The sequence below is a fragment of the Dendrobates tinctorius genome, unplaced genomic scaffold, assembly GCF_039654945.1.
Source record: "Dendrobates tinctorius isolate UK_male_01 unplaced genomic scaffold, ASM3965494v1 ptg000116l, whole genome shotgun sequence".
Taxonomy (NCBI): Eukaryota; Metazoa; Chordata; class Amphibia; order Anura; family Dendrobatidae; genus Dendrobates; species Dendrobates tinctorius.
This window is the reverse complement of record NW_027361784.1, coordinates 545,135-617,223: the sequence shown is the minus strand read 5'-3', so window position 1 is coordinate 617,223 and position 72,089 is coordinate 545,135. Positions and strand designations below refer to the sequence as shown.

General features: G+C 45.7%; 1 protein-coding gene and 1 long non-coding RNA gene across 2 annotated transcripts; one reads left to right on the top strand and one right to left on the bottom strand.

The window, feature by feature from the left end:
- Positions 1–30,878: 30,878 nt before the first annotated feature.
- LOC141101206 (uncharacterized) lies at positions 30,879–33,415 on the bottom strand. Its single transcript, XR_012234911.1, has 2 exons — positions 33,258–33,415; positions 30,879–32,588 (listed from the first exon to the last, which is right to left on the bottom strand). It is a non-coding gene; the product is annotated as an uncharacterized lncRNA (long non-coding RNA).
- A 78-nt stretch (positions 33,416–33,493) lies between these two features.
- ZNF706 (zinc finger protein 706) lies at positions 33,494–46,192 on the top strand. The gene is made up of 4 exons (XM_073590072.1): positions 33,494–33,663; positions 40,542–40,678; positions 42,188–42,291; positions 45,949–46,192. The coding sequence occupies exons 2-3, from the start codon at positions 40,544–40,546 to the stop codon at positions 42,281–42,283; spliced, it is 231 nt and encodes a 76-aa protein (XP_073446173.1). The 5' UTR covers positions 33,494–33,663; positions 40,542–40,543; the 3' UTR covers positions 42,284–42,291; positions 45,949–46,192.
- The last annotated feature ends 25,897 nt before the right edge of the window (positions 46,193–72,089 follow it).

The window sequence follows — 72,089 nt, the reverse complement described above, 5'->3', positions numbered from 1 at the left end:
AGGCTCCTGTGTGTACTACAGACTGTGAGTAAAGCTTTGGAGCTACAAGCCCTGGTGTCCTCCATTCATTCCTGCGCCAACACACTTGGTACCGCTACATCTGGGTACCAGCTTCTACACTGCCTGCGCCTCTCAGCTTCCCCTACATCTACACTGCCCTGGGACTACAGCTCCACCTGTGGGGAGCTTCACCATCTTGGCTGCAACACACCACCAGTCCCAGAGGATCTGCATGCAGCGTCGGCCGAACATCTTACTTGCCGAACACCACAGGTGGCGTCACGAACTATTCATTCAAACCATTACATTTCCCCCCATTACTTGGGCGCCCAGGGCCATGGACCGGGTCCCCGCTGCTGTGACACATCCCGCTGATACCGGCCCGGTACCGAGTACACCACGGCCCTGGGAGGGCGACCCATATACAGTATATATATATAATCCCCCCACATGTATTCCACAAGAGGAGGGGAGACAAAGGAATGTGAGTTGATACCCAAACGTTCTGATTTGGTCTCATCTGACCACATGACCTTCTCCCATGCCTCCTTTGGATCATCCAGATGGTCGTTGGGGAACTTCAAACAGGCCTGGACGTGTGCTGGTGTGAGCAGGGGGACCTTGCGTGCCCTGCAGGATTTTAATCCATGACGGTGTAGTGTGTTACTAGAAGTAATGTTTGAGAGTTTGGTGCCAGCTATCTGCAGGTCATTGACCAGGTCCTCCCATGTAGTTCTGGGCTGATTCCTGACTTTGCTCAGAATCATCCTTACCCCACAAGGTGAGATTGTGCATGGAGCCCCAGTCCGAGGAAGATTGACAGTCATCTAGTGTTTCTTTAATTTTCTAATAATTGCGCCAATAGTTGTTGCCTTCTGACCAAACTGCTTGCGTATTGTCCTGTAGCCCATCCCAGCCTTGTGCTGGTCTACAGTTTTGCCCTTGGTCTTCTTAGACAACTCTTCGGTCTTGGCCATGGTGGAGAGGTTTGAGTGTGATTTAATGATTGTGTGGACAGTTGGGAAAACTTGCAAAATCGGCAGTGTATCAAATACTTATTTTCCCCACTGTAAGTATGTAATAGACTGTAGACTTGTGTGTAATAAATATCCTTTATTGATACAGTTTTGTCTCAGTTAATATATAGTATAAGAAACAGATAATGTGATAATTTTCATGCTAATTATTAACAGTCAAGATCGACATTAATAATTAATATTGTACCCCAATAGAAGTGTAGGAGTTGCCCCTTTAATAATAAGTATTTTGAAAGGATTCTTCCCCCTTATTTCAGAGGTTGAGTCTATTTAAGGTGTCAAATGGCCTCTCTGGTGGCGGTTTAGGAGTCGGGTGGAAGTTGCAGACAAGTTAAGGTGGACTCATTTTAACTAATAGAGGATGTAAAACCTCATGGTGGTGAGCAGGCTCGGCTTTGGTGGGCAGCCTGAAGGACATTGTAATAGTAACGTCAATCAGGACGGGCACAGTGGTTAAGCACAAGAGTGAGGATAATAGGGTCATTGGTGCCCTGGATGTTTACTGGCTCTGCTTGAATGGCCACCAGTACATGCCGCCCCTTTATGGCTGTCTGTCCTGTTCGTGTATGTCAGACAGCTGGGGAGATCACAGGACTTGTGAATCCCAATGTACTAGCACTTCACCTGACTCCTACTGTGATTGTTTTAATCCTGCGATGTAAATAAAGCTTTGGCCATTTTGACAACTGAAATAATGTGTGTCTAGGTTTACTGTAGTTATGGTTGTTTTAAGGTGGCATGGGGGTCCGTCCCATATCCAAAAGTCCTGAAGATGCCTCATGTACCTCAAAGACCACACAATTATGGCTCCGTGCAAAGCAGGACATGCGGTTGGTCTCCATTTCCAGATCGCTATATGGGTGGGTTCCCAGGAGCATAACTTCGGTCTGAGGGCTCAGATTCCACATGGAGCCACAGTATAGCTTCCGATTTTTCGGATACATTGCAATTCTTTATTTGGTCTTGTAGATTTTGTATAACTTTTGAAGGATAAAAACGGATGTCATGACAACTGAGAAAAAAATAGTCTGGATTCGACTTGGATGATTTTTTATATGGTCCTGTGAACCTACCCCATGTTATGCCAGCATCTGATGTAATAGTAACAGGAGAGAAGCATAATGAAGTGAAGGTATATGGGTCAGGTTTTACATTACAGCTTTACATAAGGCTAATTGTTGGCTATGCCGCATACAGGGATCGGCCCCTGTACAGGCTGCAGCTTGTGACATGACTCATACTGCTATTAACAACTCCGTTTCATGTGGGGAATCACTACTAGTGATGAGCGAACGAGCTCGGATAAGGTGCTAACCGAGTGTCTATGGCGTGCTGGAAAAATATGTTCTAGTCCCCGCGGCTGCATGTCTCGTGACTCTTCAACAGCCGCAACACTTGGAGGGATTGCCTAACAAACAGACAATTCCTGCATGTGTCGTGGCTGTCGAACAGCCCGAGACATGCAGCCGCGGGGACTAGAACATATTATCCTAGCACACCAAAACCAGGAGCGGAACAATCAGAAGAGGAGGGTGGTACTAGCAGGTACACAGGATGCAGTGACGAGACGCGAGACGGTCTTGTGTTTTTGGTAACAACTTTTATAGGTTTATAGGTAACTATCCGCAGGGATAGTCTAAGCAACCGAACAAAATAACAGGAACTGTCCTCGCAGGGACTCAATACAAGCAAACACGGAAATATAAGAACACGGCTATGTACGGCAAAGCCAGTCACCATAGGGCCGCGGTATGGCCGACTACGGGTCCTTAACTATATAGTGTCATTTAATCGGCTCGACGTCCTTCGGTGTCCCAGATGTTGGTTCTTCAGCGTAGCAGCCGCTGGGCCCAGCCGCTGAAGATCTGTCACAGACTTCGAGCGTTCCGACGCTCCGATGAAGCAGGGGCACGACAGGCCCCGGAGGAGTCCTTGGACAGATGGGCCGCAGCCCCCGGATCAGGGCAAACAGCGGCGATGAGGGGTGGCGGCTGGCAGGCCACCTGCGCAGCCAGCGACTGCAACGGAGGACCCACGGCGAGCAACAGCCCGGCCCTTGCCGCAGGCTGCAGCGTCACAGTGGTGGCCGCCGACGGCACTGAACTAGCTGCGGCCATGGATAGAAGCGGGGCAGCTGCGGGCGGCGGGAGACAGGCCGCGGGCTGGGGTGAGGCGGCAGCGTCCGTGAGTGACCGCGGGCAGGCCGCAGCCACGGGCTGGAGGAAGGCGGCAGCGGCCGTTGGTCGATGCGGGGCAGTGGTTCTCGGAAGGTCGTCTCAGCACCATCCCACTGATGTCCAAGGGGAGTGTCTCTCCTGCCTCTGGCCTCCTTCCTGGCTCCGGTGAGTAGCTCTGGCTCTCAGTCACTCCCACAGTCTCCTGCTCCTTCTGTCCCGTTCTCCTGACTCACTGTGACTCTCATTCCCCGCCCCTTTTATACCAGCTCCTCCCCCAGCCCATCTGTCAGTCTTACCAGTCCATCCCTGAACTCTGTCCCCCGGAAAGTTTCCCCCGGAACCTAGGTGATGGTCCCCTTGGTTCTGACCCAGACACGCGGCGGGGACCCTCTCTCCCACAGGAGTATAAGGCTATGTGCACACGTTGCAGATTTGTGTGCAGAATTTTCTGCACAAAAACTGCATCTCCTGGCTGAAACCACAGTGCAGTTTTATTGCGGTTTTACTGCGGTTTTTGTAATGTTGTTTTGCTGCGTTTTTGATGCAGTTTCTATGCTGATTTCATGCATTTTTTATGCGGTTTTGTTGCGTTTTTCAGGCTGATTTGTCTGCCTTTTTGGTAAGCTAAATAAAGAGAAGAAACTTCAAAAAATAAAAAAAAATGTGATGTCATTTCCTAGTCCAACCTCTTCTCATCAATCTCAATTTTGGACTCTGCACACTTTCATCATCATGAGTGGTAACTGTGCAAATGAGCGTAGTGAACAACGAAGCACACAGCATGGCGAAGAACATAGTGAAACTAATGTATGGCTACGCAGGCCACAACGCCTCCAGTCTTTGCGAGTATTGCTCGATTATCTGAATCAGCAAAGGCCTCATCACACAGTGAGATGGCTAGCGAGATCGCTGAAACATCACAGCTGTTGTGACGCAACAGCGACCTCGCCAGCAATCTCGCTACATGTGACGGATATGGGCGACCGTCCTCCCCCGCTGGATATCGCTGATCGTGCTTGAATGTCCTGTCCATTTTTCGATTGCTGGTGTTCCGCTGGCCAGCATGCTTCGCTGTGTTTGCTGCCAATGAGCGACCTCGATGTTGACGCAGAATTCAGGGACGCAGGCGTGAGTCGTCAGAATCGCTGCTGTGTGACAAGGTCCCAACGACCACCGAGGTCGTTACGGATCACCGTATTGTTGCTGCGTCGTTGAATAGATCTGACTGTTTGACAGCTTACTAGAGACCATGTAGCGACGTACCAGCGATCTTTGCCTGGTCACATCGTTCTTGTGAGCACTGGAGCGTCGCTTAGTGTAACGGGACCTTAACCCATATTTTTTTATCTTAGTTGCAGGCCAGAAAGAGTGAAGAGCAGCCGGACCTGCAGAGGAGGGAAGAAAACTGATCCGAAGACAAAGACAATTTCTACAAGTTATATGTTCTTTATCCAAAAAAGAACAGTATATACCCCTTATGTTATTGTTCAAAAAATACTACTCACAAGCTTGAAAATATTTCTTTATTACAAAAACAATAAAGACTTTATGACCAGCATAGTCATTTGTTTTTTTTAAATATATAATGTTTCAACAATAATTAATTGGTGCAACAAACAAGACTGTTGCCTTACAAGAAGGAATATGGTCTCACAAACAGGTGATAGCAGGTCTGGTGTCGGCAACGCTGAACTTTAGAACTTTATGGAAGAGTTTATCATCATGTACCTGCCTTATTGCTTGTCTTTGGCCCTTAAACTAATTTAACATGATGTATTCTGGGCTGTAACCCATGTGTTCAGAGTTAGAATCACCGTAGTGCGAATAGTTAATTGGAGGCCGCTGATAGCGTTGGTCATCACGCTGTTGTGGTGGTGGTGGTTGTGGAGGCAGCAGTGGTGGTGGAGGGAGGCCTTGCCCGCACACTCTGTGTGGCCCCCATAACAATGTCTGGTAATGCTGCGATCGGGGAAGGGTCCTCGAATGCAGATAGTATAGCATTCACAGTTGTCATGAACTTTGTCTGCCTTTCCGGTGACAGTAACCGAGCCTTGCTGGCTATGCTGGCACCAAAGAAATCTAAGTGATCTTCCCTTGAAGATTTGTTGATGAGATCGATGGTGTCATTTACCCTTTTAGTTGTCTCATCCATTTTTTTGGGGGGTTTGCTTTTTTTGGGCTGTGGCTCGGTTAATGCCACCGGATTGGCAGCTCTTTCAGTGTTTGGGGCGGGAGTATTTTGGGGCACAGAAGAAGATGCCGTCCCTGAAGATGACGCAGCCGACGCTACAACAGAAGTAGATGGAGAGTCAGGTCCACACAATGAAGACCCATCCATGGAATCAGCGGATCCTGCGGGCTCTTGGCTGGCATCTTCAGGAGGCGAAATGTTTCCATCAGTGCTGTGATAAAAAAAAAAGAAAAACAAGTCTTCAGTAATAATTCAAATTATATCTAACAAATCACCTCCTCAAAGTCCTGCTGGTTAGCAAAAAACTCAAATCGTCATAGAGACTGAAGTGGATTTTGGACGGTGATAAACCACTTTTCCCAATCTTGGTTTGTATTTTTTGGAATCGATCTCGCACCGACCTCCAGCGTTGCTTCACATCTTTTGCTAAAATAAAAAATCACAACACATTATGATCCTTGCAATACGTTTTAAAATGAATAGTCGTTATGTTTAAAGAACATACCAAAAACTACTTACTAATTTTCTGCTGCAGGGCACCGGTGTACCCATCAAAATCAGGATAAAGCTGACGGCAGATTCTGGTCCAACACATATCCCTTGTATATTTATCTTTGTAGGTCTCATCTGCCGGGTCACAGATAGCTGGCATGTCCCTTATCTATAATGGATAACAATATGTAATTAACATCTTCATATTTATTTGGTTATCATACGGAAAATGAAATTAAAAAATATCAACTGTGCAGGCCGTAAGTACGCCGACCGCCATATTTAAATAACCCAGTGATGGTACCAGGACTCCCACCTCCGTCACAGCTGGCAGGAAAGACTGCAGCTTGCCTGCTGGCTGCCACCAGGCCCCCCCTCCCCCACCGCTGGACCTTCCGTCGCTGACCCCCCCACCGCCGCCTGTACTCACATACACACACACTTCCCTCCCGATGCGATAGCATCGGGCACACCTCTAGTTTATACATATATAGACACACACATCTCTATATGTTATGTATACACAGCTCCGAAAAATAAAGGGAACACAAATAACACATCCTAGATGTAAATGAATGAAATATTCTCATTGAATATTTTGTTTGGTACAAGGCTGATTGTGCTGTCAACGTAATCACATAAAAATCATCAATGGATATCAAATTTTTGAACCAATGGAGGCCTGGATTTGGAAAGACATCAAAAATTAAACTTGAAAAAAGTCAAAATGAGGCTTAGTATTGTGCGTGGCCTCCACGTGCCTGTATGACCTCCCTACAATGCCTGGCCATGCTCCTGATGATGTTGCAGATGTTCTCCTGAGGGATCTCCTCCCAGACATGGACTACAGCATCCGTCAACTCCTGGACAGACTGTGGTGCGACGTGACATTGGTGGATGGAGCAAGACGTGATGTCACAGATGTGGTCAATCGGATTCTGGGGAACGGGCGGGCCAGTCCATAGCTTCAATGCCTTCATCTAGCAGGAACTGATGACACTCCAGCCACATGAGGTCTTGCATTGTCTTGCATTAGGAGGAACCTAGGGCCAACCGCACCAGCATATGGTCTCACAAGGGGTCGGAAGATCTCATCATATTACAATAGGGGGACCCCCCCAAAAAAATGACGTGGGGTCCCCCTATATTTTTGTAGCCATCAAAGGCTCTGCTGACAGCTGCGGGTTGATATTCATAGCCTGGGAAGATTAACCCCTTCCCAGGCTACCAAAAATCAGCACACAGTTGCTGGATTTAACTGTCTGGACTTGAACAAAATGGCGTGGGCTCCTGCCCAATTTTCAAGTCCAGAGAGGAAAAGCCAGCAACTGTGTGCTGATTTTTTGTAGCCTGGGAAGGGGTTAATCTTCCCAGGCTATGAATATCAACCCGCAGCTGTCAGCAGAGCCTTTGATAGCTATTACAATAGGGGGACCCCCCAAAAAAATGACATGGGGTCCCCCTATATTTTATAGCCAGAAAGGCTACGCAGACAGCTGCGGCTGACATTCATAGCCGAGGAAGGGGCCATGGATATTGCCTCCCCCAGCTACAAATATCAGCACGCAGCCGCCCCAGAAATGGCACATCTATAAGATGTGCCAATTCCGGCACTTAGCCCCTCTCTTCCCACTCCCGCAAAGCGGCGGCGGAATGTGGGGTAATATAGGGTTAATGTCACCTTTGATTGACAGGTGACATTAAGCCAGGTTAGTAATGGAGAGGCGTCAAGAAATTTTAGTGAAATTTTAAAAAATAAAAACACACAGAAAATTTTTTTTTTTTTAATTATCTTAATTTTACCATACTTACCAATACACCACCATCATCTGAAAAAAAATAAAATAAAAAAAACACCAAAATGCCACCTTTTCCGACGTAATCCAGTTAATTTCGAGTGTCCCACGACGATCTATAGTGGAGAACAGTCACATCAGGAGATGTGACTGCTCTCCACGGCTTCAAAGTCACACTGACAGGAGAAAGTTCCTGCAGTGTGACTGCGCATGCGTGAAAGTTTACCGGAGTTCAAAGAACTCCGGGACTCTCACTTTACGGCAATTCAGACAGGTCAATTACCGTAACGTGAGGTCCCGGAGTTCAATGAACCGCGGGAAACTACCGGCGACCAGCGATCACTGCAGGAACAATTAACTCTTGCAGTATGTCACCGGAGGACATCGTGGGACACATTGCAATGGATTACGGCGGATCAGGGGGGTTTTTTTGTTTTTTTTATTTCCAGGTGAGCGAGGGAAGGCTTCGGGCGCAAGGTGTATGTGGTGAGTACACTCACTGGCCACTTTATTAGGTACACCATGCTAGTAAGGGGTTGGACCCCCTTTTGCCTTCAGAACTGCCTCAATTCTTCGTGGCAGAGATTCAACAAGGTGCTGGAAGCATTCCTCAGAGATTTTGGACCATATTGACATGATGGCATCACACAGTTGGCGCAGATTTGTCGGCTGCACATCCCTGATGCGAATCTCCCGTTCCACCACATCCCATAGATGCTCTATTGGATTGAGATCTGGTGACTGAGGAGGCCATTTGAGTACAGTGAACTCATTGTCATGTTCAAGAAACCAATCTGAGATGATTCGAGCTTTATGACATGGCGCATTATCCTGCTGAAAGTAGCCATCAGATGTTGGGTACATTGTGGTCATAAAGGGATGGACATGGTCAGCAACAATACTCAGGTAGGCTGTGGCGTTGCAACGATGCTCAATTGGTACCAAGGGGCCCAAAGAGTGCCAAGAAAAAATTCCCCACACCATGACACCACCACCACCAGCCTGAACCGTTGATACAAGGCAGGATGGATCCATGCTTTCATGTTGTTTACGCCAAATTCTGACCCTACCATCCGAATGTCGCAGCAGAAATCGAGACTCATCAGACCAGGCAACGTTTTTCCAATCTTCTACTGTCCAATTTCGATGAGTTTGTGCAAATTGTAGCCTCAGTTTCCTGTTCTTAGCTGAGAGGAGTGGTACCCGGTGTGGTCTTCTGCTGCTGTAGCCCATCTGCCTCAAAGTTCGACGCACTGTGCGTTCAGAGATGCTCTTCTGCCTACCTTGGTTGTAACGGGTGGCAATTTGAGTCACTGTTGCCTTTCTATCAGCTCGAACCAGTCTGCCCATTCTCCTCTGACCTCTGGCATCAACAAGGCATTTCCGGCCACAGAACTGCCGCTCACTGGATTTTTTTTCTTTTTCGGACCATTCTCTGTAAACCCTAGAGATGGTTGTGCGTGAAAATCCCAGTAGATCAGCAGTTTCTGAAATACTCAGACCAGCCCTTCTGGCACCAACAATCATGCCACGTTCAAAGGCACTCAAATCACCTTTCTTCCCCATACTGATGCTCGGTTTGAACTGCAGGAGATTGTCTTGACCATGTCTACATGCCTAAATGCACTGAGTTGCCGCCATGTGATTGGCTGATTAGAAATTAAGTCTTAACACACAGTTGGACAGGTGTACCTAATAAAGTGGCCAGTGAGTGTATGTTATACATGTTATGTGTTGTATGTACTGTTTGTTACATGTATGTAATGTGTTTTTAACCCATTGTGGTCATTCGCCTGACGATGGGACAACTCTCCCATTATATTTGGATGGGAGAAGTTGTCCCATCTGACGAATGACCACAATCTGTCACTACAGACTGACACACAGACCTTACATACCAAATCAATCATACACCTCACATCGATCCCCATACGACGGTACAAATCCATTTTCTACACACAGCACATGCACATGTCACATCCTGTGACATCACTTCCCTTTCCTGCGCTTTTTGCCACCTAAAACTGCACTAAATCAGCGGCAAATCCGCAGGTCTTTTTTAGATCTGCGGTTTTGCTGCGGATTTGCCTGATACAATGGGAGTCTATGGGTGCAGAACCGCAGCGGTACCGCAGAAAAGAAGTGACATGCTGCAGAAAATAAAACGCTACGCTTCTGTGCAGATTTTTCCGCAGCATGTGCACAGCAAGTCTGCGTTTCCCATAGACTAACATTGTAGGTGCACTACACTGCGGATTTGATGCAAGTCCGTGCTGAAAAAACCGCTGCGGAACCGCAATTAAATCCGCACCGTCTGCACAGGGCCTAAGGGTTCGGTCACACGTTCAGTATTTGGTCTGTATTTTCCATGAGTATTTGTAACCCAAAACCAGGAGAGGGACAATCAGAGGGAAAGTGTAATAGAAACACGTCACCACGTCTGGATTTATCACCCACTCCTGGTTTTGGCTTACAAATACTGATGCAAGATACTGACCAAATACTGAACATGTGAACGTGGCCTAAGGATAATACTAGGATATCATCACTTTCTGTCCTGACGAAGACCAGCGGAGCGGCCAGTGATTGACCCACAAGGTTAGAACAGATGGAAATTAGGGTTGGCAAGAAATTCTTGAACAATCTGTAAAAAAAGAAGCAGACTTTCTGTTTCCCCCGTCCGTAAACAACGATGCATGTGTAATTATTTAGCTGTAGGAGCTTGTAGTTATGACTGTAATTACCATTCTGTTAAAGTTCACAGTGAATGCTGCTTATGTCATTATTTTGGGCTGTAGACATATAACATAAAGTCTTTTTTGATTCATCATGGTTTTTCGAAGTGTCCGTTGAAAAAAATGTTGGTTATCTGTAATTTTTTGGGATAACTTGTTCAGGAAAAAAAAAAAAGTCAGGTAAGTAAGAGTAAATCTTTTTACTATTTTTTTTATATTTCTTTCTTTGCAGTGAACCTTCAAACCAAGACTGATGTACAGGGGCATCGAGCCTTGATTGGTGCAGCTCAAAGCATCAAGAGAGGAAGTGGTGGGCAAAGAAAAGGTGACCGAGCCAAGGACACCTGGTCAACCCGTATCGGTATCACAAGCTTTAGCCCCAACCCTTGTGGAGCGGACCTGAGGAAGCATGGACCCTCTTCGCACTGTTGCCTCGGCATGGATTTAAGAACCTTTCACAACCACTTTTGATGACTACGAAACCCACCAGCAATAGTATTATGGATGAATTCCCACACCACAGATTTACTTGCAGACTTTTCTGCTTCCAAAAATCGGCTCCATTCATCTGAATAGGGTTGTTTCAGATAAATGGGGCAAGTTGCAGAACTTTCTACAGCAAAATCATCATGTCTTTTTTTGGGGGTTATACATTTGTGCAATTAATCACATAATCTATAAAAAAAAAAAAAAAAACCTTTCCAAAAGCCATGCAAATTAGCTGTAATGCAAAAACGGAGTAAACACGGAAGTCATTTATTTCAGGTATCTATAAAATTCATGTTATTTACAGTATCTTGAAAAAGTATTCATACACCATGAACTTTTCCACATTTTTCCCGTTCCAATTAGTAGCTTTTTTTCTCAAACAGAAATGCAGCAAGGATAAACATTTTTCTTCTTTTTCTATGACCTCATCCAGACATCAGTTTTTTCCTTGTAGGCCGGGATCACACACAGCGAGATGCGGCCGAGTCTCGCAGGTTAAAACCAAGCTCTGGCGCCGGCACTCCGGAGTGGAGCGTGCAGCCGCACAGCAATACATGGAGCTGCACGCTCCGCTCCGGAGTGCCGGTGCCAGAGCTTGGTTGAGACTCGGCCGTATCTCGCTGTAGTGTGACTCCGGCCTTACATGAAAAAAAGGACCGACCAGATTGTCAGTGTGCAGAATCTGACTATCATCAGTGTTTTGTCCGTGTGTCAGTCTTTACCGTGAGTTTCTTGAGCTTTTCCTCATACTCAAAAAAATGTTGGCGGTTTCACAAGCTTCTCCTATCAGCAAAAAAAAAGGACAGCAACTAGGACGCCATTGGTCCGCTATCCAAGTTTTAAAAAGCTTATTTGATTTTTCCACCTCCAAAAGAAAACTTTGTGTAATCATACCCTAAGGCTACGTTCACACCAGTCATTTTTTGCAGCGTTTCTTTATGCAAATTTTCGGCTTACAGCACCAGCAAAGTCTATGAGATTTCAGAAATCTCATGCACACAGCTTGTTTCTTTTTGTCATCAGGATTTTGCGCTTTGCATGTTTTTTTGCACAATGGAGCATGTCACGTTCAGCGTTTTTCACCCATTGAAATGAATGAGTGATGAAAAAAAAACGCACCAAAATTGCTGGTATCGGGTTTTGCTGCATTTTTTGTGCCAAAACCTGATTCTATAGATTAGGACTTTTTTTTGCAACAATAAACTTTATCAGCATGCACAAGAGACAAATCTAGCATGACAAAACCGCAGCAAAAAAACGCAAGAAAAATAAGGAAAACGTTCTTTTTTTCTGCAGCTTCTTTCCTAGCATGAGATCAGGTTTTGCTGCAGAAATAAAAAAAAAAACACTGAAAAAAACTTATCCTAAAAGAGATGCTGTAGCAAGCTTAAAATTAAAATAGTAAAGCAGGGGATGACATTGATAGCGAAATGCCCCTGTGCAGAATGTTTGCCTGAGACCATCCCCCAATTTGTTTTTTTGCCAAAGAATGGCAAAAAAACAAATTCCATCTTATTTTTCTTTTTTTCCTATAAAGTACTGGCATAAAGAGACATACAGTATATTATTACTAAACGAAAAAATTCCAGAGTTCGATGTTTTTAGCCAGAGAATGTTCCCACCTACAAAATACTGCAGCCTGTCACTCACTAATAGAGTTTCTGCCTTCTATACTATAGTTTGAATAGCACAAATCCTGCAATTTTGAGCTTGAATCCCAGCTGCAAGAAGCTACAAAAAAAGATAAGAATTATTTAAATATGTGGAGGCATCCAGATGCCAGGCCAAAAGTCACAGGATAGAAACGGAGCAGAGATGCCGTGCAAGCAAATGCTCTTCAGTAGAGTTGAGCGACTTTGGTCGGATCGGGTTCCGTGAAACCCGAATGAAACAAAATTTGATTCGGATGAAACTGGTCCGACTAGGGAAAAAAAAGTCGGAGTTTCGTCCGAAACCCGACCCCAATGCAAGTCAATGGGGAATAAAAGTCGGCATTGAGCGGATGACATTCATCCACTCAATGCCGACTTTTATTCACGAAACCCGATCCGACCAAAGTCACTCAACTCTACTCTTCAGATCAGCGTATTAACTGGGCCCCTTAGGCGGCTACACGGGCTGCACAGGTGGTATGTCTGCACATGGCCTACACTACCGGGAAAATAGTTGAAAGCAGTTTAGCCTGCAACAGGTATAACAAATAATAAGGGTTAAAGGGGTTGTCTGGCCTTGCGGTACAAGTCTGCAGTCACTCTATGTGACTGCAGACTTGTTAATCCTCATAGCACTGTGAGGATTCTCCGTTGTCACATTTTGACTAGACGTGTCCAGCCTTGCTCAGTTCAATTGTTTTGATTAAGGCCAATCACGTCTAGTCTGCACATGATCGCATACTTGTGGTTACTCGTCTGCCCGACGCTGGTGGATCCTGACAGTGTGCACTGTGCGCTCCGTGTGGATTCACAAATCTGCAGTCATGTGGAGTGACTTCTGACTTGTAACACAACGCCGGATGACTCCTTCAGCAATGCCACACTAAGAAGGAGGGTTCTAACCTTTTAATGGGACATTTATGAGAAAAATATCATCAAAGCACAATATGTGAGCACAGCACTGGGTTATGCATGTAACCATTCTGAATTAGTAACACACAATTAAGAAATTAAAAATGACGCAGCTGGTGATCTTACCCTGCAGTTAATCTCCATTTACTTGTAAATTGTTCTGACCTACATATCTTGGCGTGGAAGGACAGGTTTTATTACAGGAAAATTAATATTCACCAACATAAAGTACACGTAGATTTGTTTGGGTGATGGCAGACATATATTTGCAATATAAAAGATTATGTCACACAGTGCAAAGTATCAAGTGCTGTCTTACTAGTATGGTGCGATATAATGAGACCCAGCCCTGAGGAGCTTGGAAGCTCTGCGGGGGCGGTGTTTCATATATGCTCCCTTGAGTTATAGCATTTTTAATTCATTTAATCAGGATCAGCTGATATTCCTACATCTATTGTGGGCAGACAGATAGTACACGACATTGAGGGGGACTAGACAGGTTTACACGTCGATCCATCTTCCCGTCTGTAGGCTGCGGTCCCACAGTGACTAAACAGTTGCATTTTTCTAGATTTGATTTCATGTAACCTTCAAATAGAAGACTCTTTTTTTAAAATAATATAGAAATTGCTGTGAAAAATAGCTTAAAATTTGCAATGAAGTGTCACAATTTCTCCGCTCAGTGAGTGATTGCTATGCTGTTCTATGGAAACTGTCATGCTGAGCTGTCCGTGTCTTGATTGACAGCTTGTCTGTCCAATACTGTGGTGGGCTTGCTGGGCTGTCAGTGCCTTGATTGACAGCTCTGCTGTGAAATACGTGACTGAGACGTGCGGGACTTTCTGCAGGTGTTCAGTGTTCTGGTAATTGCATGGCTATTTAACTGAGCTGTCTGCCCCTTATTTCTGCCAGACGTGGTTTGTGCTTCTTGGTGAGTGTTAGCCTGATCCTGTTGCTCTGAGTTCTGTTCTTCTGCTGCCTGACTCTTAGGACCATGTTATGACTATCCCTTTGTCTTGTCCTTCGACTTTTGATCCGCGATCTCTTGTTATTGACGCTGGACTGTGACCTGACTTACGCCTTTGTCTTTTCCCTTGGTTATCTACGTACTCTCTTGATATTGACCCCGGAACGTCTGACTCTTCTGTCTCACAGCCTGTCCGTGAGTAGTACTGTCACAGAAGATACTACATTGTGGTTTCACTTCAATTAGCTAATATATGTTTGTTAAAACTCATCCTTAAAGAGAACCTGTGAGTAACACTACCCACTACATTACCCCTGCACATGCATAGGTAGTGAGGGATAGGGCACTATAAATCATTAGGTGGAATAGCTGGGGACGTAGACATCTGCAGCGCAGAAGTCCTTTTCTTACTGATAAGCACATTAGGTGTTATGATGTGACAGTCTTCAGTAAGGAAGACAGGCCTCAATGTCCCTGGAGTTGAGACTCTAACTATCCCAGGGGTACTCTTAGGGTGTGTGCACACGTTGCGGATTCTGCTGCGGAATTTTCCGACCGGATTTTGCAAAATCCGCAGGTAAATCTGCAGGTCAAAAGACCTGCGGTTTATCTGTGGATTAGCCTGCGGTTTTCCCCTGCAGTTTGACACCTGGACAATGTAGTAGGTGTGAAACCGCTGCGGATTCCGCACCAAGAAGTGCTGAGGATTTGAAACCGCAGCAAATCCGTGCAGAAAATCCGCAGCATTTGCACTGCGGTTTTTGTTTTCCATTGAAAATAAAGGTACTGTACACCGCAGTAAAAACTGCTGCGGATCCGCAGGGAAAAATCCACTGCAGATCCGCAGCAGAATCCGCAATGTGTGCATAGACCCTTAAAGGTAGAGAGGCCGGCGTCTCCGACCTTACTAAGCTCCTGTAAAAACCCTAATCTGTCCCCTCCCCCACTCCATGAGGCATGGTGCTGAAATGAAAGGTAAACCAGCCACAAAGACAAAACAGGGATAAAAGAAAACCTCTATCATACAAAAGCATTAACCAACAATAGGGAGGAGGATAGAGACAGGGAGGAATAAACTAAATGGGAAAAGGGACCAGGAGATAAATGCATACAACAGCAAACTACAGATTACCACAAATCCAAAACTTTACTTAGCTTTAGTGAGTCACCCTCGCTCACCCAGGGCAGCGGGGTACTCGGTACCGGGCCGGTGTCAGGGGGGAAAGTTTCACAGCAGCTGTGACCCGGTCCGTGGTCCTGGGCGCCCAATATCAATGGCGGTGATGTTAATGGTGTTAAAGTCTATATGAATAGTTTGTGACGCCACCCGTGGTGTTTGGCAAGTAAGATGGTAAGCCAACGCTGCATACAGATCCGCTGGGACTGATGGTGTGGTGCAGCAGAGATGGTATAGCTTCCCACAGGTGGAGCTGTAGTCCCAGGGCAGTGTAGGTGCAGTGGATGAGGAGAGGCACAGAATGGTATGGAGGCTGGTACCCAGGTGTAGTGGTGCGGGAATAACTGGAGGACACCAGAGTATGCGGTTCCAAAGCTTTACTCACTGTTTGCAGTTCACACAACTGCCTGCCTCCATACCGTGTTCTCCGGGTCAGGGCTCCAGCCAACCTCCAGGCAGGATAGGATTCTCCCTTCCACACTCCACCAACATGTACTTTACTGAACGACTCCTCCAATGCGCCTTTAGGTGCGAAGCACTCCAGTACTTAGTTACCCTGGAATGCCTCTCTCTAGGTGTTCCTAGTCTTTACTTGTATGACAGACAGCTGTAGCCTGCTTCTGGGACTCCTCACTGCGTCCCGGCTCTCTCTTCAGTTGCTGTTGTGTCCCAAGTCTATGAGGGGAGCAAGGCGCTAGTGGCTCACTACTCCTCCGGTGTCTGTTGCCGGACATAAAGATCCAATCAACCTCGGGGACCAGGCCCCAGCATTTGCGATCTCTGGACTGGAAGGGTTCTCTCTCTTTCTTCAACCAGCTTCCCACCGTCCTTCTATTCTCCTTCGTTCCGATCTGTTCTCTCTCTCTCTTATGGAAGGTCAGGTTATCAATCTTATCAGTCTCTTTCTCTTTCTCGTGCCAGCAGCCCAGATCACTGGGACCTGCTGCAGCACGTCCTTCAGACATCCATCTTCTCTCGTCTCTCTCCTCTAACCAACTAACCCCTAACTCTCACTCTTCCCACTCTTTTGTATCATCTCACTCCACTCGCCTCCCAGCACATCTCGTGTTACGAAGCGGGGTTCCATGAGGGGTGCTCTGCTAACCCCCAGCCTAAAGCTGTTAGGTGGCCCCACTGAACTATCCTGTGTGTGGAATGCAGGTGTGGAGTGTGGTCAGGAGTTCCCACCTTACCTGGATGGTGGGGCACTACACCTTAGGAGAAGGTGCAGTACCTCTGTGGTGACTGAAGCCTCAGGGGCGCCACATTAGCACGCAGTACAGAAAGACAAATCTCCAATAGAAACAACAAACTCCTATGCAGCACAGATTCTCCTAAGAGCAAGGAAGCAAAGCATCGGCAGGACAGACAGAGTTTGGCCAAGTTTTATAGGAAGAGTACACAGGAGCAAAAAATGATTCCTTCTCTATATAGCACATATCCAGAAGTTGGTGCAGCAATATGCAGGGAATTATAAAGTAGTACTGAGCTGTGCGGTAGTGAATCCAGCTCTGGGATGATGCAAATCATTCACTAACTGCAGCACATCTGCTTGTTGTCTCATATAGATCACTAGTTCTCTCCATCGAGTATTATAGGATATGTAACCTGTCACCTCAATATGCTAGCAGTCTTTCTTGATTTGACTAATATGGATTTTAGCTGTTTTTCTAGAGTGAATAATGAGTTCAAGAAGCAGAGGAAAATGTGGCTCATAATAGAAGAAAAAAGATTTCTCTGATAAGTTATGATGTAGGTTGTATTAACTTGTGCTGTGGATTTAAGCAACAGTAATTATAAACCCCCCAACCCCTTCTCTGTCTATATAACGGCTTTCACAGTAAAAGTGGCTGGCCTAGCTACTGTCTATGCTGTCCTGTGTCCTACACAAATCAAAAGAGGACCTGCCCTAACCTTGGCCTTGAATCTCTGGATAAGGACACCAATCAGAAGCGAGGTAATAAGTGGCATAAATGATTACTCATTTAAAGGGGTGGTCTGGCAAATAAAATCTAATTTCTAAATATCTACCCTTACACCCTAATCACTTTGTAATTTCCTTTATTACACAACACCCTACACTTTTCCCTATCTAGCTAATCACTATATATGTACAGTGGGGAAAAAAAGTATTTAGTCAGTCAGCAATAGTGCAAGTTCCACCACTTAAAAAGATGAGAGGCGTCTGTAATTTACATCATAGGTAGACCTCAACTATGGGAGACAAACTGAGAAAAAAAAATCCAGAAAATCACATTGTCTGTTTTTTTTTCATTTTATTTGCATATTATGGTGGAAAATAAGTATTTGGTCAGAAACAAGCAATCAAGATTTCTGGCTCTCACAGACCTGTAACTTCTTCTTTAAGAGTCTCCTCTTTCCTCCACTCATTACCTGTAGTAATGGCACCTGTTTAAATTTGTTATCAGTATAAAAAGACACCTGTGCACACCCTCAAACAGTCTGACTCCAAACTCCACTATGGTGAAGACCAAAGAGCTGTCAAAGGACGCCAGAAACAAAATTGTAGCCCTGCACCAGGCTGGGAAGACTGAATCTGCAATAGCCAACCAGCTTGGAGTGAAGAAATCAACTGTGGGAGCAATAATTAGAAAATGGAAGACATACAAGACCACTGATAATCTCCCTCGATCTGGTGCTCCACGCAAAATCCCACCCCGTGGGGTCAGAATGATCACAAGAACGGTGAGCAAAAATCCCAGAACCACGCGGGGGGACCTAGTGAATGAACTGCAGAGAGCTGGGACCAATGTAACAAGGCCTACCATAAGTAACACACTACGCCACCATGGACTCAGATCCTGCAGTGCCAGACGTGTCCCACTGCTTAAGCCTGTACATGTCCGGGCCCGTCTGAAGTTTGCTAGAGAGCATTTGGATGATCCAGAGGAGTTTTGGGAGAATGTCCTATGGTCTGATGAAACCAAACTGGAACTGTTTGGTAGAAACACAACTTGTCGTGTTTGGAGGAAAAAGAATACTGAGTTACATCCATCAAACACCATACCTACTGTAAAGCATGGTGGTGGAAACATCATGCTTTGGGGCTGTTTCTCTGCAAAGGGGCCAGGACGACTGATCCGGGTACATGAAAGAATGAACGGGGCCATGTATCGTGAGATTTTGAGTGCAAACCTCCTTCCATCAGCAAGGGCATTGAAGATGAAACGTGGCTGGGTCTTTCAACATGACAATGATCCAAAGCACACCGCCAGGGCAACGAAGGAGTGGCTTCGTAAGAAGCATTTCAAGGTCCTGGAGTGGCCTAGCCAGTCTCCAGATCTCAACCCTATAGAAAACCTTTGGAGGGAGTTGAAAGTCCGTGTTGCCAAGCGAAAAGCCAAAAACATCACTGCTCTAGAGGAGATCTGCATGGAGGAATGGGCCAACATACCAACAACAGTGTGTGGCAACCTTGTGAAGACTTACAGAAAACGTTTGACCTCTGTCATTGCCAACAAAGGATATATCACAAAGTATTGAGATGAAATTTTGTTTCTGACCAAATACTTATTTTCCACCATAATATGCAAATAAAATGAAAAAAAAACAGACAATGTGATTTTCTGGATTTTTTTTTCTCAGTTTGTCTCCCATAGTTGAGGTCTACCTATGATGTAAATTACAGACGCCTCTCATCTTTTTAAGTGGTGGAACTTGCACTATTGCTGACTGACTAAATACTTTTTTTCCCCACTGTAGGTTTTTTTACTATACTTCCTGTGATGTTTCGTTTCAGAGGAGAATCAATCGCGACCTCACGGGAGGCTGGGGCTGTGCTCACTCCCCTCAGCGCCCATCGCCCCTCCTGGAATAGGAGGTCACAAGTCAGCGCTGCAGTTACTTACTGGTTTCATTCATCGCCACCCTCTGAAGATGTCCTGGATCTTGGGTGATGGATGCTGAGAGAGATGCGAGTGCAGCGCCAGCAATCTGTTTAGATCTCCACCGCCGCCGTAGCATCTAACTAAAAGAAGACGTTGTCGGGGGCAGAGATAGGAGTGGCACCAGCGCCGCCCCCAGTGCTAGAAGCTGTGCGGTGTAGATGGTGTCACGGAGGGCCGACCCTCAGTCTAAAAAAAAAAAACCTTGCTCAGGTGCCGCCCCCCCTCGCAGAGTCCCGCCCTAGGAACGTGCCCACCAGTGCCTAGTGGCAAATACGGCCCTGGTTTCACTCACCGCTAATATCTTCACCCTGACATCTTTTTTCACTTAGAGGCTAGGGTGGAGGAGATAGAAATTAATAGTTTGCTCATGACAAATGTCATCCTAGTTGAGGATTACATCAATTATAAAGATCGCATAATAGGACATTCATGGATACAAATAGACCTATCGCACTGATATATGAAACAAACCGTGAGCAAAGGAGCTCCAAAGAGGCGATGAATAGATCAACACATAATATGGTAAAAAAATATAAATTTATTGACAATAATATATTAAAGAATCAAATACAGATCCATAAAAGAGGATGTTAGAACAATTGGTGTCAAATCCAAGACTAAATGGGCTAAACAGCAAAGGGAGACAGAGCTGGAGAGCCAAACTGGTTTACCAAATTGATGTAAGAAGATATAGTAGGCAAATAGTTGCCCTCAAAAATTAATAATAATAGTGCGCTCAAAAAGGGCTCAAGATCATGAGTATGTCGAGTGTCCACACTTACTCACACAACATAAAGACATCATATGTCCACAAGGGGCGAAATACAAGAATGTGAAAAATGTGGCAGAGGACACTCACCAGCGGCTACCAGTCTGTACACCCACCCCGACGCGCGTTTCGGAGGGTCAGTCCTTCATCAGGGGGCATGACACATGAGTAGAACAGGGCCAAATAAATACCGGCAAAAACCGGAAGTGGCGGCGCCAGCTGACCGGAAGTGACACATGCACAGTCTCAGCAGCCGCGGTCACGAGCGGCGTCACGCCACGAGGGCGCACCATGGCAACCACAGGGGCTAGAGACGCCGAAAGCCGCGCGGGAGCCGGACGTGCATGCGTCACGTCAGTGACACAGTCACAGGGGTAATGATGAGAGAGGAATCAATCACTAATGATGAACATACAAAAAGGTGTAAACTACAGTAGATCTATGTTGATAATAACAGTTTATGTAGGACGGAAAAGGGGAGGGAAAAGGGAGGAGAGGAGGGAGGGAACGGGGAGGGAAAGGGTACCATCAAAAAATGAATAATTAAATCATTAAATATGAGCATGAGTCATTACGCATGAAAATACTTAATGCAAGTTTATCAGAGGATACAAAAAATCATATAGTACATAAATAATACACATAGAATAATATACCCCTGACAATACGCAGTAATACTTCATGCTAGTATAACGTACAATAATCATATATAAATGTAATAAATGATACATACAAAGAACAAAAAATACATAATAATAATAATAATACAAAAATGAAAGCAGCACAAAAATAAAGACAAAAACAAAATAATAAAAATGAAAAATATAAAGTAAAAAGGGAAGGGGGGGGGAAGGGAGGAGGTTATGGAGGTAGTATGGTCAGCATCTCGTTGAAATCCACCAAGCCACTTGACATATACATTTGGCAGCATCAGAAATACGCAAAACTAGAATAGAATAAGAAAGAAACAAAAACATAATAAAACCACACCATTCGTCATGGAAGATGACACAGATGTGCAACAGAAAAACAAGCGGTCACAGAAAGGGAGCAAAGCTAAGGTTCTCATTGAGACCATTTGGGTGGACGGTATTAAGCCTCCAAATCCAATGTGCCTCCTTTTGGGCCAGGCGCCGAGAAATTCCACCTCCCCGAATGCCTACCTCCAACACATCGATACCCCTAACCTTCAAACCACTGGCATTGCAGTGATGATGTAATTTGAAATGACGGGGTAAGGTCTTAAGAGTGGAAGCATCTTCATGTTCCATAGCAGCTTGTATCCCCAGCACATGTTCCCTCGCCCGGATTTTTAATTGTCTAGAGGTCAACCCTATATATACTAGAGAGCACGGGCAGGTAGCAAAGTAGATCACATTCTTAGTGGTACATGTTATATATTTGCATATTTTGAATTCACGTGATCCCGAGGAATCTCGTAAGACAGAACTCCATTCAATATTTACACAAGCCACGCAATGACCACAAGGGATACAACCACGTCTGGTTGTAAGATGGCTAAAAAAATTTGATGGAGGAGTAGGAGCATAATGACTATGCACTAATTAGTCACGGAGATTCCTGGCACGGCGATAGGTGATAAGTGGACGATCAGGCAAGATTTTAGATAGAATGGGGTCAGCCATCAGGATCGGCCACGATCCAGAGAGAATCCTACGTAGTCCTTCAAATTGACTATGAAAACTGGTTACAAATCTAATAGGCTGCACCGTAGTATCACGTTCAGAATGTCTGTATAGGAGTGAATTCCTAGGGTTATATTTGGCCTTATGATAGGCTTTTTTAATAATCCGCTGACTATAACCCCGTTCGCCCAATCGCATTTTAAGTTCAAGTGACCGATGTTCAAAATCATGATCCGTTGAACAAATACGCCTCAAACGAAGGAATTGACCAGTTGCTACTGCTCGTATCATATGGGCAGGGTGTGAAGAAGCAGCATGGAGTAACATGTTAGTTGAAGTAGGTTTTCTGTAGATATCAGTCTGTATATATCCAGATGGATCTCGGCTTAATTTCACATCCAGAAATTCTATATTGTCTGGGTCAGATTTAACAGTAAGATGTATATATTGCGATCGTTATGATTAAGCCACAAAATAAATTGATCAAGGGCCATAGATGTGTCCTGCCAGATCAAGAGGACATCGTCGATGTAGCGCGTCCACAGCAGGACGCGCTCCATTGACGTATCCCGATCCGACAGGAAGAGGTCCCTCTCCCACAGCCCCAGGAACAGATTAGCATAGGCCGGCGCAAAGGCCGCGCCCATCGCTGTCCCCTGGAGCTGTAGGAAGAAGGACCCCTTGAAAACAAAAAAATTATGACTCAAAGTAAATTCTAAAAGTTCAAGTATAAAGGCCCTCATATTTCTGCCAAATTTGGACATTTCCAAAAAGTATCTTGTAGCATTCAACCCATCGCTATGCCTAATGTTTGTATATAGCGACTCAACGTCCGCACTAACAAATAAGGTCCCCGGCTCTAATGATAGACCATCCATCCTACGGAGTAACTGATTAGTATCCTTAAGGTATGATGGAAGGTCGTCGACCAAAGGCTGTAACGTTGAGTCAATCCAGCGATTCACACATTCAAGATAATTACCCCCACCCGATACAATAGGGCGGCCGGGGGGATTAATGGTGTTCTTATGGATCTTAGGAAGTAAATAAAAGGTTGGTATAATAGGTTCAACTACAATAAGTGCTGATGCCAATTCTTTAGTGATGATGTTATTATCTACAGCCCTAGTAATAATCCCCCTGAGTTGTGTCTCATAGGAGGACAAGGGGTTGAAAGTAAGTTTTTTGTAGCAAATGGTGTTATTTAATTGCCTGTAAGCCTCCTTTTCATACATTGTCGTTGGCCACATTACAATGTTTCCCCCCTTGTCCGCCGGTTTGATCACCACATCAGGGAGATGTTGAAGATATTTTAGGCGTTGAGGTTCATCACTAGTCAAATTGTCATGCACTATATGTTTTTTAAACTGTAATAACTCCTGAGGAGCCACCTTCACAAACAAATCAATGCTACTACACGATGTCAGTGGGGGAAACTTTCTAGACCGTGGCCGAATAGATGGAGGAATCTTACCTCCCTCCACCATGTTGTGTTCACTGGACAGATCCTCCAAAATCCTTAGAGCTGCTTGCTCCTCATCTGTAGGAAAAATTTGATTGGAATTATCATTATAATAAAACCGTTTAAACAGCAGTGACCGTGCAAAAAGATGAAGGTCTTTTATTACAGTGAAAGTATCGATACCAGCAGCTGGAGAAAAAGAGAGACCTCGTGATAATAGAGACATGTCAGTACTGGATAATTCATGATTACTTAAATTAATCACCTTGTGGTCATTATTCATATCCTTAAAGGAACTTTTATTATGACGTTTATAAGGATGATATCCATAGTTCCTCTTTTTCTTATTTCCTGCCCTGGTGTTCATAGATGACGTTGAGGCCTCAGATTGTGCACTCAATGAGGAAACTGAAGTCACTGATGTAGCACGATGTAATGAATGGGCACCAGCTCCTGATTTCTTCCACCATTGATATACATTTTTGAGATAAAAATCTCTATTATCCCTATTTATCTTAGACGATTGTGATTCCTGTATCTTTTTAACAGTCTCATCAAGTGTTTTCTCAAGATTTTGTTCAAATTTACGTAATAAATCAGGACAGCCAGCTTTAAGCTCAGCCTGTGCCGTATCAATAGTCTTATCTAAATCCCCTATCGACTTTGAATTCAGGTCAATTAGTAGTTGCATGAAAGTCATTGAGCAGTTATTGCAAGCTTCCTCCCAGCTTGACCTAAAGTCCTCATCGTCTATCGGAAAGGCAGGAATAACGCGAATCCTGAGCCCTCTAGGTATAATTTTACGAGTCACATATTTTTCTAGGAAGGCCCAATTCCACCAAATTTTTGTGTGTTTAATCAATAAGGTCTGTATAGTTTCACATAAAGCATCCCATCAATGACCAGCTGTCTGTTGCACATCAGTCCCATCACCCCCAAATACCAGATCAACCTGTCCAAGCCAGGATTGATCCCTGGCTCTAAAATCCATGATGCCAAGAGCGGAACCTGTGCATAACACAGAAAAGACACAAATTAATAGTTTGCTCATGACAAATGTCATCCTAGTTGAGGATTACATCAATTATAAAGATCGCATAATAGGACATTCATGGATACAAATAGACCTATCGCACTGATATATGAAACAAACCGTGAGCAAAGGAGCTCCAAAGAGGCGATGAATAGATCAACACATAATATGGTAAAAAAATATAAATTTATTGACAATAATATATTAAAGAATCAAATACAGATCCATAAAAGAGGATGTTAGAACAATTGGTGTCAAATCCAAGACAAAATGGGCTAAACAGCAAAGGGAGACAGAGCTGGAGAGCCAAACTGGTTTACCAAATTGATGTAAGAAGATATAGTAGGCAAATAGTTGCCCTCAAAAATTAATAATAATAGTGCGCTCAAAAAGGGCTCAAGATCATGAGTATGTCGAGTGTCCACACTTACTCACACAACATAAAGACATCATATGTCCACAAGGGGCGCAATACAAGAATGTGAAAAATGTGGCAGAGGACACTCACCAGCGGCTACCAGTCTGTACACCCACCCCGACGCGCGTTTCGGAGGGTCAGTCCTTCATCAGGGGGCATGACACATGAGTAGAACAGGGCCAAATAAATACCGGCAAAAACCGGAAGTGGCGGCGCCAGCTGACCGGAAGTGACGCATGCACAGTCTCAGCAGCCGCGGTCACGAGCGTGGCTTGGTGGATTTCAACGAGATGCTGACCATACTACCTCCATAACCTCCTCCCTTCCCTTTCCCCCTCCCCCCCTCCCCCCCTTTGGTCGCTTTCCCTCCCCTTTCCCCTCCCATTTTACTTTATATTTTTCATTTTTATTATTTTGTTTTTGTCTTTATTTTTGTGCTGCTTTCATTTTTGTATTATTATTATTATTCTGTATTTTTGTATTTTTTGTTCTTTGTATGTATCATTTATTACATTTATATATGATTATTGTACGTTATACTAGCATGAAGTATTACTGCGTATCGTCAGGGGTATATTATTCTATGTGTATTATTTATGTACTATATGATTTTTTGTATCCTCTGATAAACTTGCATTAAGTATTTTCATGCGTAATGACTCATGCTCATATTTAATGATTTAATTATTCATTTTTTGATGGTACCCTTTCCCTCCCTCCTCTCCTCCCTTTTCCCTCCCCTTTTCCGTCCTACATAAACTGTTATTATCAACATTGATCTACTGTAGTTTACACCTTTTTGTATGTTCATCATTAGTGATTGATTCCTCTCTCATCATTACCCCTGTGACTGTCACTGACGTGACGCATGCACGTCCGGCTCCCCCGCTCCCGCGCGGCTTTCGGCGTCTCTAGCCCCTGTGGTTGCCATGGTGCGCCCTCGTGGCGTGACGCCGACGCCGCTCGTGACCGCGGCTGCTGAGATTGTGCATGCGTCACTTCCGGTCAGCTGGCGCCGCCACTTCCGGTTTTTGCCGGTATTTATTTGGCCCTATTCTACTCATGTGTCATGCCCCCTGATGGACTGACCCTCCGAAACGCGCGTCGGGGTGGGTGTACAGACTGATAGCCGCTGGTGAGTGTCCTCTGCCACATTTTTCACATTCTTGTATTGCGCCCCTTGTGGACATATGATGTCTTTATGTTGTGTAAGTGTGGACACTCGACATACTCATGATCTTGAGCCCTTTTTGAGCGCACTATTATTATTAATTTTTGAGGGCAACTATTTGCCTACTATATCTTCTTACATCAATTTGGTAAACCAGTTTGGCTCTCCAGCTCTGTCTCCCTTTGCTGTTTAGCCCATTTTGTCTTGGATTTGACACCAATTGTTCTAACATCCTCTTTTATGGATCTGTATTTGATTCTTTAATATATTATTGTCAATAAATTTATATTTTTTTACCATATTATGTGTTGATCTATTCATCGCCTCTTTGGAGCTCCTTTGCTCACGGTTTGGAGGAGATAGAAGCAGAGTGCCAGCGCTGCACTCTCATCTGCCACAGTGTCCATCACCGAGGATTCAGGTGCATCTTCCAAGGGGGCGGCGGTGCAAGAAATTGTAGTAAGTGGCTGCAGCACCACCCTCTGATGACGTCCTTTTCCTGGAGGGGCAGTGGAAGCTCCAGCGAGTGAGTGCAGCCCCAGACTACATTTACCTCCCTGTTGATGCATTTTATACCCAATTTAATTCTATATAAAACTTTAAAAACATAGAATTAAACAGCCAAGGCCTCTCTAAGCTTGTTCACCCAAATACTTAAATTAGTTTTCCAATGCTATCTTTCAACTACTCTATGGGTTAAGTGTGCCATGAAAGAAAAATTATATAAAAAAGATATATACACACCTCTGGATTGTCTGCCACTCCTTTCTCCCGCTGGCTGAGACCCTGGGTTATTCCTCTCCACAGGGGCCACTGCTTAGCTACAGCAGTCAGGGACCAAACAGGACAGAAGGGAAGGCGAGGACAGGGGTGGGAGACTCAGTATGCGGTGGGAGAAACAGTGGTATGTACCATTCCATAGCTAACAGAAAGGGTTGGAACGCCCCTTTATGTGTTTGGGTTGACAGTGGCTTCTACTGTCTATTTCTCTATTTTTAATAGTTTTATATAATTTTAAAATTAAGCTAAAATACATCCACATGTATCCCGCGCCCGACCCAGCATCTGGGGGAACACACGCATACCATCCTACATTCTTGGCAGCAAACTGATAGTCAGCACAAGGCCAGGCTCCAATGTAATCAGGGAGTATCACGGCGTTATGTAAGGATTGTTATTTCTGGAAGTCCACGCATGTAACGTCATGTTTCTTCTTATGTTTCTTTTATTTTTTCGGGTGTGGAATTTACAGGGGTTCATGGTACGTTGTGCTGATGAAAAAGCTACGCTCTGTACTGAACACTTACACGTCTGGAGGAACAATGGTGCAGATTTATTATTTCCTGCTTGTGATGAACCGTTTTTTTGGCTCATTTGGTTGCCCGCCATTTATTAATATTTTGGGATTCTATACCCAACAGGATTTTTAACATTTTGACTCATTTATTAAACTTTTAACTTTGATTAAAAGTTTAAACTATGACTTAAGGTGTTTGCACTTGACGTTTTTTTCAGGGGCACCATAAAATGAACACGTTTAGTCTTACATCACTTCTTCTAACCATTTTAGGGATTGGAAACCCAAAAGACGTGACATGCTTATTCCTCGGGGGGGGGGCACAATAGTGCACAGTACAGAGTAAATGACACCGGCGACAGCACAAGAACAATGGCGAAACCGCCAGCAAAGTGGCTTCGCCTGGAAAAACTTGGCAGTGGTGTCGGTGTCTAATGTGCACGCAGCCATAAAGCCCATCTCCAAGATCCTATCCAAATATATAGTAGGTGTAATAATAATAATATTAGCAAATGCCTCCAATTAGAAATGTAGTATAGTTCTTCTGATAAGCTATGTCGCTTACCCCATGTGCAGGGCATTGCAATAACTTAGGTAACAACTAATTGTCAGTAAATGAGTGGTCGTATCCATGGATACCCAAGCTACTGCAATGCCTGCACATGGGGCAAGCAAAATAGCAAATCAGGAGAACTATTCTACATACTACATGTAATAAAATATATATTACATATTTAAATATTAAACAATTTTTCTCAGCATTGTTACTTATTAAAAAGATATGCTTTATCTATTGCATGCTGTCTATTTTTTCCTTTTCAAAGGTGTGCATAACCTTTAAAAAGCTAGGTAGCATGGATGGTGCATGAAACAGGATCATGCGCCGGAGTGAACTGTACCGTTCTTAACATAATCTTAAAGGGGTTGTCCACCGATGAGTTCAATTATTTATATTTAAATGCATGTATTTTTAGTTAAAATTATTTTTGTAACTGGGCTTAACTGCACCTTTTGGCTCGTAAAGGCTCTAGGTTTTACTGCACCTTCATCTGTGGCCATAAATCAGCTGAAAGGAGATAATAAAAGACAGTTATGAATTACTACCTCTCTCATCATTCAGTCTGTGCTCACTGATGGGTTCTCAGTCTACTCATTCTGCAGCCACCAACAGACAAATGCAACACAGAGACTATAGAAGGCAAATGGTGCAAAACTTTTATTGAAACCTGAGCAAAAATTTTTCTTAACCCAAAATGCATGCATTTAAGGGAAAAAAAATCACTTTAAAGTATAAAGCAAATATCAATATTGGTGAAGAGTGAGTGTGCTCGGAAAAGGTGTTATCCATACATGCTTGGGTGTGCTCAAATAATATGTTCTAGTCCCCGCAGCTGCATGTCTCACGGCTGTTTGACAGCCATAACACATGCAGGGATTGTGTCTAACAGGTGATCCCTCCATGTGTTGTGGCTAACAGCCGCGAGACATGCCGATGCAGGGACTCACACATATTTTTCGAGCACGCTGAAGACACTCAGCACCCGAGCATGTATAGATAACACCTTATCCGAGCACGTTCGCTCATCACTAGAGACACCTGAATGTTCAGGGCCGCCGGGTTCGGCCGAACAGTCACAAAACGTTTCGGTACCAGGACAGTACCCGGACCCAGACTCCATTCACTTGAATAGGGGGGCACAAACATCCATTGTTTGCCACGCTGTCATGTGCATGACAGTGCAGCAAACACCGCTTCTGATCGGCAGTGAAATCATCCCCACCAGTCAGAGCGCCGTGGTTCCCACGCTGTCAAAATGCAGGATAAGCAAGCAGCTGTGATCGGTGCTGATCAGTGAGAACTCTCTTGGTGGGGAAGAATCATGATGGTCAAATCGTACATTTTTCCAAAAATCCTAGATCTACTTCGCTCACTTCCTTTAAAAATACCCACTTCTTCTCTTACAAACCTTCAAGCCTCATTGAACTCCTTTACATGGGATAACAAAAGACCCAGAATAGCAAAAAACATTCTATACAACCATAAATCTTATGGTGGAGCTGGTTCCCCAAATATTACGGCATATTACACTGCAAATTTAGTCAGCTTGGCATGAACTAGAATTGCTTCTTTAACAATTATAGACCTCTTCACCTACTAATTCTGAACCAACTCCTTCATAAACAATTAATTAAAAATTTCTCATCCAATTTTTCAAGCTATCTCTGAAGCTTGGAAAAAATTTGCTGTTCTAAAAAGAGGCTCTAACAAAGAAATTCCATGAAACAAACCTGACCTTATCAGTTATTTTTCAAGCATCCAGTCTATTGACCCCGTTTGGTCTGCTCTTGGACTCAAAAAACTCAAAGATTTATACGTTTGTACTCCTTACAACAAACTCAAGAAAATAATTCAATCCACTCCCCCTGCTTTCTTACAATATGTCATTCTTAAAGACAAACTCCATGAGCTCCTTGCTATCTCCCCAAGAATTTCTGAACCAGCAGTTAATCTTATTTGTAATATAGATCATAATATATGCTGGAGTTTTGATTACACGTACAAATGGTGTAATAATGGTTTTGAAGCTACCAAGACTCAAAATATTGTTAAATGGGAAAACGAATTACACACGACAATTGACCCTCCAGGCATGCTCCCTCTCGTACGTCTCTACCATTTCCTTATCACTACAAGAGACCCACTTCAAACTTTTAACGAGATGGTATTACACCCCTGTAAGACTCCGTAGAATCAACCCTGACAATTCTCCGCTCTATTGGAGGGGATGTGGAAGGCCAGGAAATATCCTGCATATCTTTTGGCAATGTCCCAAAATTGTTCCCTTTGAGAGAAAGGTTTCAAATCTTAGGCCAGGATCACACACAGCGAGATACGGCCGAGTCTCGCAGGTTAAAACCAAGCTCTGGTGCCGGCACTCCGGAGCGGAGCGTGCAGCCACACAGCAATACATGGAGCTGCACGCTCCGCTCCGGAGTGCCGGCGCCAGAGCTTGGTTTTAACCTGCGAGACTCGGCCGTATCTCGCTGTAGTGTGACTCCGGCCTTATCGATTTTATCTTAGGAACGCGACTTAAGCCCCCCGTTACACACTGCGATATCGCTAGCAATATCGCTGTAAAGTCACCGATTTTGTGACGTTGCAGCGATATTGCTGCATGTGATACTTACCTCCGACCGGCTCCCCCCGCTGGTTATCGCTGATCACGCGAGAAGCTCCTGGACCATTCCTCGTCGGTCACTTCCTGCTGGGCTTCCTGTGGCGCCGACGAGCAACGCGTGGGCGCGGGCGGGAGGACGTCAGGATCGCCTCGTCTGACAGGTAACGACCCCCGTCCCCAGTGATGTCGCTGGTGAGATCTGCCTGTGTGGCAGCTCACTTGCGACCACCTAGCGATGCACCAGCAATCCTGACCCCGTCATATCGCTAGTCGGGATCGCTGGTGCATCGCTAGGTGTAACGGTACCCTTAGTCTCCTCGTCTGGCCCTTCTCTCTCTGGACGCTGACAAAATTGACCCTACTAACAGGCTGTTGATTATGCACATTTTATTAGTCTCCAAACACAATATCGCTTTTCTTTGGAAAAACCCAAAATCCCCACAAATTAACGATATTATAGACAAAATTAGCCTTCATCACTCATTTGAATTGAAATTTGCAAATGCGCATGATCAATTTGCCAAACATGCTAGGAAATGGTCTAGATGACTGGAGTTGTTCTCTTAAGTCTTCAACCAGAGTGCGCCTGCCTAAGACCATTTGGGTATAGGTCTTCGGCTTGGAACATATTTAATATATGCTTAAATACCTACCTTTGTAATAGTTCATTGCATAATATGCCTCTGCATTAACGTTACATTTTATGTATTCTTTACATTTGGACTTTATTGTCCTTCCTTTTTCCTTCTTTTCCTTTTCATCTTTCCTTCCCCCCTTCCTTCCTCCCCCTTCTTCCCCATTTATTGAAACTCCAATAAAACGTTTGGAAAAACTAATAACAGTGAGAGCAGGAGTGGCTGATGGGAGAATTCAGCCGGCGCGTGCACTGTAAAAAAAAAAAACTTTTTTAAAAAAATACTGCATTTCCCTGATCCACCCAGTCAGTGATTCCATCATAGAAGGAAAATAGATTAGTCTAGCATGACTTGTTTGTTACAAACCCTTGCTGGGTCTGGTTAATTACTGTATTCTTATGGTGATTTCACAATGTGTTTTGTGTCCCCGTCATGGCATAATCCAAAATCTCCCTCAAAACGGGGCCCGGACGCATGCGCCGGCGGCGCCATAGACTGTAAGGGTGACAGCAGAACAAAAATGAGATCTGCCATCACCACCGTGGGGGATTTGGGACTTATGCGTTGATGGGGACAGAGCGCGATGTGAAAGTTCCCTTATCCAAGTACTTACATACATGCTGTTAAATAATTTGTTCAAAGATCTTTCCGGGTATAGAAGTAAGGCTCACTGGCCTGTAATTTCCTGACTCCATCTTCTTTCCTTTTTTGAAAATGGGGACAACATTCCCTCTTCTCCAATCTTCTGGGACGTTTCTTGTTTTCCAGGATTTCTCAAAGATTCTGGCTAGTGGTTCTGTAATTTCCTCTCCTTCAGTACCCTAGGATGTAATTCATCTGGACCAGAAGATTTACATTTATATAAATTAGCTAAGTGTTCCCTCACCTTCTCTCTGTTTATAGATGGTGTGGATTCTTTTATCCCTTTGATGGCACCGTGAAGATCAGTTGACGTTACAATTGCTTTCTTAGAGGACACAGATGCAAAATAGGAATTTAAAAGTTTGATCTTTACAACATCATTTTTGACCACTTCACCCTTTTCATTCCGTAAAAATCCTACAGCATCTTTGACTATTCTTTTGCTTTTCACATACCCCTCAAAATCATTTTTTATTGCTTTTTGCCTTCCTTGCGAGCCTCACTTCATTACTGGCTTTAGCTCTTGCCCTGCATTCCCTGCACAGTCCATTGCTCAGCAGTTCCTCCTCCTCCTCCTTCAGGGGTCGCTTTCTTCTCCCAACCTGTAGCATTGGAGGCAGCAGCAATAGCAATGAGCCACAGGCTGCAGGGGCATGTACAGGATGATGTTCTTTCCTAGAATGTGCAGGGCAGTCTTCTTCTTTACAGGCACATTGCACTGTAATATGATGCCACATCTCTATATACATGTCTGTATTCTAGGGAAATAAACGTCAGAGATTTCTTTTCTTCCTGTAAAATGACTAAAATATAATGAAAAATAATTAAAATACTGACATTTTAATGCTTTTTTTATGAAATAAACATCACAAATCAGCAATAGCAGACATATTTGGTGTCCCTATAATTGTAACGACCTGCACAATGCGGCGATCAGACTATGGACCAGTAAATGGCGCGATTGTTTTTTTTTTCCTCCCTCAAACATGTAACGCTGAGGCCGCCGTTCACACATTGCGTGAATACTGCGTTTTTTTATGTGTTTTCACAGCTGCCCCGAAAACGCATCAAATAAGGAGGGAAAAGGCCTGAAAAAAATGCAGCAAAAATCAGAGAAAATCGTTATTGCATAGATTGGTGCATAAAAAATGCAGCATTTACGCAACGTGTGAACACGGCCTTACAGATGGCAGAGAAAAAGCCCACATCTCCTCTCAACAAGCCCCACGTCGCGACAGGGACCGAAGAATTTAAAAAAAAAAGTTATGTTTTTTTTTTTTTTGGAAGAAGCAGTGGGGAAAATGCAAATGTAAAAAAAATGGCAGTGGAGGCAAAAGGTTAATGGGAGGGGCCTAGAGCAGCAGCGTCTCCCTGACGTCACTTATTAGAGGTTGTCACCCGCCAATCCGTGCGCACATGACGCCATCTCCCCGCCGCACTGCTGCTGCCGCAGGTTTGTGTGAGGTAACTACCATGGAGCAAGTGAGGACACCGGGGCTCTCGCTGCAGAACTCCGACCAGACCCAATCAGCCTCCGACCGTCTGACGTCACCATGGCGTCCTCCCATTGGTCTACACTATCGTAGACGCAGCCCGGGCCCCGCCTCCCTTCTTGTTCCCCTGGATACGACCGTGTGCGATACGCATGCGCTCAAATAAGCATTCTTATTGGTCCAAAAATGAATATACTTTTGGTCCGCCCATCCTCTTGTTCCCCTGGATACGGCCGTGTGCTAGCGCGCCTGCGCAGAGAAGTTTGTTTTGCTAAGGGGCGGAGCTTGGAGCAGCGCAGGTCCGGATACAAGCGGTTTTCCCCTCCGCCTCTTTTCTTCACCGGTTGCAGCAGTGATCGCCGTCCTCCCGGCTCCTCCGTGAGCGGTAGGTCCCACTGTGGGCTAGTGAGGAGCTGTGATGAGGCGTGTACTCGGTAGTGGCTCTGGATTAGTGATATAGACAGATCCGAGCCGGTGAGAGGCGCCGAGCATATGTTACCCCATGGCTGCCTGCCGTGTGCCCGGAGCTTCCAGCACTTTCTGCTTGTGTGCTACCCTCGTGTCCTATTTGCTGCTGGCAGATTAAGGGTTAAAGGTGTCTGCTGGAAAGATCTGGATGGGAACTGACCCAGTGCAATGGACGGGTGGGCTGGCGGTGGACGGGGGGATTCACGTTGCTGGCAGCGGACTGGTGGGCAGCGGATGAACTGGTGGACAGTAGATAAACGAGTGGGCTGGTGGTGAATGGACTGGTGGGCAGTGGCTGAACGAGTGGGCTGGTGGTGGATGGACTGGTGGGCAGTGGCTGAACGAGTGGGCTGGTGGTGGATGGACTGGTGGGCAGTGGCTGAATGAGTGGGCTGGTGGCGTACAGGTGGGCAGCGGGTGGGCTGGTGGACAGTAGATAAACGAGTGGGCTGGTGGGCAGTGGATGGACGGATGGGCTGGCGGCGGGTAGGTGGGCAGCGGATGGACAGGTGTGTGGGCTGGCAGCGGACAGGTGGCAAAAGTAGGGACAGGCTGGCAGCAAACGGACGGACAGCAACAGATGGGCTGGCGTTGCTGCTGCCGGATGAACGTACTGACGTTATCCCCAATATCCCAGTTGTAATATCTGCCAATTATCGGTGAATATTTCCTGCTGTGACCATAATAAGGGTCGTCTCCAATGACCTTTGGTGGGCCGTGAAACTTTCCAGCCAATCGCCATTTAGTAGAGTTGGTGCAGATGGACTCCCAGCGCCCGATCCATCAGTCAGGTGAGTAATCGGTGGCCGCTGGATGGGAGCCATGAGATCGGCCTGTTACTCGTCGGTATCTGTGACTTTCCTTTTGATAATCTGGCCTGGCATAGTGTCACCATCGTACCGCTATGTGAGGTCACTCCAGGAGGAGCCGCGGTGCCGGGAGGTAAGAGGCCGTTCTCCACAGAGCGCTGACCTGGCCGATGGACCGAGTCCTGCAAGTCGATCCTCACTGAATAATGTGTGCCCGTTCTCCCGGCCCATCTGTGGATGTCGTATAATGGTCATCAGCTTGTATGTGAATGGTGAAACCTGTGGTGATCTAAAGACATGACTCATTAGAAGATCTGGCCTAGTGTCTCTGTACTGAACCATGGGTCCGACTCCTCTTTTAAGTGGGGAATGTTACTCCGGTTGCCCAGACTTCCAGCGCTTCCATGCCACCTCATCGGTTCCCATGTGGATATTTCCCGCACACATATTTGGGGGTTATAACTCAAGCAGAGACCGGAGTAACATCTCGGCGTAAGGAACGCTGCAGTTCATGGGCCGGTGTAGGCATCCGCTTTACGCCCAAGTTTTGGCATAGCCACCCGAGTTCCTCCGCACATTTTGGTGGCTTAAAGGCGCCCAAAATTTCAGAAGTTGTCTGCAACTTCATGTGACATTCAAAAAGTGACTTTTCAAAATGTTTTACATCAGTTTTAACACTTTGATGATTCGGGGTCTCATTATCTCATAAGGCAGAACATCGCGATCTTGTAAGATGAGATGACTAATAAGCTGGTGCTATAGATCGTCTCTCATCACTGATCGTTAGAACTCTGAACTAGGAGATTCTAAGACTGATCTCCTCTCTTTAGTGAGTGCTAGTTTATAATTTTGTGACAATTACATTTAGTATTATGATCTAAAATATAACTTAAAAGGGGTCGTCCGCTGCTCAGACAGCCCTTTTTAGTTCCTCCAGCGGCTAATGTCACTCGACCACCGAGGAGCCAGTGCCGATGTCGCTGGAATAGCGCCCACCGAAGGTCAGGGTGGCAGCTACTATTACACAAGGGTTGTCAACTATATTAGCCATGACGTGACCCGGCTTTCTCATCCATCATAATATCTCAGATTTAGGCTATGTGCACACGCTGCGGATCTGCAGACAGTGTACAGTAGCATGTAAGTCTATGTGATTTACATTCTGCTGTGCACGTGCTGCGGATTTTTAACTGCGGAAAAGCTGCGGTTTTGAATCCGCAGAAAGAAATGACATGTCACTACTTTTCTGCGGATTCTGCTGCGGTTTACCATCTCCTCCATTGTAGAGGTGATAAACCGCAGGTAAAACCGCAGGTCATTTTACCTGCGGTTCCGCAGACCAATCCGCAGCTTGTGCACTTAGCCTTAGACTTATCTGATATAACTAGTAATGAGTTTAATGTAAATATTAAAAAGATAGAGACCACACTATTTTAATACTTAATGTACAAGTGCACAAAATGTAATCAAAGTATTGTATTATTTGCTACATTGTAACAATCATGCGGAAAAGGTTAAATGTTCTGCTCTTCGGGAGGGTCCAGCTCTTCCGCCCTCTGACTCACACTTTCCTATGTAGTGAAGCCGCTGCATTTCTTGTATTTGCACCAATTCACCCAGCTACGCCTGATAATGCCACAGAGGGTGATCCGTGTCCCCCTCCCCCAAATCATTGCTCCTCTCCAGGTAAGAGGCTTCTGGATCTGCTCTATAATTGCTCTGGATCCCATTCCCTCCCGGCGCTCCCGTTACATAAGCCGTGGAGTTGGGTAACTTCAGAGCGCGGCGTCGTAACATTGTTTTCTATTTCGTAACTTTTGTTTAAGAAAAAAAAGTTTTCTATTGTAAACAGTTTGATACATTGTAACAATATCTTACTGGACAGCAAGGTATAGAGGAGAGGCGATGGGAAGAAGGGCGGCCAGGGGGCTGTGTGTATGGATGATTGGACTTGTGATCAGATGGGATAAGCGGTGGTGTCCTACAGGATCAACTTCCCCTATGAAAAAAACCCAAAATGAATGGGTGCTGAGCTCCGGCGTGCGATTACTCCACTAGCTTCCACTTCCTTGCGAGATCTTATTTTTTAGATGCGCCATCAGTGTGTGCTACTATATACTCTTCTGGCCCAATTGATTGGCAGAACAATGGGGCTTCCTAAAAGTGTCAGTGTCGGGTACTGCGGCTCATACCAAGCTTTGCCCCAGTCGGTTACGTGAGCTGCACTATCGGGCAGAGTCGCCTGTATGAAAACACAGCAATGGCTTCTTTATCGAGATCCTTAGATCAGGAACAGCATAGACATTTATAGAACACTTCATAACTTTCCTAAATTCTTATGAAAACTTTTACATCCCGTCCTGCATTGTCCTACTGTACCCAATATTTTATATATTTTAGGAGTCTGTCCATTTTATACCAACTTCACCAAAATGGATTCTGACTCCACTGCCCTGGTTCTGGCCTACGTGGTGCTAAAAAGACAGGTCCATTAGCTGATGACCATATGGTTTTTTTTTTTTTATTTTAATTTTTTTTCTTGAGGGTGGGGTGGTTTGAGGTGTTGACCCTACATAAAGGTGTGTGGACTATATTGTGTGATCCAACTTGAAAATTGATAAAATCAGGGAAGTTGCCAAATGGAACACCTTTTTAAAGGGAATCTGTCACCTCCCAGGGACGTATGTGACCTATTAATATGGGCATACAGGTAATAGAAATGTTACACTAGTCGTACCTGTATGACTCATTAATAGCCTTGTTGCTGAGCTATCTTATATTCGTTTTTGTAAGTTAATGATTTCTTCCAGGCTCTGGGGCGTGCTGTGCGTGGAAGAAATCCCTGTCTCGTCTCATTGCAATACTAACCCCCCCCCATGCATGTCAGTTTTGTCTCTAGAATCCCGCGCCTGCATCCTGCACTCCTCTCAGAAATCCATACCTCATCCTTCTATGGGCGCTGCACTTGGGGATCTTCTGCGCAGGCGCCTGCGTTTTCCGCTCGAATGACCTCCGGCAGTTGCGCTGATGAGGTGCTCTCCCCACTTCCTCCCTGCATAGTCATTGCTAGGAACCATGTGTACATCGCAATGACTGACGTGCATGGAAGGGGGTAGTGTTACAATGAGGAGGCAGGGATATCGTCCAGGCACCGCATGCCCCGGAGCCTGGAAGAAATCATTAGCATCAGGAAAGAATATAACATTTCTCAGAAACAAGACCATTAATATGAGGCATACAGGCAGGACTGGTGTAACATTTGTTACCTGTATGCCCATAATAGGTTGTATATGTCCCATTTAATAACACATCTGTCCCTATTACAATCGGGGTCCTGTACTGGAACAGTCTTTTAGATTAAAAAAAAAACTGAAATAACAACTGGCCTTGTGAACACAGACTAAGTAGACTAGGTAATGTAGCAAACCTTCATCTGCAAGGAGCGTTAGGTCTGCAAAAGTTTTCGCCTCTGGATGTAATAAGAATGTCTCCCACCACTGAATGTGATCAGAGATCCTGTAAGAATTGCAGTTTGGTAGAACATTTCAGAGCGTATCGTTTTATACTCGACCATAAATTCCCTGTAGCCTCCGAGTCCAGTTTTGTACACTGGCCACATGAGTGTCACCTTATATAATGTCCGTAGTCGGGGAGGTCTAGGATTTTCTGGTTTCCCATACCAGTGAGCTTCAGATCTGGTAGCTGGCCACATTGGGCAGCTGATGAGTCCGGCACGTGCCACCCCTGTGCTCAGCAGCTGTCGCCATGTGTGACTCCTCTGCAGAGGATGCGTGACGGGGCCTGATCCGACCTTTCCGGATCTAGAAGTTATTCTCATAACAGCATTGCCTTCCTGACTGATTAGAACACTTCTTTTTCTCTTCTTTTTTTTTTTCTTCCATGGTTCTACACAAATTTCTATTGTTGCTCTTTGTATGTAATTTTTCCTTTATTTTGATATTATATTTACCGTATGCCAATGAAGTATAATGGTGATCTGAATGCATATTTATTTATGTCTTCATGAGGATATGAAAAGCCATCAGTATCAGGTGGAGTGCCAGATCACCACCACTCAATCTGATATATATTGTTTACCTTAAGGCCCCGTCTCACTAAGCAATCTCGGTAGCGAGATCGCTGCTGAGTCACAACTTTTGTGACATAACAGCGATCTCACCAGCGAGATTGCTGTGTGTGACAGCGATGAGCGAGCGGCCCCCCTGCCGGTATCGCTGATCGCTGCAAGAAATCTCTGGACATTTCTTTGGTCGCTGGTCTCCCGCTGGCCAGCACACATCGCTGTGTGTGACAGCGGGAGACCAGCGATCTGGTGTAAAAAATAATAAAAAAAATATAGTTATTCTCACCTTCCGACGTCCCGTTCAGCCATCCTGCCTCTCTCCACGCTCCGGTCCCAGTGATCCTTTGCACGAATGACCACGAGACTTTGTTATCCCGCGAGACCGTGACATCTCGCGGTCATTCATGCAAAGGATCACTGGGACCGGAGCGTGGAGAGAGGCCGGAAGACTGCGCGGGACATCGGATGGTGAGAATAACTATATTTTTTATTTTGATTCTATTTTTTACAGGATGGCCAGCGATGCCGGGCGCTCGGCATCGCTGTGCTGATCGCTGGTGAAGCTGTCTGTGTGACAGCTCACCAGCGATCACATAGCGACTTACTAGCGATCCTGACACCTTGATATCGGTGTCGGGATCGCTGGTAAGTCGCTTAGTGAGACGGGGCCTTTAGGCTGGGTCATCAATCTCAGTGTGGACTTCCTGCCCTGCAATGGGACCCCATGCTGAGCTGCAGTGCTGGAGAACGGCCACTATACCGTACGGGTATGGCGCTGTTCTGGCTCTGTTCAATGGCTGCCACAAGAGCTACACGTTAGGCTGCACATCTCCACAGCCAAGTGGCTGACGCACCCGAAATGTTCTGCAGGTAGTGAACTTGAGGCGCCTATGGTCCTTTGATGGCAGTTGGCCTACATCTTTCTTTCCCAGCTACCCCACACGCTTAAGTTTTTTCCATTTTTCACTATGAAAGGGGAAGTAAGCCGCTGTCAGACATCTCCTGGATCACCACTGTAATTTATCAATCTGTCTTGAGTTGGGGGGGGGGGGGGGTCCCCTATGGGGGACTTCTATTTGGCCTCCCATGAATAAGATTGTAGCAGCCCATACATAATTCTTTTTAAATCAGATCCTGTACCCTTCAATAGATAATGTATCCCATACTTCCCAGCAGATGCCACCTGCCTCCAGTACTTGCATGGAGATCATGAGGTCTCGTTCTCCCCCTTCATTTACTCTCACCAGTTCACAGACGACATGGCACTTCATCTGGCCATACGCATTAGACAGCTTTCAGACGAACTCTAGTTCAGCCAATTACTGTCTCTCTAGACTTACCATACTCCGTTCCTGTGTTCTCTATGAGGGATCTGCTGCCGGACTCCTGGTGATGGCTTATCTACTCGCCGAATGAAAGGATCGGGCAGCTTAGTATTAACCGCCTCGTCCTTTGTCACCTAATCTGTTGGGGTTCAGCCTTTTATGTAACCTGTATGGGGGCCCGGTAGGCTAGCCCTACAGATTAGACGCTTTTTTCATCATTGGCAATCTAAAGGCCAATGTTCATGTGTTCTGGATCAGGGCCGTGGCAAGCCACCGCCAATCACCGGAGGCAGCTCGTTTCCAAATGCCCGATCCCTCTCTTCCCCCAATATCTGCCTTCAGGGGACAGTCAGAAGGCCATGAACCTCAGATGCTAGGCTGGTCCCACCACATCATATGTGGCCAGCTGCAGACCAGTCTCCTGTGTTGTCCATGTGACTATGGCCTTTAAATAGTGTGTTGTATGTGTGTCGCGGCCTGGAAGTGAGCAGGTGGTGTGGCGCTATCGTGTAGTCCTGTCTGTGCACCTGCTGTGCTGCCGGCATTTCTCATGGAAGTAACGTGTCTAACATTGCAGATATGGCTCGAGGACATCAGAAGATCCAGTCCCAACAGAAGAACGCCAAGAAGCAAGCAGAACAGAAGAAGAAACAAGGACACGACCAGAAAGCTGCCGCTAAAGCCGCCCTAGTGTTCACCTGCTCCGTCTGTCGGGTAATGCCGTGCGGTCGTCTAGAACAGCCCTATTCTGCCATAAGATGACTGAGCGGCTGCAGGAACGTGAGATGTGGTCGTGCCGCCGCTTATCTTTTGTGCAGGATGTCTGTCTGCTCTCTGTACCGGTCATCACATCCTGCTGTCACCTACCAGATGTTCACACTGACATAATTCACGTCCCTATCTGATGTATTCCCTTCATGGGCCGTACGAAGCCTCGCCCAGTAGGGCCTTAAAGGGGTTGTGCAATGCTTCTGGTTTCCACATGTCGGAATGACAGCTGTAGCGACTTGCCGGGCTGAGACAACGGCGGATATCGTGTATATGTGCCTTGATCAGAATATCACCCTGGAGGGTGTCCATTGGTTGCCTTGGCAGCTGTCTTGTCCGGCAAACGGCAACACCCGACCTGGTAAAGAGGCGCTGCACAACCCCTTTACAAAGTTATATTTCAGTCTGCAGAGAGCGGCGCTGCTGGTGTGAACAGGGTGTAAGAAATTAATCTGCGTGGGACTGGTTTGTTAGGGGCTAGTCCTGCCTAAACTTGTTGCTAGCTAGCTAAAGGACCCCCACCCTATCTTTAGGTATCTTCAACATCATAGACTTGAACAGAGTGAAAGACTGAATGTGCGACCCAAACGACCATCCAGCTCCTGTTCTTTGCTATTGAGCTTGTAAGCGCTGCTCTGAAGCTGTTCAGATACTGTATCCAGCCCCCAGTGCCCCTGGGGGAGGAGTGGTGAGCTCCTGAAGACAGATCTTGAGATCAGATTTAGTATCGTGGTTAGCTGAACACCAGAGGTTCTTGTGGCCGGGGAGTCAGCACAGAGCTATTCCCTCCTCCTGAATGAGTCCTGGGTCGGATCTATGGTACAGCCGTATGCCAGAGCTCCGTCACCTGCAGACGAGGCTGCCATACCTGGACCGTCACAGGCGTGGACTAGACAGAAGAACAATATAAGGGCCTTTACAGTGCAAGAGGTCCTCATGATGCACAGTGCCTTGCTTTGGAGGTAGATGTGGGCCCCTGTGTGGCTGCTCCAATGGTGTGGCCTCCCCTGGCTCATCATGGTGCCGTAGCCGCAGGGTTGTATATGGCCCTGAGCATCGGACGTGGCCAGCATGTACTGACCTCCCAGCCGTTACCCTGATCATGGCAGACGAGAGGCGGCGCCCACAGCTGTATTGTGAGGTGTAACTGCACATTGGGTAGTGTTGCTGGCGTATACGCTTCCCATAATGAATGAAGGCAGGCAGTCTGCAGAGCTCCAGCTGTAACTCTACTAGTTCCAGTGTGGCCTGACAGCCCAGGACATGCTGGGAGTTGTAGTTTACAACAGCTGGCTTTGACGCTGATCTTGCATGGATGAAATATGGATGATTATTAGATCCCTGTGTAGATGGTCTCGTAGAACGCGCGGTTGACAGTGTGGGGTAATATGGACACAATGTATCGGGATGGCGCTTTACGTTCTCATACTCCGATTGTTATTCCTTCCTTGACAGACACAAATGCCAGATCCCAAAACCTTCAAGCAGCACTTTGAGAGTAAACATCCGAAGGTTCCTCTCCCCCCGGAGCTGGTTGGCGTGGAAGCCTAGAGTGTAAGGTAAGCTAGCTGTGCCCATATAATGCCACCCACCGATGAGACTTCACCTACTGGTCACTGCTATCACCTCCGCTACGTGTTCAGAACCTCTGTGTGTTACGCTATAAGGGCGAAGGCTGGGCTGATGGCGCAAGGTGGCGTCTCTGATAACCGCATGTCAGGGGGCTTATTAGGACATGTCGATGTGATAATGAGACAGTGGAGAGGCGCTAACGAGCAGCTAATCTCCCACCGGGAAAGGGCCTGCTCACTGCAGGATCCACCGATCACCAAAATGGCTCCCATGTTTACCCCCTTCCCAGCATAGGATGTAATGGTACGTCCTACATCTGGTCTCCATGCATGGAGTGGGCTCAGGAGCTGAACCTGTGCCATATCTGGCAGATGCCGGCTGTGTTACACATCTGCCTGTAACACCTCTGGCCGCCGCCTCGTAGGTCCAGCCTCTGGCCGGAAGTCATAAACAACATCACTTAATACAGTTCTATTGCAGTACATAGAACAAGTGACCACAGGTTCGAGTCACATAAGGAAATTAAAAATATATATATATATATATATATATATATATATATATATATACACACACACACACATTACCTAATTTGTATGTCAGATTTACCAAAATATAACATATAAAGTTAAATAACCCCTACAATAAATGCCATAAGGGGAAATTAATCAAAATGCCAGCGTTGCTGTTTTACATTTGCCACATTTCCTTAAATATAGTAAATTTGTACCTCAAAGTGTCAGTAAGGCTAGTGCTGCACTCCTCAGGCAACATGCCTGACCAAAGATGTCTGCCTGACTATTTTAGAGCTGCAACTTTTCTGTTTAAAAAATGGCCAAATTCCAGACACCAGTTACATTTTTGGAAATCCATGCCACTGTGTCACAGGTAGCAACAACTGCGATTTCAGTGTCACGCAACCAATGTGTAAGTCTTGATCTAAAAACTATATCTTGCCTTGCAAAAAAAAAAGTCCTCCCATAGATCCATCGATGGACAAAATCAAGTTGGGTATGGGCATAGACTCATCGTCAGATCACTGAACACCATGAAAACAAAAAAAAAATAAAAACAAAATCATGATGCAATGGGGAGGGCATGATGAGCTCCCCCAGAGCTGACGGAGTACAGGACTCGCTGTCTCGAAGGACATTGAATCCAATCATGCGTCGCTTGCTTGAATGAGAGAACAAGTTTCAGGACCCCATTATAAGAAGAGTGGGGGTCCCAGTGGTTAGGCGCCCCATAGTCAGGCATATATTACCGTATATACTCGTGTATGCTGCTCCATAGATTATGCCCCCCATATGCTGCTCCATAGATTATGCCCCCCATATGCTGCTCCATAGATTATGCCCCCCATATGCTGCTCCATAGATTATGCCCCCCATATGCTGCTCCATAGATTATGCCCCCCATATGCTGCTCCATAGATTATGCCCCCCATATGCTGCTTCATAGATTATGCCCCCCGTATGCTACTCCATAGATTATGCCCCCCCGTATGCTGCTCCATAGATTATGCCCCCCCGTATGCTGCTCCATAGATTATGCCCCCCCGTATGCTGCTCCATAGATTATGCCCCCCCGTATGCTGCTCCATAGATTATGCCCCCCGTATGCTGCTCCATAGATTATGCCCCCCGTATGCTGCTCCATAGATTATGCCCCCCCGTATGCTGCTCCATAGATTATGCCCCCCCGTATGCTGCTCCATAGATTATGCCCCCCCGTATGCTGCTCCATAGATTATGCCCCCCCGTATGCTGCTCCATAGATTATGCCCCCCGTATGCTGCTCCATAGATTATGCCCCCCGTATGCTGCTCCATAGATTATGCCCCCCGTATGCTACTCCATAGATTATGCCCCCCGTATGCTGCTCCATAGATTATGCCCCCCGTATGCTGCTCCATAGATTATGCCCCCCGTATGCTGCTCCATAGATTATGCCCCCCGTATGCTGCTCCATAGATTATGCCCCCCCGTATGCTGCTCCATAGATTATGCCCCCCCGTATGCTGCTCCATAGATTATGCCCCCCCGTATGCTGCTCCATAGATTATGCCCCCCCGTATGCTGCTCCATAGATTATGCCCCCCCGTATGCTGCTCCATAGATTATGCCCCCCCCGTATGCTGCTCCATAGATTATGCCCCCCCCCGTATGCTGCTCCATAGATTATGCCCCCCCCCGTATGCTGCTCCATAGATTATGCCCCCCCCCGTATGCTGCTCCATAGATTATGCCCCCCCCCGTATGCTGCTCCATAGATTATGCCCCCCCCGTATGCTGCTCCATAGATTATGCCCCCCCCCGTATGCTGCTCCATAGATTATGCCCCCCCCCGTATGCTGCTCCATAGATTATGCCCCCCCCCGTATGCTGCTCCATAGATTATGCCCCCCCCCGTATGCTGCTCCATAGATTATGCCCCCCCCCGTATGCTGCTCCATAGATTATGCCCCCCCCCGTATGCTGCTCCATAGATTATGCCCCCCCCGTATGCTGCTCCATAGATTATGCCCCCCCGTATGCTGCTCCATAGATTATGCCCCCCCGTATGCTGCTCCATAGATTATGCCCCCCCGTATGCTATTATGCCCCCCCGTATGTTGCTCCATAGATTATGCCCCCCCGTATGTTGCTCCATAGATTATGCCCCCCCGTATGTTGCTCCATAGATTATGCCCCCCCGTATGTTGCCCCATAGAATATGCCCCCATATTCTGAAAAAAAAAAAAGCCATACTCGCCTCTCCTGGGTCCATCGCCGCTTCTTGTGTCAGTGACTGTTCAGCCAGAAGAGGGGCGGCGCGCACTAACCACATCACCGTGCCCCCTGCTGCCTAAACGTCACTGACACAGGATGCAGCAGAGACAGCGGTGAGCAGCGATGGACCGGGGGACAGGTGAATATCGCTATACTCGCCCATCCTGCCGCGGTCTCTGCAGCCTCGCTCGCTTCTCCACTGTCTCCCCTTCCTGTCTTCAGCGGTCACGTGGTACCGCTCATTACCACTCATGAATATGCGCATATTCATGAGCGGTAATAAGCTGCACCACGTGACCAGTGGAGAAGCGAGCGAGGCTGCAGAGACCGTGGCAGGACAGGTAAGTAGGATCTGACACCCCCGCTCCCCCCTCCCCCGCCGACCCCCAGGTATATGACCCGTGTATAAGCCGAGAGGGGGACTTTCAGGCCCCCAAAAATGGCCTGAAAATCTCGGCTTATACACGAGTATATACGGTACTTATTCCTTTTCGCCATGTTTAGGAATTCTCTCTCGTTTAGATCTGTCTAAACCCATTTAGGGTGGGAAACGCTGATCTGATTGCAGCTTGATGTGGATCTAGTGGTGGGTCAGTCTTGGGTGACGGGGAATTTACACAGCCAGGACTTCTATGGTCTCGCCATCTGCTTCTATTGAACGTCTAGGCATGAAGAAGTAGCGTATGGGCAGTGTGGCCGCCTCATTGTACCGCTGCGTGCATGGATCCCTATTACTGATTGCCCAGCAGCTGGCATGCCGTATGCCAGCCTTACCTTCATAGTAGGGGACAGTAGTTTGTAGACTGGGCTTTGGGTCTTGGAAATTTTAGCAATCTAATTTTTTATTAATTTTCCTCCCTTTTTTTGTTTTAGGGCACTCCTTCACTATATCGACTGTTCTCGGGTGGCTTATTTGAAAGGGGCTCTAGGATCCACCACATTTTTATGCCGTTCCCTTCACAAGGGGTCTGTACAGCGACCTCCAAATGTACAGTTATTTACTAATTTGTAAATCTCAAAGTTGGGCAATTCTCAAATTTTTACAGTTGTAATTATATTGATTTGATGTCCATAATGTGTATAATTTGTTCAATAAAGTAGTACCTTGATTTTACAAGTGTCTGTTCAATGTCATCCATCACAGAGCGAGGTAACAGATCAGAGAGGCCAAACCTGCTGCAGATAAGGTCCTCCATGGGATTGAGATCTTCAGGGGGCCTGGCCATGGGCCCAAAATTTCAATGTCTTGTTCACTGAGCCACTTGGTTATCACTTTGACCTTTTGATATGATCTGCATCATACTGGAACAAGCATTGTTCATCACCAAATTGCTCCTGGGTCATTAGGAGAATTTTGCTTTTGCAAGATGTTTAGATCCCATTCTTTATTAATGGTGTTCTTCAAAATCGTGAGGAAGCCCCCACACATGAATGGTCTCATGACACAGGAATTATGGTTGTGCCCTGAGTATCGGGGTAGAGGGCGAGCTTATTTTCTCTGGAGCCCAATTCTGATGAGCGCCATCATGAGTCCAGGGCAAATTGTAGAAGTCAGTCTTGTAGAAGTAGGGTTCACAATGCAAACATGGAGTCTTTACATCAATAAAATTTGTCCAATAACATTTAAAAAAAAAAAAAACAAGTTGCTTAGAATTGTTCTTCAGTAACCAAAGACATCTGATCTGTGCCCCTAACAGCCTCGGGGTGGAATTGCAGTCCAGCCGCGGGTGTTCACATGTTAAGTGCTGCTGTCAATCTGACAGTGGCATTTAACATGAATGTGCCGGAAGTGCGTCACAAACCCTGCCCATCGGCGCCCCCGTCACATAATTGCAGGGCGCCAATGGGTTGGCCTGACAACTGGGGGTTTTCAGGAGACCCCTGTGCTTGTCATTGCTGATCCACTTCAAAGATGATCATTTCTGCTACACAAATCAGGGCTGACACCAGACGATCGCAACTTCAAGTCTCCTAAGAAGACTATTGAAGCAAGTAAAAAAAAAAAGTTTAAAAAAAAATTAAAAGTTCATATCACCCCCTATTGCCCCATTCAAAATAAAACAAACTCCTACTTTCTGTTCTTCACATGAATATTACCAGCAATAGACTGACTCAGACATTATTACTTTGTATATAAGCCTCGTCTGATTTGGGGAAAAAGTCGCTGTGAAGTTAGGGGGAAGAGGTGAGCTGTGGCATAACGTATTTGTGAGTGGTGGAATCTGTGTAATCATGCCTAATCCTACTGTGATGGTAATGAGACTGCTGAAAAGTCATATGTACATAACAGGAAGTATGAGTCTAGTATAAGACCTAGTGAAAATTATTTCCGATTGAATTTTTTTTATCATTTATTTATTTTTTTTTTAGATAGTTGCATGGTAAATTAAAAAAAAAAAAAAAATCTATGTATATTTGCACATGGAGAGGAATACAAAGCAGGTTTACCAGATGTATATCTGGGTGGAAAATCCGCTGCACATTGTGGATGGGATCTCATAAATGTGAAGAAAATTGCCTTCTGCTGTATTTTAAATCTGCCACGTGGCCATTTACACCGTGGACATCGCAGCCTTTATTATCCATTTTTGCCATGTAAACGTCAGGTTTTTTTGCCATTTGATTTTGCAGCACCTGGTCCATCGTCCACGGTGGTAATCTGTGGCCGCTAGTCGGGATCTCTGAGAACCACCTTCTGCCCCCAGCATCCGCGGCTCTTCTTTGGCTTAGCTGGTAACGATGAGGTCGCTCTACGCCGACTAACCAACAGAAGAGTCACGGATGCCGGCACATAGGAGACTGTTCTCGGAACTCCTGTCCGATCAGAAACAGATGACCGACGTGGCTCATGGTGTGGACCCTGCAAAGCAATCCGCACCTTCTCTAGAACGAAAAACATACACCTAGAATATTGAGGGAAGAAAACCAAGGACCCAGAAAACACTTTTAGGGTAGCAAAAAAAACCCAAAAAACAGCAGTGCAGTGTTTTTGTGCTCTTGACATTTCCTGATTGACTTCCGGCAAACATCAAGCTGCAGTGTTTTTGCTGCCAAAAAAGTTTTTCCTTAAAATTAAAACTTTGTCTGAAACCCCTTCAAGGCTTTGGCAATGTGTCCTTTCAGGTGGGAAGCTGGGCGCTGTGTTGGGCAGGAACAAAGGACTATGACACGGCTATGGACACCTGCATGGTTCTGAGCACTCTGCCCACTCATTTAAGGGTCCGGAACGTTAATATTGATGACCTATTCTTAAAGTAAGTCAGCAAGGTCTGATCGGTGGGGGTGTGACGCTCACCTCCCGGCCGATCATCTGTTTCTGGTGTCCGTAGCAGCTGGAACTGCTCAGTTACGGAGCTGCACAGCTCAACAGTCCACAGTATAGTGGCCGTGGCTGGGTACCGCACATACATCATCTATTCAAATCTATAGGGGGTGGATGTGCAGTACCTGACCGTGGCCACTATTCCGTTGGCGGAGCTGTGCAGCTCCATAACTGAGCAGTTGCTACTGATAACTGGAGCTGATTGTGGGGGGATAGTGGGCGCTGCACCCCCCACCAATCGCACATTGATGACTTATCCTAAGGATAGACCAGGACTGTTAAAGTCCCGGACAACCCCTTTAAGGAAACAATAAGTATGGTGACACTATGATGTTGTGTGGAATTTTCTCTCACCCGTGACAGCACCACGGAGAGAGGGGGTCCGCCCATCAAGGACAGGAACCTACAGATAAAAAGGTGGCACCTCTCCTCCGCCCCCAGTTGGGTTCCTGTCCTTGACGGGTGACCCGTGGATCCTGCAGCAGGCGGCAGGCTTACCTTTGAAGAGGAGCCAGGGCCGTCCCGTTCGTAGTCCTGGCAGCGGGGAGGCCCCTGCCGCTGCGGGGTCGGTGCCTGAAGCCGCCACCGCTGTAGCCGAGGGGCTGTACAGGGTGAGCGGGTGGGGAGAACCGAGCCGCCGCTCCGAAAAGGAGAATGGGGCTGGAGGGACGCCGGTACACGTGGGGGCTGCGCGCGGTACAGAGGTGTACCAATATGGCGCTGCCCCGGAAATGGAATGAAGACTTCCGGGTCCCCGAGGTCTGCGCATGGCGCGCTCCCCGGGGCACAGCGGGGCAGGCTGGGAGGAGGAGGTGACGTCAGGGCCCGGGAGATTCAAAAGAAGACGGTGGGAGCTGCTCCTTGCTGGAAGCGTCCTATAGACATGGAGGACAGCGACCAGCATGAGGAGCAGCCAATGCAGCAGCATAACGAGCAGCAGCAGCACAGGCACCATCACCGGCGAAAAGGACGGGCGAGAGAGCCAGTCCAGTAGCCACTTCATGCAGCGGAGCAAGTCGACTGCGAGGAGCAAATCACCTCCTGTGGATCAGCCCGTGAGGGATCCGAATCCACCTCCCGAACCGGTACCTGCAACCGCGCATGATGGGGTAAGTGATCTACGTGAATGTCCCCCATTATAATAGACTTCTTTCCCTTACTAGGGAAAGAAAAGACAAAGAACAGGGAATGCCCCACCTGTAGAAGGCCGCTACCAGCAGCTTGGGATAAAAAAACTCTTGACTCCTGTATACAGGAAGTTCTTTGTGATGAAACCCCGGATTACACCTCGGATCTAAGAGCGGTAATCCGATTCGGAGTTTCAAAGTGCCCTTTCATCCCTAAAATGCAAAGAGAGGGGAAATAAAAGGGACACAGTAGCAGCCTCCCAGTCAGAGGCCTCGACGTCAGGGCAAGTTACATCAAATACTTCAGACACCGACTCGTCATCCTCAGATGAGGAAACAGAGGGTCGTCATTGCTTTCCACTGGATGAGGTTGACATGTTAGTAAAAGCGGTAAGGTCTACCATGGGGGTAGCAGACCCTCGGCCAGATAGATCAGTCCAGGACATAATGTTCGGGGGATTAGGCCAAAAGAGACGCAGAGTATTCCTGCTAAACGAGAATGTACAGGGCCTGATAAAAGAATGGGAGAGACCAGAAAGGAAGAACTCCATGGTTCCCTCCCTTAAAAGAAAATACACATTTGACGAGGAAGCGTCCACGCCCTGGGACAGAGCCCCAAAAGACGTGGCGGTCGCCAAAGCCTTGAAAAAATTTGCACTCCCCTTTGAGGATACTTTAAAGGACCAATTAGACAAAAAAGCTGATACTTTTCTCAAGGGCACCTGGGAATCCGCAGGAGGAAATCTCAGGCCAGCGATAGCGGCAGCTTGTACCTCCAGAGCCCTCATGGTGTGGGTAGACCGACTAGAGAAGCAGCTAAGGGAAGGTACACCGAGGGAGATGATCCTGGAATCCATTCCCGTGATAAGGGGAGCGGCGGCCTTCTTAGCAGACTCTTCGGCTGATTCGGTAAGGTTGTCATCCAAAACGGCAGCCCTGTCAAACGCAGCCCGAAGAACGCTGTGGCTTAAATGTTGGCCTGGGGATTTACAAACTAGCTTGAAACTATGTGCCATCCCTTGTGAAGGGAAATTCCTATTTGGAGAGACTTTGGATGACATCCTCGAAAAGGCGGGGGACAAAAAAAAGGGATTCCCAAATTTAGGCCCTACAGGACCCACAGGCTTTAAAAGGTCCTTTCGGAACAAAAAAATTTTTCAGAGGAGACCCCCGAGAGAACAGAAATGGGACGACAGAAGGAGAGACAGGGGGTTCTTTGGTAACTCGTCCCGAGACAAAAAGCCCTCCAAGTGACTGTTTGCCCAGGGTGGGAGGGAGGCTAAGCTTTTTTCTCACAGCCTGGAGGAAAATATCGAACAACCCTTGGTTATTAAATCTGATAGGATCAGGGTTAAGGATAGACTTTCTCTCTTTCCCACCTCAAAAATATGTAGTGACCCCACTAAGATCATCAGTAAAAGAACAAGAAGCCCTCGAAAAAGAGGTCCTAAGCCTGTTGAACAAAAAAGTCCTCCAGGAGGTTCCTCCGCGGGTGAAAGGCAGAGGATTCTACTCGCCTCTCTTCCTAATAACCAAACCGGACGGTACCTTCCGGACAACTATAAATCTAAAAAGACTGAACGATGATGTCAAAAACGAGAAACTCAAAATGGAGTCGATCAAGTCGACCATCAAAATTCTCTTTCCATATTGCTTCATGGTGGTATTAGACCTCAACGATGCCTACTATCATGTCCCCATCCACAAAGACAACCGACAATACCTCAGACTTGCGGTCTCCATAGGTGGCAAAATAAGGGAATTTCAGTACAGGGCCCTGCCATTTGGGATCTCGGTAGCCCCGCGAATCTTCACGAAACTAGTGACAGAGATGATGGCTCACCTAAGAGAACAAGATGTTCTAATAGTACCATATCTGGACGACTTTTTAATAGCGAGCAACTCAGCCCAAAGATGCAGGGAACAGAGGGACAGAGTGATGGGCACTCTAAAAAACCTCGGATGGCTCCTAAACATAAAAAAATCAAGGTTGGAGCCCAGGAAAGTCCAGGAGTTCCTAGGCCTGACACTGGACTCAAACACCCAGGAGTGTTACCTGCCAGACCACAAAAAGGAGAGGATCGCTCAGATGGTAGCAAGAGCAACGCAGAACCCTTCCATGACGCTAAGAAAAGCAATGTCACTGTTGGGGTCCCTCTCCGCAAGCCTGCCGGCGGTCTAGTAGGCGCAGCTACATACGAGAGATCTCCAATGGGATGTTTTAGCCAACCAGTCAGCATTAAGAGGTCACTTGGAAGGTTACATTACACTAGACTCCAAAACTATTCGTTCCCTAGCTTGGTGGGGAAACCGAGACAACCTATCCAAAGGGATTCCCTGGGTGATAAAAGTCACACACATAATCACCACAGATGACAGACCCAAGGGATGGGGAGCACACATGAGCAACAGGGTGGCTCAGGGGGAATGGGGAGGTCAGTAACTAGAAGCCTCCTCGAACCAAAAGGAACTGCTGGCAGTAGGCTACGCCCTAACACACTTACTACCGGTATTAAAGGGACATCATGTCCGAATATTTTCGGACAATCTAGTGACGGTGGCCTACATAAATCATCGGGGGAACCAGGTCCCGAACACTAATGAACACATCCTCCAAAATATTCACGCTAGCCGAGAAAAACCTACTGTCCCTATCTGCACTACACATACGGGGAGCAGAAAACCAGACAGCAGACTTTCTAAGTCGCTCCCAGCTACATCAAGGGGAGTGGGTTCTAAAACAGTCCATTTTTCGGAAAATTATAAAAATGTGGGAACCCCGGGCATGGATCTGTTTGCCAACCACAAAAACAAAAAAGTGGAAGCATTTTGTTCCCTAGACCCCAGGGGGAATCCCAGGACCCTGGATGCGTTTATGCTTCCATGGACGCAGGGCCTAATGTATGCCTTTCCACCGCCCATTCTCATCCCAGCAGTCATAAGGAAAGTCAGAGAAAACGGCACGAATGATAACCCCGTTTTGGCCAAAAAGAACTTGGTTTTCCTGGCTGAGAATACTGTCAATAACCGACCCTTGGGTTCTACCAGATCTCCCCGACCTTCTGTCCCAAGGTCCCACGTTACACCCTCGGGCAGTGAACCTCCCATTTAACAGCATGGAATTTGAAAGGGCACTGCTGAGGGGGAGAGGGTTTTCAGAAAATGTGGTTTCCACGCTACAAAAGAGTAGGAAACTGATCACAACCAGGGCCTATGGTAGAACTTGGAGGAAATTTCTATCTAGCTCTGGGGTAAGGGTTTAAGATGGAATCCAAATTGACAAAATTCTCAAATTCCTACAAAAAGGGTTAGAGCAGGGGCTGGCAACTAATACATTGAAAGTACAGATAGCGGCTCTAGGTGCCCTTTATAACCAGGATGTGGCAGGCAACCCTTGGGTGGCACGGTTTGAGGGCCGCAGCCAGGTCTAGCCCAATAACAACCCAGAAAATACCGTCATGGGATCTAAACCTAGTGTTGTCTGCACTAACAGGGCCCCCATTTGAGCCCATCCAATCAGCACCCTTAAAAACCCTATCATTAAAAACTATACTTTTAGTGGCCCTAACATCCGCTCGCAGAGTGAGCGATATTCAGGCTCTCTCAGCAATACCCCCGTTCACTAAAATCCTGGACGATAGAGTCATATTAAAACCTGATCCAGCACACCTACCTAAGGTGTTGACACACTTCCATAGGTCCCAAGAAGTGGTCCTTCCTTCTGCCCAAACCCTAGGAATAGGGGAGAGGAGAAATTTCACACCCTGGATGTGAAGAGGTGTCTAGTTCAGTACCTAGAGGCCACCAAGGGATGTAGGAAGGAAGGGTCTCTCTTTGTGTGTTTCCAGGGACCTCGGAAGGGACTCAAGGCATCCAAGAGTACCCTAGCAAGGTGGATAAGGGATGCGATTGCCCTGGCGTATTCATCCAGCGGGAATACCATCCTGGAGGGTGTAAAAGCTCATTCTACAAGGGCAATGGCGACCTCATGGGCAGAAAGATCAGAGGTATCAATAGAGCAGATCTGTAAGGCGGCCACCTGGTCAACACCTTCTACCTTTTTAGGCACTATCGCTTAGATCTAGCCTCTACGCCTGACCTGACCTTCGGGAGAAGGGTCCTTCAGGCGGTGGTCCCTCCCTAAGCTACCAATCTCTGAAATTCTCTCCGTGGTGCTGTCATGGGTGAGAGAGAATAGCTTAGTTACTCACCGATAACGGTGTTTCTCGGAACCCATGACAGCACCCGCTTATTCCCCCCCCCCCCCTTCACGTGTGCGGTGAGCACGAGTTAATGTGTGTAAAGTGTTTTTTGTTACACAGGGCTTCTCCATAATATGCAATATTATAATGTTATGTATATACTTTTGTTGTTAACTAACCGGGAGACCCTCTGATGCTCTGTAACCAACTGGGGGCGGAGGAGAGGAGCCGTCTTTTTATCTGTAGGTTCCTGTCCTTGATGGGCGGACCCCCTCTCTCCGTGGTGCTGTCATGGGTTCCGAGAAACACCGTTATCGGTGAGTAACTAAGCTATTTCTTCTGAAAAAAAAACAAAAAACCCTTTAAGTTCAATCTGTAGCAGAAATCATAGACTGACCCTTTAAATTTCTGCCACGGCTTTACTTTCCTCTGCTGCTGAATCACTTGCCCATCTGCCCCCTATTTAGTGGGCTTCCTAAGAAGAATTCTATAAGGGTTTTTGTTTGGTTTTTTTTTTTTGTCCCCAACAATATGAATTACAAATCCACAGTGGAAACGTCTGTGTCCGTGTGATCAACATTGAGACGTTCCCATTTAAAACTATGAAATGTGGTTTCTGGGTGTTTGATATTTCAGTGTTGAAATCGGTATGAAAATTCTGCTGTGTGAACATAAAACCCTAAGGCGACATTCCCACAATGAGCGTGTGATGAGTTTTTGACATTTGCAGAATTTCTGCACCTATTAGGTTACGTGCATTTTTTACATTCTATAATTGCGGGGGAAAATCCACACCTAAAACTTGGTGTACCCGCAAGAGATATTGACACTTTGCGGGTTGGAAACGCTCATCTCGGGTTACGGTGAGCGTGAGATGTCTGTAAATCCCATCCACTCTGCTGCTTCTGAAAGATGCTGCATTTTTTTTCTTTTTTTTGTGCAGTGAAAATACGCAGCATCGAAAATCACTGTGAAAATAGCGATGAGAGAACTTGCTCTGATAAGGAGTTATCCGCCATGCTCGGGTGCTAACGGAGTGTCTTCGGCGTGCTCAAATAATTTGTTCGAGTCCCTGCGGATGAATGCCTAGCAGCCGCGAGACATGCGGGGATTGCCTAGCAGCCGCGAGACATGCGGGGATTGCCTAGCAGCCGCGGGACATGCGGGGATTGCCTAGCAGCCGCGAGACATGCGGGGATTGCCTAGCAGCCGCGGGACATGCGGGGATTGCCTAGCAGCCGCGGGACATGCGGGGATTGCCTAGCAGCCGCGGGACATGCGGGGATTGCCTAGCAGCCGCGGGACATGCGGGGATTGCCTAGCAGCCGCGGGACATGCGGGGATTGCCTAGCAGCCGCGAGACATGCGGGGATTGCCTAGCAGCCGCGGGACATGCGGGGATTGCCTAGCAGCCGCGAGACATGCGGGGATTGCCTAGCAGCCGCGGGACATGCGGGGATTGCCTAGCAGCTGCGGGACATGCGGGGATTGCCTAGCAGCCGCGGGACATGCGGGGATTGCCTAGCAGCCGCGGGACATGCGGGGATTGCCTAGCAGCCGCGGGACATGCGGGGATTGCCTAGCAGCCGCGGGACATGCGGGGATTGCCTAGCAGCCGGGAAACATGCAGTAGTGGGGACGCGAACATATTTTTCAAGAATGCTGGAGACACTCGGTTAGCACCTGAGCATGCTTAGATAACACCTTATCACTATGTGAGAACTTAACCTGAAGGCTTTTTAGCACAACTTTCCTCTTTATATTGTATTGGTAGGATCTTGGACACTGAGCCGGTGAGTTCACTTTTCGCATTAGGAAGTGCAAAACTGGAAAACCCCCTCTATAACATCTCCAAGGCCTTGGTATAGTTGCCAGCCCTGCGAGTGTTTGGCACCAGGTTGATCACACCTGTGGCCGTATGTCAGGAATCACACAGTCACCGACCTCATCCTGTTCCATCTGTCCTGCCTGAGACGGTCACGGACTGGTCCTGCTGGGCAGCTGGCTGCGACGGGCACAAGATGCGCTCGCTCCTGTGTCACGCTGGTCTGCAGCAGCTGGTGCCGGGGACCGCTGTAGACACTGGCAGAGAAGTAGCTCGTGGCTATTGGCATATGGGGCTGCTTTGTGGCATAGCCAGTGAGCCGGCACTTCATCCATGCAGAGATGTAAGCTGTGTATATTATACTCCTCTACGGGCAACCAGACGAAGCGGCAAATATACTGCGAAAAACTCTGACTCCTATTAAATCTGGAGATATAGCCAGGTGGCAGCACCGTGCCGATGCAAGGTTACAGGGGTACTCCCCATCTCCAAGATCCTATCCCAATATGTAGTAGGTGTAAAAATATAAAAAAGCTTACCATGTCAGTATTGTTCTGGATACACCTGAAAATTGATCGATCGGTGCCAATTCCTGCTGGTGAAGCTCAGCTGTTGTAGAACTGAAGAAGAAAAATAAGGATTTTCCAGCACTTCCATCTTTAAAATTAATCTTTTTTTTTTATTAGAAATTAATTTAAAAACAGGAGGATCCATCATAAAGAGAGAACTTTACGCCCATAGTCTTAGGACTAATGCTACCAAATACCGCCAATGAGAAATGTAGTATAGTTGTCGATCTAGGCGATGTCTCTTACCCCAGGTGCAGGGCATTACAGTCATAGGTCTTGGAGTTCAGCTCATGAAAAAATGGGAGCAAAAACAGAACTGGTGCGTTCATATGTGTTCAGTGTAACTAAGGCCGGAGTCCCACTATCGTACGGCATCGGATGCGATATGCTAATGACCCGAGTGTCAGTGCCCTGCTCCGACGCTCTCACATGTCCAGATTGGAGCACAGCTGTGGTGGAGAGGGAGAAAGTAATTTCTCCATCTCCTCTTCTGTCGGCATTGATCGCACTGCACTCTAGTGATATCCTAGTGCAGTGCACGCATAGACTTGTATGGGTGCGAGTGAGCCGAGTCCTTGCTGCCATTGAAGAAAATGGGAAAATCCAGCAACCGCAAAAGTCATAAACCTTCACATTTATTAGTAGATTTAAAACATGAAAAGGAAAAACAAACGTGATAACAGTTGACGCGTTTCGAGCAACACTAGCTCTTCGTCATGATTAAGACCTAGTGTAGCTCGAAATGTGTCGACCATTGTCTTGTTTTTTTTTTATTTTTCCTTTTCATGTTACGAGACATTGTAGACTTTTGCGGTTGCTGGATTTTCCCATTTTCTTCACAGTACATTTATTCAGGAAACCAGCCTGAAGTCTCTGTGCTCCGCACCCCAGGAATTTCTCAACCCGGTGAGCTGATGGTTGCTCCGTTGTGTTTTTCTATCTTGCTGCCATTGTGGTCTCATAGGGAATCGGAGCTGCCCCATAGTATAACCCTAGGCTGAGTGATATGTGATGTTTTATGGCATAGCGCTCGGCCGTGTTATACGGTAGTGTCACTCCGTCCTGTCACTATACAACTGGTTGTAGTCTTGTCCGTTTGCCGGGTAAATATCTACTAACAACTAGTTATTGAAGTTTAATCCGTAGATCCCGCACTATCCAGCCTTGACTAATCTGCTCTATGCCGAATTGGTGCAGACCTAGGACAATGTGGCTTGGCTGCTAGAAATGTGCCCACCACTGATATCCAATCCACAGCCCATTAGGGAGTTGTTACTAGCCTGGCAAGTTATCAACAACCCGTATTGGTAACAACTTGCTGATCTCTGACATTTAGGATTACCACTCCTCCCTGCACCACTTCTCTGTTCATTGTCTGTTGGACGCCAGAGATAACCGATTACCATAGAGCGATTGCAGACTTGAACCCCAGCCTGGACATTCCCTTTCAGGTCTTCTACACACGATCTAATGAGTGGTACCTAGTGCGGGGATGGAGGATTCCTCCTGTAAGAAGGTGACGGGTGTTTGTGGCATCACAATACACTGCGCCACTTCCTTGGTGGACGCTGCCGGTCCCATCAGGCATCATTAGTCCTATTGTGCTTGAAGTTTTTATTATTCATTTTCTTCTAAATAATAGCCCCCGTGCGCCTTACCTTGGTGATGTTGCCACTGTTTGTACCTGGGCTGTGGAGTCGGAAAGCCAAACCTCCGACTCAATTTCCATGACACAGACTTTGACTACACCAAAATGGGCTCCAACTCCACAGCCCTGGTTTGTACTGCATATTTCCTATCACCTGGGCTCATTCAGACCCCCATTTTTCACAGATGTCCCCGCTATTATTTATCAGATATCCTCGTGTCCATGTTTTGTTTTTTTTTGTTTTTTTTTTACAGACCAAGTGGCCTGCACAAACTCACGGAGACACGTCCGTTTGTTTTTTTTTTATCTGAGTCACCAATCATAATCGCCCGTACAAGTCTATGGGTCCGTAAAATTCCCATAACCAAAAACCACGTTAAAAAAAAAATTCTCTATCGTTTTTTTTGCTTGGATTTTTGTGTCTCTAAAATCCATTAAAAAAAAAAAAAAAAAAAAGCTTCAAAAATTCCACCACAATTAATTGTCAAACTTTGGCTACCACTCCTACTTCTGATTACTAGTGTGTGGTCATTTATACATTTTGGGTAGGTTCGCTATACAGTCATATATATATGATGTTGCATCATTCACTACGTGTGGCTTTTTTTTCATAATTTTTATTTTTTTATATTAAAAAAATATAAATAGTAAAACAAAGAAAAGTATGTAATAAAAAAAATAAAGACGAAAAAATGTTATAGAAACTGAAAATAAAAAAAAAAAAACTTTTTTTGGAAACTTATCGAGGCAATGCTAGAAATAGATTGAAGGGGACTGGGAAAGGAATTACATAGGTTATGCTCAATGAGTTTTTAGGAGATGTCTTCTCCAAAATCCATCTCAAGAACACTGGGGAAAACTCTTCCTATTCATTTCCTGGAGAAATGGCTTTGCGGATTGTAGGAGAGGGCTTTTTTTTTTTTTTGCCTTGAAGAGAGCTTGGGGAAAAAAAGAAAGTGCATGTCATTTCTTTGCAGGAATCCTATCCAAAGTATGCGCCGTCATATCGAAAGGAGACAAAAACTGCTACGGTGAAAGAAAAATCTTCCTAAAGTGCTCAAAACTTTTTCAGGAGAAGAAAAACTCCTCTAAGGCTTTGTGCACACTGAGTCTTATAGGCGTTTAAGCAAAGTATCAGAAAATGAGAATGAACGTTTTGTGTGTGGGGCATGCATTCAGGCTTTTGAACGTCTTTTCACTGCTTAAGGTTTCCAAAAACGCCAAGTGGTTAAAAAAAAAAAAAGTGTCCATTTTTCTGGTGGTTTACGCTCTGATGACTCTCTGTAGTTCGCACAAGTCCTTGGGAAAGCTCAAAATACGTACAGAAATCTTTTGGAGAATTTTGTCATTTGTTTTTGCTTAAAAAAAAAAAAACTTTTAGTGGTTTCTTCACTATTCAAAGGAGTGAAAAAAAAAACAGTAAAAAAAAAAATGTAGCTAAAACATGGGAGAACCCTAACAAAAAAATTGCCAAAAAAACTCCACAAACTATCAGAAAACCATTGAGGAAATTAAAGAAAAAATTACGCAAAAGACTTCAGGAAAAAAAATCCCCAGAGTTTCCTGAGCGGATACTGAGCGGACGCGCCTGTGTAAAGAAGACGTCTTGTGCACTTGTCTTAAAAACTCCTCCAAAAGCCGCGTTTTCTGAAGCAGGTTCCATTTGTAACACTTGTGGTTCCATTGAAGTGACTTCAGGCTCGCGCAGACCAATGTATCACTCCAAGTGTGATCCAACAAAACATCGCATTGCACCCGGACCAATGTTATCCTATGGGGCCGTGCACATATCTGATATTTTTCTGGTGCGGGGGATCTATTCATGTCTGAGTTTGATCTAATACTTCCACGCGCTCGACCATGCAAGTCAATGAGGGCGTGGAAACCGTCACACAGCACTCTGATGTCATCTGAGTGCAGTTCGATTTCCGCACACTGATAGAATGGAGAAAATGGAGACTTTTTTTTCTTCATCAGAGAGAATATGAGCACACTATGATCCCATTCTGGTCAGATTCTGTCGGATAAGAGCGCATACGCTCGAGTGTCTCTAGCCTTAGTCTGAGCTGCAATACCTCACTACCCGCAGACATAGCAGCAGCCATATTTTCTAACTCTCTAAATATTTTTTTTTTGCCTTAAAATGGTAGAAACTGGATTAATTCTCAAGACTTTGATCTTGGAGTCCCAGCCAAAACCCACCCTATTAATATGCAGTCCCCCAAAGCTGCGGCTCCCATCTCCCTGTTATCTATGTGCTGCTCGTCTGAATGTAATAAGTGCACAAGATCCTTATTAATTTTGGGTTATAAATGTCTATTACGAGGGGCGGAGGGAGAGCGCACCTCCTGACGCCTCGCCGCAGCTCGGGATGGTGATTGCACATGATGAACCTCCAATTTGCATTAATCTGCCAAATATAATGTCAGCTGTGTAGATTATCTGGCTGTCTGACAATTAAGGAGGAATCCTGCGCAATTAGAAAAGCTTTTTTTTTTTTTTTTTACGCCATTTTTCCTCCAAACCCGTCGTCTTCGTTTACCCAGAGTAGGAATGGGAAATGTAATGTTGTAGATTTGTACGTTCTTGCGAAGCACAAAACTACGGTAATATGGGGAAATATAATCCTCTGGTCTTTCTATAAATGACTTTTTATTATATATTCAGACATGGGGGATCTCGGCAGCAGCAAATCTGCATAAAATTCTGCCAATTTGTCCACAGATAAAAATGAGGGGGGGGGGGGAACGCTCTCCGTACGTGCCCCAGTAACGCTAGCCCGTGTTCCTGCTAGGTCATCTCGTTCCATGTGATCGCTGCAGTCTCAAACATGTCCGGCTATCCCAGCCATGCTGTTTTATGTCTAGCATGTTCTTTAGAGGCAGACCTTAGTATCGGTGGGGTCGGACACGATGACTCTGGAGGTCCCTTCCAACCCTAACATTCTATGATCTATATTGTCTTGCACTACTATAATTTATCTCCTGAGCTACAATGCATACAGGCTTCTAAGTAGGGATGAGCGGACCTGTGGAAGTTCGGGTTCTGGTACCCTACCCCAACTTTATTCCAAAGTTTTGTTTGGGAACCAGAACTTTACCCAAACTTGAACCAGAACCCGAAACCTGTTGAAAACAATGAGGACCTGAACTTGAAGGTGGAAAATTCTCTCTCTGTTCGAAACTCTGAACATTGCAACGGACTCCCTAAAAAGTCTGTGTTTGATGTTTAGCACTCAAGACTGAACGCCGAACTCTTAAATTCAGGTTCACTCATCTCTACTTCGAAGCCCCAATACAAAGTATCAATAACAACCTCCACCTACCAAGAATCACACCTAATATTGAGGTCTACTTCTGTGGTAGAGGAGCCTTTGGGACCTCCTTCATGCAATGGCCACTTCTCCAATTTTATTGCTACCCCTGGTGGCCTAGAGGAGTTAGGTGGTTAAAGATAAAGTCCTTGATTGTCTAGGGCAGTGTTTCCCAACTCCAGTCCTGAGGAGCCACCAATGGGTCATGTTTTCAGGATTTCCTTAGTATTGCCAGGTGATGATTACATTCTGGCCGGGCAAGAATTCCATCACTTGGGCAATACTAAGAAAATCCTGAAAACATGACCCATTGGTGGCTCCTGAGGACTGGAGTTGGGGAGCACTGGTCTAAGGTATTAATCATTCATGTACTCCACTTTTGGTCTTTGGGACCATCGGAACCTGGGGCCATCAGAACCTGGGACTCTGGATATTTGACCATTTTTGTATCCCTTAAAACTGTTCCCAGCCTGGTATCTACTGTAAATACTCAAACAAGGACAATAGTACTTCACCACCCAAGGCTCATGTTTTACTACCACCCCCTCACCCCCAGATATACCCCAAAATATATACTGGTTTATTATAACAACGTGATGCCGATGGGATCCGTTGCTTCTTGATGTCACTAGATGGCAGTAATCTCTATAAATGGAAGCACAATGTTCTTACCTCTCCAATGTTATCAACTCTTGTGAAGAAGCTGAAAGACTTATGCCAATAAGCATACGTGTTACGTATGCTTTTCACTGACTTGTTTCTCAATGTGGATATGTGGTAGGTACAGTATAGCTGGCAATAGACCTTAGATATAGTAACTGTCACACAATACTCGTTCAGTTGACAATTCTTTCTTCTGGTCCCTACGCGTACCATGGGTCTCCTGACATTCTGGTATTTTCAGTAGAGGGTAAGAGTTTAGTAAGTAGCTGCCAGAGGTAACTCCCATATGCTAACTGTTCCGAATTTGCTTGGACTATCCCAATTTATCAAAAACAATCCCAACAAATTTGTGTTGTCCAAGACCAGAAGAGGCAAAGTTTACCCAAACCCTTGTTCCTCATGGGTTGGCACAGAGCTAAGGTGGGACCACAACTTCTCTACTTTGCCAACAGGTATGTGGGAAGCTGTTATCTCACGAGTGAACAAAAATTCAACATATCGGCTTCACCTTTCCCCTGACATCATAGTAGAAGCGTCCTGTTCAGGTACCCTAGGCAGGACCTCGCCTACACCCCAGAGAAGAGAGCGACTATGCAGAGCATCTTCGGAGGGCAGGAGGTGGCAGTATATTACATGGGTGGTCTATTGATTCAGTGGAAGACTGTGTAATGTTTAATTTGTCCTGCGATTGGACACTTGCTTTCAGATTCCAAAACGGATGACAGCTGATGATCGGGGTCCCAGCAGTGAGACAACGTAATCCAACAGGAATTACCTAAAATGTATAACCCCTTAATTCACATCTGTCACCAGATTTCACAATACAATCTGCATTCATGATATATCTCTTAGATTCTGATGAGGCTGGTGTACTTACCTTAAAACATATATGTGGACAAAATTGCTTTAGAAACTTTTTATAAAATGAGTCCGGCCATATTATGAGAGTGTTTGTGAGAACAAGTATATTCTGATGCTACTCACCCAGTGACTGACTGACATGCAGCTTGTGCTGAGCAGTGTGAGGTTTCAGCAGCAGAAGGGAGGAGGGGCACTGAGGAGCTGTCAATCAGACTAGGTGGGTGGAGATTGAGTTTTAACCTTCAGAAAGCATTATACAGCTGTTCTGAAATAGACTATCAAAGTATGTACGTCAGCCTCATCAGGTCTAAGTGATTACTTTTAAAAATGAATGCAGTTTATATTGTGAAATCCAGTGACGGATCTGGTTTAATTATAGAAAATGTTTTTTTTTGTTTTTTTTTCTGGAATTAACAATAAAAAGGTTCCCCACCCCTCAGATAGATGATAGTGAAAGTGTAGCAGCACTAGTAAGAGCCAGTAATTTGGGGGCAAAGGTCTTGAAAAAGGCTCTAACATTGTGCTATTGTGAGTAGATAGATAGAGAATAGATAGATATGAGATAAATAGATAGTTAGATAATAGACCGATAATAGATATATAGATATGAGATAGATATGTATATAGATGATAGATAATAGAGATATGAGATAGATATGAACTAGATAATAGCTCAATAGATATGTAGATAGATAATAGGCTATATATGGGAAAGATAATAGATGCAGATTGATAGATATGTGGATAGATAATAGATTGATAGACAGATAATAGCTACAGATTGATAGATATGTGGATAGATAATAGACCAAGTTAGGACAGGTGAACAGTTTTCCTGCTATCCCAATCCCACCTATGACAGATACACTTCAGAGATGTCCGCGGAGACCCTGAGGTGCCGGGAGCCATTGCGCTCCACAAAGTGATGCCTGATAATAAATGAGGGGATTCAGGCCGTATGAAATCTGGGACTGGAAATCCAGTCTATTCGCCTCCGCAGCAGTGCAGACCTCCTGAAATATCCGTCTAGCTGATGTGACAAGACCAATGTATCCAGCCACATAAGTAGGGCATGGAATCCAGCGAGAGAGGTATTTTTATATAATGGGTCAGTTTTCTAGTTCATAAAGAATGATGTATAAATATGCACAACACGCAGCAACAAGATCCATCCTCAAATCAACATGTGAATTCAATTATATACAGGAAATGGGGTCAGACCCGCTGTCGATCACGGTCACCTCACCAAAGTGGTGTTTCCAGGAGTCTGGGGATGCACTGTATTACTGGGTTACACGTGTTATTAGAAATGTGATGGAAAGGGGCATCGATCACACCGCAATGATGACGTCACGCCAGCAGGCGGGCAGAGGTCTGCAGGGCAATAATGACACATACCTCCACAAGACAGCGCTGAAACGGGCCACGGTTAGTTTTGTTTGTCTCGCAGATCCATATGAAATCTCAGTTTTTCACATTTTTCTCACAGCCCTCAAGTTTTCTTGCAGCCATTATAGGATTTTTCATTGTTACCGCGGTGTAATCCCAGTACTGGTGCTGTAGCGTAATCTCATTATAATATTCTGTGTGGGATTGGATGACTGACTGCGCTATTGTTCTTTTCAGAAGGCTACAAAAATCTGGTTCCTGGTGCAGTAAGGGACATGCGAGGACAAGAATGCTTAGAAAGTGTTATCACTGAACTGTAACCCATCTTTCCCAGCATTCACATCAGTAGAAGACCATACAGTTAGGTCCTGGGATATTTGGACCGTGACCGAATCTTCGTGATTTCAGCTCTGCAGGCCACTATTTTGCATTTCAAATTAAACCACTGAGATGCGATTGAAATGGAGACTTTCGGGTTTAATGAAAGGGGTTGAAAAAAAAAATATCCTTAGAAACATTTAGGAATTTCAACCATATTTCTACAAAGCCTCCTCATATCAGGAGCGCAAAAGTAATTGGGCAAATTAACTTTACCATAAATAAAATGTTTATTTTTAATACTTTGTGGAGAATCCTTCACAGCAATGACTGCCTGAAGGCTGGAAGTCATGGACGTCACCAAATGCTGGGTCTCCTCCTTTGTGAGGCTTTGCCAGATCTTACCTACTGCTGGCTTCAGTTGTTGCTTGTTTGTGGCTCTTTCTGTCTTAAGTTTTGTTTTAATCATGTGAAATGCAGCTCGATGGGGTAGAGATCTGGTGATTGACTCGGCCTTTGATCGACCGAGACACTGAAACACCTTTGTCCTGGAGAGTGTTCTTCACTTGGGTGGATGTTGTGAAGGGGTTTTTCTTAACCATGGATAGGATTCTGCAAACATCCACCACTCTTTTCTTCCGTGGACAGCCAGGCCTTTTTGATTTCCCAAGCTCACCAGTGCTCTCTTTTTTTTGCAGACTGTACCAAACTGTTGATTTGGCCACTCCCACAATTCTGCTATCTGTCTGATGAATTTCTTCTTTTTTCAGCCTATTGATGGTCAGATTCTCTTCCATTTACTGCTTGTTGTGGGTTCACAGTAACAGCTTCCATATGCAAATGCCACACCTCAAATCTGCTCCAGACCTGTTTTGAGAACATGAAATGCATGCTCGATGGGATTGAGATTTGGTGATACACTCGGCCATTGCAGAATATTCTACTTCTTTGCTCTCGCAGTATGTTTTGGGTCGTTGTCTATCTGTACTGTGAAGCGCCGTCCCATATCAACCAATAAACACTAGTGACCGAGCACCATCTGTCTGATGGATTTCTTCTTTTTTCAGCCTAATGATGGTCAGTTTCTCTTTGACTGCATGTTGTGGATTCACAGCAACAGCTTCCAAATGCAAATGCCACACCTGGAATCAGCTCTTTACCTGCCTAATTGATGATGAATTAACGAGAGAAAAGCCCTTGCACTCCATTAAAGCACTTTTGAGATAATTCTTTTAGTCCCTTTAAAAAGAGGCATTTCCATATTAAAAAACTGTAATTTCTAAATCCTTACTCCAGTCAGGATGTGAATGTCCTCAATTTAAAGCTGAGAGCTTTCACTTTAGGCCCATATTGATTGAATAACTGTATCTTGAATAGCTTTTGGTAAACCGCTAAAATGCCAAAACTTGTGTCACAGATCCAGAAATATTTGGAAGAATTGTAGCAACACTAAGCTGCACCCAGCTTTCCCACGGTCAGCAGCAGTCTCAGAACATATCATCTGTAAGATGCACCCAACTTTCCTATTGTCAGCAGCAGTCTCAGAATATATAATCTGTAACATCCACCCAGCTTTCCTATTGTCAGCAGCAGGCTCAGAACATATAATCTGTAAGATCTACCCAGCTTTCCTATTGTCAGCAGCAGGCTCAGAACATATCTTTAAGCTTCACCAAGCTTTGCCACTGTCAGTTGCAGTCTCAGAACATACAGTATCTCTAAGCTTCACCAAGGTTTATCATTGTCAGCAGCAGTCTCAGAACATATAATCTATAAACTTCTCCAAGCTTTCCTATTGTCAGCAGCAGGCTCAGAGCATATAATCTATAAGCTTCACCAAGCTTTCCCACTGTCAGACGCAGTCTCAGAACATATAATCTATAAGCTTCACCAAGCTTTCCCACTGTCAGACGCAGTCTCAGAACATATAATCTAGAAAATGCACCCAGCTTTCCCATCAGCAGTAGTCTCAGAACATATAATCACTAAGCTGCATCCTGCTTTCCCATTATCAGTGGCAGCATCATCACTAAGCTGGACCCAGCTTTCCCATTATCAGTAGCAGTCTCAGGACTTCTCCTCATTGAGTTTTAACCCAACTTTACCATTATCAGCCAAACTCTTAGAACATATCAAAGAGTTGCAACCCAGCTTTCTTCACAGCAATTTAAGAGAGTATCACCAGTGAGCTGTAACACAGCTTTCCCAGCATAAGCAATGATCTTAGCGCATATCATCACTGAGAGACAGCTCCACTTTCCCAGCATCAGCTGAAGCCCCAGAACATACAATCACTGAGCAGCAATTCAGCTTTCCTAGCATCAGCAGTAGCCTCAGCAGAAATCCTCACATGAACAGCAGTATCAGTGTATCATCACTGACCTGCAGCCCAGTTTTCCCATGTCAGCAGCAGTCTCAGAATATGTCATCTCTGAGCTCTACACTACTTTTCCCACTGCTTGGTCAGGAACTGCAAAGTGGGCTTTACATCATACAAGACGTTACAGAGGAGGGCGTTATATTAGTAATGTAAAAGCCCCCATACCAGTCAGACTAAAAATGGCCTTACCTGCCAATAATGGCGGGATCTATGGGAGCATCCAGACTCTCCCAGCAGATGGTGGCAAGGGAGATAAGGATCCCGCAGGGTCTATTTCCATCCTAAAGTGTATGGGGGCTTAGAAAAGCCTCTTACATCATAGTAACAGCAGATCGTTGGGGGGCCTGGGTCTTGTTCTCCCACCCCATCTATTTGATATTGTTGACCTTTCCTAAACATAGGTCACCAGTATCACAGTCCTATATAACACCGAACCTTCCCAGATACAGTGGGACTAGACGTGCTGCTCCACTCTCCTGGGAGAGTCAGAAGTATGTCCCTGTTTCATCTGGATTTGTGTTCTTAGGACACAGTCAAGCCAAGAACAGGGTAAAACAATGGTGGTGTAGGGAGACGGCAGCTCCTTGCTCCACCTTCCCACCTGTCCATGCCCTTTCTGTCACCTCAGGAGGTGCGATGACGTCACTAGAAGGTGGCTGCTGCGCTGAGCCTCATACATCATAGAGACGCATGTCTGCCCAGCTCATTGTGGGAATGGGGGACTCGGTGATGATTAGTTGGGGTTTAATTGGCCCAATGAGGCACCGTGAAGGCATTCAGCTTTGTGAAGGGCATCATAATGTATGAGGGGGCACAGTAATGTAAAAGGGGGTACTTTGTGGGTATCATACTACGGTGGACATCATAATATGTGAGGGAACACTTTGGGGCATTATACTGTGTGGAGGCCTCATACTGTACAGTGGCCATGAAAGGGGTATTGTAGTAGGTAGGAACACTAAGGGGCTTCACGTGGGACACTTTCTATGTGGCCACACCAAAAGAATAGGGAATGACTGGGGTGTAACTTTGTCTCATCACAGCGTGAATGGTCTCTTTTTTTTTTTTTTTATTTGGCTGTCCTTCAAAGTTGGAATTATGCCTTGAAGTCCAAGCTATAAAGTGATTCCCTCACTGTGGTAAGTGCAAATATCAGAGAACATTGTGTATGAGGCCGTGTAACCGCAGACTAGTCAGAGTGCCTACCATGACCTCCGTCCACCACTGAAAGCCCCTACATTGGGCTCACCAGCATCAGAAATGGACAGAGGAGCAATGGAAAAAAGAAGGTTGGCGCTGATGAACGAAGTCCTCTTCTACGTCATATGGATTCTTGTTTTGTGCGCTTCACTCGTGGGTAAGCAATTGCTCCAAAATGCTCTATGGGAAGAAGACCAGCCTGCAATGGCAGTGTGTTACTGTAGGAAATATTCTTCTGGAGAACCTTAGGACCTTGTAGTCATGCTAGCTTAATATTTAACACCTACCTAAACAGTACTAATGTCAAAGGCTTCTGTCAGTAATATCCCTGCCACACTGCAAAAGTTTTTCAGGAATACCTTGAGAAACATGACAAAATTTTAAGATGTTGACTTGACCTTCAAATTCCCAGACCTTAGTGTCATCGAGCATCTATGGCATTGGCATGCGTTGGAAAAACAAGTCCGATCCATGTAGGCCTCAGCTTGCAGCTTACAAGATTTGCTTGTGATGCCCATGCCTTTTTGGGTCGGAGCTGTACTACAGCTTTAGGGAAGACCTACATAATATTAGGAAGGTGGATATAATGTTATGGCTGATTGGCGTATATTAGCTTTGGTCCAGCTTTTCATAGCAACTCGTGCAGACAACCGTATTTTCTGTGAGAGTGCGATCCTACAAAACATCAGATCACACTAGAACCAATGTTATTATATGGGACCGAGCACATGACTGATTTTTTTCCTTGGACTGAGGGAAAAGTATCACAGTACACCCGAGTTGGATCCAGTTGGATCCCACTTCGCAATGCAAGTCAATGAAAAAAATTGGACTACACTCAGATGACAGAATGGAGAAGATGGAGAATTTTTTTTCCCCCCATCTTGTCCTCATCCAAGAAAATCAAATCGGAGTTTGATCAGAGTGAGATTAGCATAATCTGCCCGATTCTCTCGGAAGAGAGACATTACGCCGGTGTGACCCTAGCCTAACTCTCAGACAAGGAGCACTTTTACGAGCTTGGATTTGGGTGTGGTAAGTAACCCTTGGTAATAGGCTTCTTATCTCCTGACGAGGAGTCCGTGGAGACAGGAGGAGTTTTGTCATTTAGTTTATAATAACTTTTAAATGAATGCACATTATTATACTGTCAATGAATGCAAAGCAGCACATCCTCACTCCGTCACATTCAGCAGAGACCATCGCCTGATTGAACACTGGGTACGAGAAGGTTCATGAGGTTCTAACCCAAGACGACGCTCGACTTTCACCCTCAAGCGATTGATGCATTTAATGTCTATGTATCATATAACTCGCCCATCCCAAAGTAGAAAAGGTAACTCCCTTTAAACATTCTGGAAGCCTCGCAAACACCTGGCTGACGAGTCTCCACATGTCACTGCTTTATTCATTATTGGAAAGTCATTGTTTTTTTAGGTTACTCATCCAAACTTTCTCCCGTTTCATTTAAGGAGATTGTCTTATGTGTGTCGTTTTAGTCTCACTAATTAGATGTAAGTCTGTGGAAGAGAAATAAAGTATTTATTGGTATTTTTAACTAACTTTTTTTTACCTACCTTACACTTCCTCCCTGTATAGACTTTAGGTCATGTGTGATTTATGGCAGATGCAATGAATGGGAGCTGAAAGAGGTTGCCAGCTACTTTTTCATTGATGACCTATGCTCAGGATAGGTCATCAATGTCTGATCGGTCGGGGTCCGACACCTGGTTGCTCCGCTCATCAGCGGTCCTAAGTGGCAGTGGCCACCAGCCAGATCTGCTCGATTGCAGAGCTGCTCCGTCTTCTGATAGTGTCCACCACAGATTACTGCACATCCACCTCCTATTGATTTGAAAAGGAGGCAGATATGTAGTACCCTGTCATGGATACTACCAGAAGACAAAGCAGCTCCCAATCGAACAGCTAAAGTCAAGAGCAATTGATCAGCGAGGGTGCCAGATGTCGGAGCCTGAGCAATCAGATAGCAATCAGATATTGATGACCTATCCTAAGGATAGGTCATCAATTAAAAAGTAGTGGACAACCTCTTTAAAGGGAATCTGTCACCTCATTTTTGGCCTATAAGCTGCGGCCACCGCCATCCGGGGCTTAGCTACAGCATTCTGTAATGCTGTAGATAAGCCCCCGATGTAACCTGAAAGATAAGAAAAATAAGTTATATTATACTCACCGGGGGCGTGGTCCGGTGCGGTGGGTGTCACGGCTCGGCGCCTCCCATCTTCTAGCGATGACATCCTCCTTCTTACTTCTGCCGCGGCTCCTGAGCAGACGTACTTTATCTTCCCTGTTGAGGGCAGAGTAAAGTACTGCAGTGCGCAGGTGCCGGACCTCTCTGACCTTTCCCGGCAGAAGCAAGGAGGAGGACGTCATCGCTAGAAGATGGGAGGCACCGGACCGTGACACCCATCAGACCGGACCCCCGGGTGAGTATAATCTAACTCGTTTTTCTTATCTTTCAGGTTACATCGGGGGCTTATCTACAGCAATACAGAATTCTCTAGACAAGCCCCTGATGGCGGAGGCCACAGCTTATAGGCCAAAAATGAGGTGACAGATTCCCTTTAACGAACATAAAAAAAAATACAAGAGTGCTGATATCTGTGGTTAAATCTCCAACCTCTGCTGATTCAGTCCCAATCTACACAGCAAAGCTGAAAAGTGAACTACCGAAACAGTAAATGCTATCCTATTGTGTGCACTCAATTGGCCATTGTGAAAACTGCGATCTTAGCAGGTTTTTTCTCTATAGATGGTTAGTCTAAATCAATCATACAATTATCAGTCATAAAATCCCAATTGCTGACAAGTGAAGTTAATAAAATTGATTATATTGGTGCAATGTCACCTTTTGAGGAGTGTGTTATGTCTCACATGGTGAGGTGGATCCTCAAAGCCCCTGGTGAGTCATTGTGATGCAGCACGGACTGATGACATCGGTACAGCGGGGAGGTCGAATACTGCGAAGGCATAATGACAACAGGAAAAACCATTATGGGATGTAATGAAGAAGAGTTGGAGCAATTGCAACAGACATTACAGAGTTGTAATCCAGTAGGAAGTAGGGTAAATTCAGTGATGAAACTGAACAAAATCCAATGTAGAGTTGACACAGAGATATATCAGCGCTGACTCAGTGGCAGAACTGGGTTAGTCAGAGAGTTCAATGCCGGACAGAAATATAGCAGAGTTTACGGTCAGAGAGTCATTTACAGAGCTGACAGCAATATGGCAAAGTTCAGGTGATGCAGCAGAGCTGGCTTTATCACAAGGCCCAAGACAGAGCTGACCAATGGAATATCAGTCCTAGCGATGTAGAAGAGCTGTATTTGTCAAAGCTAGGCTTGTAAGGATGTTTGTAAAATGCAGAAAGCAGTCTACAGTAGCTACGTGAATACCTACTACCTGAATACTCAGGCAGTGATAAGCTTGAGCTGGAAGGCCTGAATTATGACGATAGAGGGGCACACTGAGCTGCCTTGAAACCCAAATTACAGAGGGAGCCAGGAGCAGTATGAGGACGCATCATCCAGTGCTGAATCCAGGAGGGTGAGTAAAAGAGTGGGAGATATTAAGAAGCAAGTGAACAGTTAGCTCTTGAAGTTGATGTGCTGGAAGCAGGAAAAATGAGCAAGCACAATGATCTTAGGTCAGTTTCATATTAGCATATCTGTGCACAGCGTGTGATCCGCATGCGTCACGCATACCTATATATAACTTTGTGCACACAGGGACATGTGTTTGCCTCAGTTCTCATGCGGATGCGTACGCATGCGTCGTTTCGCGGTGTCCGGCGAACGCAACACGTTGCATATTTTTAGCCGTCAATTATGCACATTCATGCGTATGTGGATGAGTGCGTCAAAACAACACATTACTGTCTATGGGAACGCATTGGTACACAAGGACATGCGTTCGATACGCATGCATACTTCAGAATGAGCAGGTCCAGGAAGTGTTAAATTAAACATTGTTTTTATTTTTGATAGTAAAAATTCTTTTTTTTTCACAATCCCTGTCTCCCTGTGTTTTCTTTATCTCTTTATTTAAACGTGTGTATTGTTGAGTGAAGTATTAACAGGTGTTACAGTCAAGGTGTTTCGTATTAAAGTTACAGTTAAGATGTTAGTATTAAAGTCAGCAAACATTGCAGGTACATTTTACTTATTAGCGGTT

Coding starts and splice junctions, on each gene's coding strand:
- ZNF706 (XM_073590072.1), top strand. CDS start 40,544: ATGGCTCGAGGACATCAGAAGATCCAGTCCCAACAGAAGAACGCCAAG. Junction 40,679..42,187: donor TCACCTGCTCCGTCTGTCGG/GTAATGCCGTGC, acceptor CTTCCTTGACAG/ACACAAATGCCAGATCCCAA.